Source organism: Magallana gigas, chromosome 1, assembly GCF_963853765.1.
Source record: "Magallana gigas chromosome 1, xbMagGiga1.1, whole genome shotgun sequence".
Classification (NCBI taxonomy): Eukaryota; Metazoa; Mollusca; class Bivalvia; order Ostreida; family Ostreidae; genus Magallana; species Magallana gigas.
Genome location: NC_088853.1, coordinates 60,714,025 through 60,786,113, shown reverse-complemented (window position 1 = coordinate 60,786,113; position 72,089 = coordinate 60,714,025). Strand labels below are relative to the sequence as shown.

General features: G+C 32.7%; 1 protein-coding gene and 3 long non-coding RNA genes across 5 annotated transcripts; 1 reads left to right on the top strand and 3 right to left on the bottom strand.

Annotated features, from left to right (window-relative positions):
• Nucleotides 1–13,921: 13,921 nt before the first annotated feature.
• Nucleotides 13,922–14,699, bottom strand: LOC136274027 (uncharacterized). Its single transcript, XR_010712288.1, has 6 exons — nucleotides 14,648–14,699; nucleotides 14,525–14,536; nucleotides 14,374–14,400; nucleotides 14,251–14,280; nucleotides 14,121–14,147; nucleotides 13,922–13,963 (listed from the first exon to the last, which is right to left on the bottom strand). It is a non-coding gene; the product is annotated as an uncharacterized lncRNA (long non-coding RNA).
• Nucleotides 14,700–36,341: 21,642 nt separating this feature from the next.
• LOC136273713 (uncharacterized) lies at nucleotides 36,342–43,322 on the bottom strand. The gene is made up of 2 exons (XR_010711943.1): nucleotides 42,882–43,322; nucleotides 36,342–36,632 (listed from the first exon to the last, which is right to left on the bottom strand). It is a non-coding gene; the product is annotated as an uncharacterized lncRNA (long non-coding RNA).
• Nucleotides 43,323–57,469: 14,147 nt separating this feature from the next.
• Nucleotides 57,470–62,079, bottom strand: LOC117690443 (uncharacterized). Its single transcript, XM_034474682.2, has 7 exons — nucleotides 61,900–62,079; nucleotides 61,251–61,337; nucleotides 60,803–60,949; nucleotides 60,467–60,549; nucleotides 60,081–60,172; nucleotides 59,594–59,703; nucleotides 57,470–59,330 (listed from the first exon to the last, which is right to left on the bottom strand). Exons 1-7 carry the CDS (start codon nucleotides 62,077–62,079, stop codon nucleotides 59,007–59,009), a joined length of 1,023 nt encoding a protein of 340 aa, XP_034330573.1. The 3' UTR covers nucleotides 57,470–59,006.
• Nucleotides 62,080–62,382: 303 nt separating this feature from the next.
• LOC117687078 (uncharacterized) lies at nucleotides 62,383–70,951 on the top strand. Of its 2 annotated transcripts, none has more exons than XR_010711931.1 (4): nucleotides 62,383–62,475; nucleotides 62,687–62,736; nucleotides 65,120–65,196; nucleotides 66,441–70,951. It is a non-coding gene; the product is annotated as an uncharacterized lncRNA (long non-coding RNA). The 2 variants fall into 2 exon arrangements; XR_010711927.1 differs by having other exon boundaries at nucleotides 65,120–65,251.
• The last annotated feature ends 1,138 nt before the right edge of the window (nucleotides 70,952–72,089 follow it).

Here is a 72,089-nt window from a genome sequence, read left to right as displayed (position 1 = left end):
CATCTTTTGAGATTGAAGAAAACCCCCAGCTCACAACAGTTTTCATTTCATTCAATACAGATTAGAAAACAAAATGATAGGTATAATATTAATGTAATAAACCCAGACTGAGTATAATTGATTATAAAATCTAAAATCGATTATGATAAATCGACAACCTTTTCAACTGATCATTGATTGAAATTCAATCATCGTGACAACACTAGCCCCTGTTCATGTACATGTTTTTACAGGCCGGTACTAGTTTTGATTGATTTCAGAAAAGGCTGTGATCCTTTTGATTTTGGTAATGGTTTTGTTAGGTTTTATTTCACTTTATTTTGTTTATAGTTGTTTGATTTTCTTTCAATTTTAACATTATATACGGTTCTTGTGCTGACCTGAATAGATTTATTTTGTTTTCATTATCAAGCACTATTAAATTAAAAGCTTGAAAGAGGTGTCCAGTTGTGCAGTGGACAATGCACCTGCTTATCACCACTGCGACCCAAGTTTAATCCCCATGATCGACAGTTGTTGTATATGATAGGGTGCATTGGTCGCCTGCTTGGACACGTGGGTTTTCTCCAGTCACCCCAACTTCTTCCCACATCATGACCCACTCGCGCTAACATCAATGCTAACAAAAAGCTATTAATATAAGTCAGTGTGCATTGTGAATCTGTCACTAATGTGGAGCGTCTCCTTTGCAGAACAAAATTGTTTTTTGTTAGATAAATTACAAAATCTGTTTCTGTAGTAAATATGTATATTTTGCAAATTCTTTACAGAATGTACTTCTTGAAAAATATACATTTACATAGAATTATCAGATTTGGTAGGTTAGTTAATTTAAGCATCAATCTGAATTGGAATTCATTTTTCACTGAATATTGGTACAGTCTTGTTTTTGTACCATGGCTGAAAAGTTTGATTTAGTCAGTGGTCTGTTGTCAGATTTATAAAAAAGAAACACCAATTACCAAATGTGGTAAACTAATAATTGATGAATGTTTATGAAAGAAAATTTTCTATATTGTTTTAATTTCTTTCAGTTCCCTCTGATGTGGATTCTGACCCATTTAGTGTATCAAACTACTCGCCAAGTTCTGATTCTGAATCAGATGAAAATAAGAAGGTTTTGGGTAATGTTATTATTTAAAGAATAATTTTGCATCTGCAGTCCATTTTCACTTTGCAAAAAATACCTGAAAGAACAAGAGGCTGAGAGCCCAGTCATTTTAATTCAGACTAAAGTAAATCCATTTATATTAACTAGATATACTTTGAAATGTAGTTGTTTATAACAATCTACATGTTGATCTGGTCTCCCTAATGCTGTGATAATGCATTAGATTTACATGATATGAGTGGAATGTCCTGGATGTAATATATTTGTAACAGTTATATTTATTTTGTTTAATCATTAGGAATAAAATTTGCAATGATTTAAAAAAGTAAACGTAGAAGGTTGTATTTACAATACAATATATTGGTATTTTTACAGAGTCCACCCCAAATTCATTGAGAGCTAGCCGCAACACAATGGAAAAACAGGGCATCTTGACCCTCAGAGAAAACAGTGAGCATTTTGAAGCAGGTAAATGAATTAAATTCAATGTTGCACTGTTATTATGTTTTTAAGCAAGAAACATTAATACAGTCAGTTGGGTAGCTAGACCTGAAACGAAGTGCATGCTTAAAATGGCAGGGGGTGTGGGGGCCACCATGAGGCCCCCAGTGGGTCCAGGACAAAGCCCAGGGGGCGAAAGCCCCTGGAAGCTCATGGATTCTGACGATTTTTAACACCAAAAATTAAAGCAGAAATTGAAAGGAATGCTTACTATTTAAGCCTATTTTTAGGCAGTTAAAATTGTTTTGGCTATAGTTTAGGCATAAAATAAAATCACAAAACTTATTAAAAGTTAAAAGAAGAAATTTTTTTTGACATTTGCCTTTGACCCACTCAAAGCTTTTATTCTTAAGTTCATTTTCACATAGTTTATGGTAATGAATATCTCAATAAAGCTGTGATATTCTATCGGGGAAATTTAAAATGTGTAAAACTAAGTTCAACTGCAAAATAAATAGTTGCCTTTTTAGGTACATGCATTGTGTACTGTTTCTTTAATATGGTACTTTAAGACCATATTGTGTGGCTATATTTGGTGCTTAATACGTCTTTGTTTAGCATTGATTTCGGATAAAGTAGGACCGAGTGACGGAAACGGGCTGATGGAATAACTAAGTATGGACCTTAATACTTGAATTCTTTTTTTATATTTTTTTTTTCTTTCTTTATTTTTTTACTGATTTTTCCCCCAAATGATGTGCATGCTCAGGCATATAAGCATACATGGTAGCTACGCCACTGGCAGTGTACAATTTACTACTCAAGTCTAAGATTGCTCGTGATCTTGGGGCTTGGTCTCCCTAATGCTGTGATAATGCATTTGATTTCCATGATATGAGTGGAATGTAATGGATGTAATATATTTGTTATACTTATAAGTACATGTATAAGTCATTAGGAATAAGTTTTGCAAAGAGATAAAGAAGTAAACTTAGAAGCATGTATTTATGATACAATATATTGGTACTTTTTTACAGAGCCCACCCCAGTTTCATTGAGATCTAGCTGCAACACAATGGAAAAACAGGACAGCTTGACCCTAAGGTAAAGCAGTGAGCGGAGGTTGACAATGGTTTTCGAGGGGTGTCAATTTCAATAGATACCCTCCCAAACAGGCACTATTCATTTTATTTTACTGAATGTCTTATTTCTAAAGAAAATTTTACTGCTTTTATTTAGAAATGAAGTAAATTCTACGACAAACCGTACGCTCATAATTTAAGCGCATGTAACAGTTCGTTGTGTTACCAAATGCCAAGTGTGTTGCTAATGCTGAGGGTAATAGAACGGATTACCAACTGCGTCTAAACCAATCAGATTTCAGTATTTAACATTTAACATGAAAGTATAATAAAATTGTTTGTCTGGTCTCCCTAATGCTGTGATAATGCATTAGATTTCCATGATATTAGTGGAATGTAATGGATGTAATATATTTGTTATATTTATTTTTATTAATCTTTAGGAATAAACTTAGCAATGATATAAAGAAGTAAACTTAGAGACTTGAAATTGCAATACAATATATTGGTACTTTTTTACAGAGTCCACCCCAAATTCATTGAGATCTAGCCGCAACACAATGGGAAAACGGGACATCTTGACCCACAGAGAAAACACTGAGTATTTTGAACAAGGTAAATGAATTAAACTAAATGTTGCAATGTTATTATGTGATCCTGGGGCTTGGTCTCCTTAATGCTGGGATAATGTATTTGATTTCCATGATATGAGTGGAATGTAATGGATGTACCGGTAATATATTTGTAATATTTATTTTAATAAGTCATAAGGAATAAAATTTGCAATGATTTAAAAAGTAAATGTTGAAGCTTGTATTTACAATACAATATATTAGTACTTTTATACAGAGTCCACCACAGATTTATTGAGAGCTAGCCGCAACGCAATGGAAAAACAGGACATCTTGAACCTCAGAGAAAACAGTGAGCATTTTGAACAAAGTAAATGAATTAGAATCAAAGTTGCAACGTTATTATGTATAACAATTAACATGTTTGTCTGGTCTCCCTAATGCTGTGATAATGCATTTGATTTCCATGATATGAGTGGAATGTAATGGATGTAATAAATTCTCCTATATGTAATAATATTTATATAATAGTGTTGTGTTGTGCATGAACTATGCCTAAATAGTAGTCAGGGTTTGATACATGGTGCACGAGCCGGAGGCGAGTGCACTATGTATCAAACCCTGACTACTATTTAGGCATAGTACATGCACAACACAACACTATTGTTATTATTATGCCGACTGTTAAATATACTGACGTGCTTTGCTATAAGTAGCTCTGACGTTCGAGTGTTGACAAGTCCCTTAAAATAATCACCGGAAAAGCAAGCGTTTGTTGTTGTTTTTCAAATTACGTGTAATCGATTGATTTGATTGTTTATTTAATCAACAAGTTGTTGTACAATAAAAGTCAACAAAGGTTTATGTTCTTCTCAAGAAATAGAGAGACGTTTGGCCTTACTGAGAAAACTCGAAATGTTAAGCAGACGAAATCTCAGTGAATTTTTTTTCTTGAACATTCTTTATCAAGCGTCATTTAAAAAAGCGTTTTTGTGATTCTCATGTAGAATATCTTTGAAAAATGTTCAATCAATTTGTTCAAAAGTTTATAGGAAACTTTAACTTTAAAATTACCGTCAATAATGAAGTTTCTTTTGGAAAAATGAATAATTATAATTGCTTGATGTCAGTCGTATATATCTACGTTTTCTATACCTTAATACCGGAATGCATAATGACGGCTAATTTAGCGTAGCGGTAACGCGTTGGGCTTCATGCTAGAATCAATGATTTTAGCATTGTGAGTTCGAATCCCGCTGTCGGCGCTTGACAGATTTTCGTTAAAAATATTCGCCGTGCTCTATTTCGGCATAGTATGCTTACGCTATATAAATCCTTGGATACTATGCGAAAATAGATGAGTATTGAATATATAGTGACAAACTGACAGAAGGCATAATAATCCTAAATAAAAATACACTGTGTTAGAGTAAAATCCCAAGAGATCCGAATATCAACATGGTGTGTAATTTTGAAGCGAGCAAAAAAGTGTTGATTCCTTCAATAATATGAATTAAATATTTAGATGAAAAGTATTTACAGCCTCAGAATGGTTTGTTATGAATAATTTGACTGTTATTTTCAATACAACTTCATTATTTTTCTCAAAAATCGATTCGGAGTGATTCTGCAATTTTCTGCTACATTACAGGTATATGGGAGGCATTCCTGTCAGATTATTATAACTAAGCAGAGTGTAGTGAAATTAATAGCATTATTGTAGGCTTAAAGCTTGGTTATGTAATTGTAAACAATACGGTGCGTCGATGTAGTGAATGTCCGATATCATATGCAATGTCAACCCGTGCACGCACGGGTCAAAGTCTAGTAAGAATAATTAATTTTGACTTGTGAAAGAAAGTAATCATTTTAAGATTGATAAAGCCACAAAAGGGGCAACTGTTTCTTTAAAAGATTTCTTGTTTTAAACTTTATTTATGCAATAACGATTCTTTGATCTTTTGCAGTTCCATACCATTGTTTTCCCTCTCTCAGTTCCTGTGATGAAAGAAGTCAACTTGATAGGTTTGTTTCAATCTATTTTGTGAATGTTTTTCTTGTTTGATAATAGGATAGTCATACATATGTAGCTGCAACAATGTAGCCCTCTCCGATTTTTTATAACTGATGTTTACTCCCCCCCCCCTCCCCCCCAAAAAAAACAACAAAAAAAAACAGGAGAGGGCTACATTATTGCAGCTAGGTGTTAGGCTTCTGGCTTTTGAATGACAATGTATAGATGGAGTTATTTCCTTGAGACTTGTGACAGAGGCTGTAGTGCACAATTCCATTTGACTTTCAAGAAATGTTCAGATAGTAATGAAAATGTAAAGTGTTTAATAACATTTGCTGAGTACCACTTTCAATACTGTAAAAGGGATTATTTACATGTAAGGGAAAATTTACACTTAAGCTTAAAACTGGGTAAAATACCCCCACATTTGCATATGGGCAGTGCTTTAGTGTGGTAAATCACTGTGTATGTATTTCTTTTTCTTTTTTCTTCATTAAATAATTTTTGTATTTGTATACATTTTTGAAATTTTATCTAAAAGGGTGAGTGTCGGAGTTACATGTGCACAATCCTAAAGGTCCAAGTACAGCACCTGAATCACATGTGACTGAAGGAGATTTGATGTCCAAACCCTGCGAGAGTGGAAATGCAAATGCATCGGATGTTACACCACAAGGTGATCAGTCTTTTTTGTTATTTGTGTGAATCTGTGTGTGGTAGTGGTGGGGGGGGGGGGGGGGGGGGGGTAATAGAAGTCATATTATTGAAATGATAAAAACTTTTCTCAATAATTTTCTTTCTTTATTTAAGATGACAATGGTACATTGATTTGCATCGTTTAATAATTAAAACCCATCCATAATGTTTTCTCTTTTCATTACGTTTTATGCATGCCTGTCCTTAGTATTTGCAAAGTAAGATATTCATGATATTGTTATTACAGAGTGCTTCTTTGAGATCGAAGATGATAATGGAACTAAAGTTCTTGCAAGCCCAGTTGCAGCCAAGAAGACTAAAAGCAGCTCAGGTGATATATCTTTGTTGCTTGGTCTATCTATCCACAATTTGATGAATTAGCAATTTTTAGGTCACCTGAGTTTATTGCAATCCGTTTTCGTCCGTTATCGTGCATCGTGCCTTAACAATTTTACATTTTTAACTTCTTCTTAAAAACTACCAGGCCAATCGTTACCATTTTTGATGTGAGGCATCTCTATGGTGAGAGGAATCTAAATTGTAAAATTCATGGCTCTACTACCCCCGGGGCGTCACATGTGGGGCCAAATTTGCAAAAAAAGAGCCAAATGTATTCTTCTCTATTCCCACACATGTTAGGAAAAAACTGGTTGCATAATTATAATGTCCATGAAGCCCTCTACATAAATTGTGAAATTCATGGCCCCTGGGTCAGGGGTTCAGGCTCTAGAATGGGGCCAGTATGGCCATATAGTATATATGTATTTAATCTTAGAAAATCTTCTTCTCTACCCCATATATATTTGTTAAAACTAAATGCATGATTATGATGTCCATATTGTGAAATTCATGACCCCTGGGTCAGTGGTTCAGGCTCTAGGGTGGGGCCAATATGGCCATATAGTAAAAATGTATTAAATCTTAGAAAATCTTCTTTTCTACTCCCATATAAATATATATATATATATCTGGTTATAAAGTCCATGAAGCCCTCTACCAAAATTGTGAAATTTATGACCCCCGAATCAGGGGTCCAGGCTCTAGGGTGGGGCCAATATGGCCATATAGTAAAATGTTTTAAATCTTAAAAAATCTTCTTCTCTACTCCCACACATGTGGGCAAAAAACTGAATACATGGTTACGATGTCCACTAACTCCTCTACCTAAATTGTAAAATTCATGGCCCCTGGGTCAGGGGTTCAGGACATGAGGGGGGAGGCAATATAGTGTTAATGCATATAATGTTATAACATTTTCTTCTCTATTCTCACACATCTGTATAAAAAACTGACCTATAATTATGTTTACCAGGAAGTCCTCTACTGAAATTTTAATTTTCATGTCCCCTGGAGTATGGGTTTTAACTCTAGGGCAGGGCCAAAATGGATGTATAGGTGTTATTGCATAAAATGTTAAAAAATTATCCTTTTTACTCCCACACACCTGAAAGGAAACTGAAATCATGATTTTGTAGACCCGATCTTTTAAGTTTTTTGCCAAAATTGTAGGTTTCACAGTTCTTTTTGAAAGATTTCAGGCAGGGAGGTGGCCGTCATTACTAATTTATAATTTTTCTACTCCAGAATAAAACCTAATTAATTAAATGCATATATGAGACTCCTCGACAAGTTTGTGTATGGGTTATATGCTACTCAGGTGACCGTTACAGGAATAGAAACAAATTTCTCATGGAGATTTATAATGTGAAATGTTTACATCTTTTCACCATTCGGAACCCACTTGAAATACCTCATACAATTTTTCAATTATGTCATCCAGGCTATTTCATGGCCGATGCAATGCAAAATCCCTATAGGCTTTCTATTTTGGGTTGTGTATTGAAGCCTAAAGCGGTAGAGGGGGCATTTCAAAACAGATAATCTTGACATATAAGTGGATGAATGTAGTTCGAGCATGAATGTATTTATGAAAATCAAAATATTCAGCAAGAAGTAGTGGAAGCAAAAACAATACAGAGTATGGTATGCCTTGAATCTATACATAGGTATTATCCTTTTTACATGAATATGTAACAATATAATAATTCTGATTGTTCATATTATTTTTAAAATCTTTTCAAGGTAAAAGAGAAATCCAGGAGTTTTTGGAAAAACATGAAATGTATTCATTGGAACGGCTTGATGAGAGGACCAAATTTTTGAAGATTAGATCTAAAATCTTCAACGAGAGAAAAACAACAAGACTTAGGACATTTAAAAAATTAAATGAAATGAAATCAATGGAAAAGCAAACATGAATCTCATCATTTTACATATAATGTAACTGTAGTGTAACAACAAGACGTAGGGCATGTATGATAATTTATTTTTAGCTCACCGAGACGAAGTTCGGGGGAACTTATGCTATACTGCTGGCGTTGGCGTCCGGACCTGGTAAAAGTTTTTGTTGCAGGTCCTTTATCTTAGTTATTTCTTGTCCTATCTTCACCAAACTTGCATGGATGATGCATCTGGACCTTTTTATGAACTTGAAAAACTTGGATGCTGAATCTGGGCAATGAATTTTAGATGCTGGAGGTTAAGGTTTTTGGAACAGGTTAAAGTTTTTGGTGCAGGTGGCCTTTGATAGCAATTTCTAAATTACTACTGATCCAAACTTGCATGGATGATGCATCTTAAGATACTGATGCACCTGAAAGGCTTGTATGCTGAATCTTAGCCATAGGTTTCGGATGCTGGATGAGGTTATGTTTTTTGGAACAGGTCATATATTAAATTTATTTAGTACTATTTCAAACTTGCATAGTTGATTTAACTATAATATAAATGAATTGCAAAGGTAGCTTCAGATGCAGAGCCTGATCTTCATAATCAAGGATGCTAAAAATATATCTTAGTAATGACTGGTCCTAACTTAACCAAACTTGAATTGATGATGCATCTTATGATACTGATGCATCTGGCAGGCTTGAATGCCGAATCTGAGTCATAGGTTTTGGATGCTGGATGAGGTTTAGTTATTTTGGAACAGGTCACATGATTTATAGACAATAGCTTGCATAGTTAATTTAACTATAATATAAATGAATCATAGAGGTAGCTTCAGTTTCAGATCCTGATCTCTATTATGAAGGATGTTTAAAAAGAATATCCTACCTCACTCTAACCTGATTGATAGATGTGTTTGTTGTTAAATGATATAACATGATTCATATGATATAGTATTGTCAGATTTGATACACTATTGTTTTATATGATACAATGTTATATCATATATTATATTATAAAAAGTTAGTAGGATATTGTATCAATATTTTTGTGCATTATGATATGATATTGTATCATTATATTGTAATGTAAAGTATTTTTTATTATGATGCAATGTTGTATAAAATGATAATGTATTATATACTATTTTATCACATGCTATTGTTTCATATTATATTGCCATATTTAATATGGTATAATATGATACAATATTGTATTGTAATATATAATATCTTATCACATGATATGATATTGTATAAAATGATATTGGTTTATATAATATATTGTTTTATCACATGAAATAGTATTATTTGATATTGGAATATATAATATTGTAACATATGATACGATATTGTATTATATAAAATATTACTGTATCACATGATATTGTATCATATGATTTGATACAATGTTGAATCAAGTTATATTGTATCTTATGATACAATATCATATTATGTATCAAATATGATATAATATCATACAATATCATACTTAAGTATACAATATAATATAATGTGTTACAAAATTGTGATGTATTATGTGATATGACATTGTATCATATATTATGATATTGTATTATGTGATCAAATGCAATAATGTATTTAACATGACACTATGTCATATCATATGTTACAATATCATATTGCATCATTATTTATTACAGTATTTTATTTTTATTATTATATGTGTGTATCTTATATTAATATATGAAATGAACATATGATTATTATCCAATTTTTTAACATATGATATAGTAATATGATATTGTTTCGAAACAGTATCCATAGATATCCAAGATCATTAACTATGATTTTCAGGTAATATGATAAAGGTGGTCTCATAAAGGTGATGCTTTATAAAGGTGATGCCTCGTCTCGGTGCTTTGTAATCTGTGATTACCTTTGTTTCTTATAAGGCAAGAAAGTGGCCCCTAAACGTGATATGTATTGCAGACGACATCCTAATGTCTTTATGTTTGAAAATTTTGAATTTTTTTTAGCTGCATAATCCTGTTCGTCCTTTAATATTTTTTATGCCATGCATTTGATCAGTCATTTTTGCTCCCAGAGTAACTTTAAAATTTTGTCAATTTCTTACATGTGTACTTATTATCAATGTTATTCATTAACATTTATTAATGAATGGTTCATTCAATACGTGATCTTTGATCACCTTTTTTTTATTGTTATATATGAATTATGAAGAATATTAAGTAAATCAATTTTAAAAGCTTTATTTTCTTGAAATGTATGAAATTTGAAATATGAAGGTTGAAAATAGATTATGAATATTTTGATTTCATAAATTTCCAGATCCTTACATACATGATTTTGTTGCACAGAAAAAAATGAAACTGTTGTAATTGAACTGCAAGTTCACCAAAATAATGGACATGTTATGTACACTGAATTTTGAATGGAAATGATTGCTCTATTAATAAATTTGAAATGATTAATTGTTTAAACTCTCAAAATTGAACTAATGTTTACACCCTGGTCCATAAATTATAAATGAAATCTATTTGAAATTAGTTTTGATGATTAGTAAAGTTTGTTCATGAACTTGAAATGTTTTTGTTTTTTTCATTTATTAATGTGAAATTCTAAAACACATTAGGATACATGTAGAATGGATTGAATTGAGAAGATAATCTTCAATAGGGACGCAAATTTAAAATGCTACATATTTTCCCCATTTTCGCAAATTTCGTGACATGCGAAAAAAAACCGGACAGTGAAAATTAAAGGGCTTGCAAATCAACGAATGTTATGGTTAAAAAAAAGAATGGTCTACCTAAACCCTAATTAAGTAATATTAATAAAAATGTATTATCGGTATCCCATAGCCGCATAAGACAGTAGCAAAATATTAGAGGGACAATATAGTATATTTTTAAGGGCTAATAGTAATGAAAAATTAAAACAGATGTGAGATTATTCACAGGGCGAAAAACCATCTTTAAGCAAGTCCTTAAAGGTGGCTTAAAGGTGACTTAAAGGAGCTTAAAGGCTATACAACCTTTAAGCCGCCTTTAAGTCACCTTTAAGCAAGTGCTTATAGGTCCTTAATGTCCAAACTTCTTTAAGCTACCTTTAAGCCACCTTTAAGCCACCTTTAAGCATCTTTAAGTGGCATTTACGCTCTCTTTACGCTGCCTTTACACTGTCTTTAAGTGGCCTTTAAGTCAATATTGATCAAGCTGAACAATAAAAACATATATTAAATGCAAAAGCTCTTTTATAGAGATGGGAGGGGGTCATCCGAGTGATAATATAATTTCCAAGGAAGGGAGGGGGGGGTTTTCCAGGCGGTTTTAATCGTCGCTCCATTAAACACAGATCGCTATCATCAGCACCGCTCTGATGGACACAGATTGCCGTTATAAAATTCTTTATAATTTTTGGGGGGTTTCAAAATTATTGTAGGTATGAGCGCAGTCTCTGTATCTTAATATGTGCGTAAAACTGATTAAAGTATGTTTGTTTCCTATTATAAATTAATCGGTGAAAAAAATATCTCTCTCTCTCTCTTTCTCTCTCTCTCTCTCTCTCAGTTCATCCGGTTATTAAACAAAATAAAGATAATGAACCAAAAATGCATGATTTAATTTGTTAATTGGTTTAAAGTTTGTATTTTTTTTTCAATTTTCATTATTTCTAACTCTAGATCTGCTAGATACATGTTAAAGATGAAAAGACTCTCAACTGCCTTTGTTATATCGGGCAGGATATTACTGCTTTGTTTGTCTAGACATAGTTTTGTTCGTTTGTGTATATCTAATTAGAGTCTATTGTTTGTCCAACTTAAGAAAACCCCTGGAACTAACACAGAATATACAAGATATACACAGCAGTTGTGTCGTGTGCCCAGGTGCATGTTTGTGTAAATCTAATTAAAGTCTATTGTTTGTCCAACTTTAGAAAACCCCTGGAACTAACACAGAATATACAAGATATACACAACAGGTGTGTCGTGTGCCCAGGTGCACGTCATGGTTTCTAAAGGCGTTGAATCTTAGTATGTACGAGTATACGATAAGTCTAGTGAATAAAAGTTAATTTACATTTGTAATTCATTTTCAAAGTATTATTTCCTAGCTCTGGGTTTCAAAGATGTTACGTCTACAAATTAACGATACATGTATGTAAGAGTAAAATCTTGAGGCTAATTAATTAATGTACCGGTGATCATAAATAGGGGTTGATTATTTAAATATATGTATAAGGGTAAATATGTCAAATATACCCGGCCTGGCACATCATACAATTGTATGTACAAGTCATTTGCAATTGCCACATGCAGTAAATACGTCACCGGTAATTGGTAATTTTGTTTGTTATAGAATTGATAGTTTAAAAATCATGTACATGTACATACAATTACATGTAAATATTTAAACATATTGGAACGGCGCCGCGATCATGAAAACCGGGAAATTGCGGGAAATTGAACAAATACCCTAATAGTATCAATGCATTTAATAAAAGAAATGATTTCATTTTCTTTCTTACATTTTTATTTAATTTAATTTATAAATTAGATATAATTGATTGTTACAAACTGAATGGTATGTCAAAATCTTTTCAAGTAAACACATTCAATACAGTGATTCAATATCCACTGATATATAGGATATAAAAACGCTCATATATATGTAAGTTGCCGTGGCGCAGAGGATGTGTGGTGATGCTAGTAAGCTAAGGGTCCCGGGTTCAATTCTCGCCGTGGCCGGGTTTTTTTTGTGTTTTTTTTTTTCATTTTTCTTTCTAGAACAAAAACCGTTTTAATACCTTTTCTTTCATAAAGTTAATGCATTTTGTTGGAAATTAAGCACAATATTGAATTAATTTTTTTTTAATGGCTTAAAGGTGGCTTAAAGGTAGCTTAAAGGTGGCTTAAAGGTGGCTTAAAGAAGTTTGGACATTAAGGACCTATAAGTTGTCCTTAAAGGTGGCTTAAAGGTGGCTTAAAGATGGTCTTTAAGCTGCCTTTAAGCCATCTTTACGCTTTCTTTAAGCCACCTTTAAGCAATACTTATAGCTTAAAGGTAGCTTAAAGGTGGCTTAAAGATCGTCTTTAAGCTACCTTTAAACACCTTTAAGCTATCTTTAAGGAGGACTTAAAGATGGTCATTCATCCTGTGATTGCCATTCCACAGACCTCTAAATGACCATCTATGAATATTAAAAGTCCACACCATCAACTATGTGAGATATTAACAAAGCTTACATATACATGCACATGTACACAGTGACCTTGCATTATATCTTAATTCTATGTTGCGTGGCGATAAAAAATGATAGAGCACTTGCAAATCATGAAAATTATGGGAAAAAAGAATGGTCTACTTAAGCCATAAAAAATATATATGAAAATATATGCACGGTCTCCTTAAGCCTTATGAGAGAGTAACAAAATATTAAGGAGACCATTTTTGCTGTATTTTTTTAAGGACAAGATATATTGAAAAATTAAAACACATGTAAAGTTATTTGAATCTTGAAGACCTCTAAATGACTATTTGCAATAAAAAATATGCACATATAAAAATTTTGTATATTGTCTCCCTAAACTACATTTTAGGGTATGGTCTCCTCAATGCCTAAATCAGATTTATATATATATATATATATATATATATATATATATATATATATATATATATATATATATATATATATATATATATATATATATATATATATATATATTCATAATATGAATGCGTAAATTTTACGTCGCAAAAAAAAATTGTACTATAAATAAAATAACAGACCTGCTCCAGTTCATGAACTTCACAAACTCCTCAAAAGTGGAACTAAAAAATAAAGAAATTGAATAATAAGTAACAGAATAATACGTTAGCTTTGATTTATAAGTCATTGAACATATTCAGAATGGAGATCCGAACTTTTCATCGAATATTTTTTTAATTGTTGTTTTCTTATGATAAAAATAAAGATATTTTTACTTACTCGTCACTTATTGAGATAATTTCTCTTCTGAAATAAAACAAACAAAACATATCAGTACAAACAAATTAAAATATTACGCAGTAATGATTTTTTAAAAATGCAATAAAACGTAAATGTGTACGATACTAACGGGTTTCGCACAGGGGCGTTAGGCGGCTTTCTGGAAAAAAAAAACAATACAAAATATAACAACAAAACTTGATTGATTTAACTCTGTTGTAAGATCAGACTAAATCATGTTTGAGTTACTGACCCTATTCCCCTTGGTCTCTTGGGTGTGCTATAAATAAATAAATTTATATAAATAAAGCTATCTGTATGTATATTAAAGATAACAATTTTGGTGGATTTTAAAGATTCTTCTTTTGCTAATTTGTATCAACTACAAAGCAATATTAACTTACTTCAAAGGTGTACTCTAAGGTAATGTAAAAAAAAAAATCAATATTATTTTTAGGAGGGGATTATTGTGTAACAACAAATCTCATCAAGATAACCAAACTACGTTTAAAATAATGATTAAATACCTCGTTCGCCTCTCATTTTCTATTTGTTCAACACTAAAAAAAAAAAAAAAAAAAATATCAAATGCAACCAACCAGATGCGTGTAATTTCCAAAATCCATAAGAAAAGTCTGATACTCACGGGCACAGCGTGTTTTTTTCAGAAACTTTGTGATCCGGGTAAGATCCCGAATCACGTGGCGCATATCCTTACAGATGCATCGACTTGAGATAAAAAAAAAAATAATAACATTATTGTTTCACCCCCTTAAAACTATTTTTTGAAGGAATATCATTGGTGAATTTTTAAAAACCACCCTAAAATCTGCAAGAATAAACAAAAACAATAGAAACCGATTTTTTTTAGAAAAAGAGATTTTAACTTCTTATTGTCATAGGTGTGTCGATGTAACGCTATAACCCCTCCCCTTAACTTTAGAATAACGGAATGAAAAACATTTAAATTCTGTTCATTTACAGAAACGAAGATATTCTGTCTTTATATATTTTTTAAAATCATTACTGAATTGAAAGAAGGGTGGGGCCCTTAATTCATTGCATGCGCGGATCTAGAGAGTTTGCGGGGGGGGGGGGGGGTTCTTGTACATAGATTAATGTGTTAATTAACTTAATTCTTAATTCTGTATCTCTTTATAGAGGAAATAAAAGATGAATGAATGAATAGTAAAATTATCGCACATATGCCTTGGACCTCCTTACCCCTGGCAAACACAATTATCATTCGGACCCCCCCCCCCCCCCGAAAAATTTTCTGGATCCGTGCGTGCATTAACATTTTCATCCTAAAAGTTTAGGTACATACTACATACATACATTGTGTGTATACGAGGGGTTTATTTATTAATTTGACCAGATACTGTAAACTTTCGTGAATAAGTGTGACTACTTTCAACAATATATCATCACCTGAGAGTGGGATCAGGGTAACATGATATTACATCGTATAACCGTACGGGTGACACTATATAAATAGTGCCTGTTTGGGAGGGTAACAGTTGAAATTGACACCCCGAGAAAATCATTGTCAACCGACGCAAAGCGGAGGTTGACAATGGTTTTCGAGGGGTGTCAATTTCAACTGTTATCCTTCCAAACAGGCACTATTAATTTTGTTATACTGAATGTCTTAATTTTAAAGAAAACTTAACTGCTCTTACATAGGAATAACGTGTATTCTACAGCGAACCGTACGCGCATAATTTTCGCGCATGTAACAATTTTTAATGTTACCCATTGCTAAGTGCGTTGCCAGCGTTGAGGGTAATAGAACGGATTATGAACTGGGTCTAAACCAATCAGATTTCAGTATTTAACATGAAAGTATAACAAAATGAAATAGCACAATTATCTTTAACATTATTGTGTCAGTTCTAATCAATGAGACAATGATAGGCGTATATTATATCAAAGTCAAGTTGAAAAATTTCTGATCATTTTCATTCAATTCATACAGAAAGAGGATAAGTTTGTCAGATTTTGATTCTGCATATATATATATTTACAAATGCATTTCATTACAATCTTTATTTCTATGATCGGATGCAGATCAGCATTTGAATGCAATTTCTGTGACTGCACTCCATTTTCTGTGGAATGTAAGGGTGAAATTGTGTGTCCGCTGGATGCTCAATATGTTAAAGTACAGTGTGAAATAGAAAACAAATATATCCAGTGATATAATTCTACAATTAATGATCGCAGGACCCGGCTGCCGACCAGTTGAACACTATACACATTTCTGCTTTGAAAATAATATTAAAGAAATTTTTCTTCTGGATACTTCAAAAAAACCCTGTATTGTGCAGGTAAAAAAATATTTTCTTTCTATCACTTCTTCCTTCCTTTCAACTCCACGTTGCTAAACGCGGTTTATCACCTGTGTGAATAATTGTTCTTTCTATCCTTTTCTTTCTTTCTCAAAAATATGCGGTATCGTTGTATTGGAAAACTCCACCTCCTGTCACTCTTGACCAATCCTAGACCTGTAAACATACTGCTGACCATCAAGAAATTTGCACGCAGCCTTGACTTACGTAATATTCTCCTGACCATGTACAATTTACAAAAAAAATCAAGCATGCCCTGTCACTCTGTGGGAGAAGAGTTGATTTGTTCTGGTACATAATTGCATTATTTGTATTATTACTTATAATTATTGTATGCAAAGTATGGTTAGTTTCAAGTTTTAAAACTTATTTGTATTTTTATGTTAACGTACAGAGCCGGAAAAAATCTAACGGGGGGGGGGGGGGGGGGGCAGGCGGGAGCAAACCTACCCCCCTTCTATAATTGAAAAACATGTTAATGTATAATCAATCTTGTGTGAATGTTTACGGTTTTAATGCATTTTAGAGAATGGATTTGATTTTTTTTCTTCAGACCAAACAACGATCACAATGACTGACACGTCGTCTATGCGTGAGTTTTATATATAACTGTAATCATTTCTATCTTTTTGTTCTTCGTTTATTTTGTTTGTTAATTATTTAGTTTAACATGGGGGAGGAATTGCGTTGATCTCTTTTCTTGTTCGTTTTTATGTTGTTGTTGATTTTTTAAAATTATTATTATTATATCTTTAGATACCAGTCCTCCATCTATCAACGCAGCGGTAACAACTGACAGCAAGCGAACATCCGCCGGTGTTCTCATTGATACTCACACTCATCATACATTGTCCACTGTCACTCACACACAGGTCCAAAGTTCTTCTCGTGAGTAGTAAGGGGGGTAGTCTGAGGGCACTTTATGGTCACCCTTGAGAGGGCCGTCTGAGGGCACCACTGTTGAGGTCCGTCTGAGGGCACCACCAAGAGGGCCGTCTGAGGGCAACCCTTGAGAGGACCGGAGGGCACTACTGTTGAGGGCCGCCCACCGAGAGGGTCGTCTGAGGGCACCACTGTTGTGGGCCGTCTGAGGGCACCACTGTTGAGGGCCGTCTGAGGGCACCATCATTGTGGGCCGTCTGAGGGCGCCATGCTTAGTTATATTAAATCCGATTAACTCAAGTTTTCAGTTCACTCTCGAAATTCATAGGAAAAAACACCAGCTTTTCAACAGTCAGTCATACATAAGTTTTCAGTACAATCTCGAAATCCATAAAGGTAAAAAAACACCAGCTTTGTAACAGTAAGTCATACATAGTGATATATGGCTAATTTTTTTTTTGTCTCATAAATAAACCTAAACTATAATACTAATAAAAACATAGGTAATCACAGATTACAAAGCTCACCGAGACGAGTCATCACCCTTATGAGACTTCACCTTTATGAGACCACCTTTATCATATTAAATGAAAATCATACTTTATGATCTTGGATATTCATGGAGTCTGTTTTGACACAAAATCGTATATCATGTTAAAAAAATTGTATGATAATCATATGTTCATATGTTAATCAATACAATAATATAAAATTAAATATTGCATCCTATCATATTTACAACATATGTCATATAATACAATAAAATACCATAATAAACAATGATGAGATATGATATTGTAACGTATGATATGACATTGCATTGTGTTATACGTTATTGTATTTGATCACATAATACAATATCATAATATATAAAACAATATAGTATCATATTACAATATCATATTACATAATACATCATAACATTAAAACATATGATAAAATATTGTATAATATAGTATGATATTGTATGATACTGTATCATTTTTTATACATAATTTGATATTGTATCATATGATACAATATAATTTGATACAACATTGTATCATATCAAATGATACAATATTAAGTGATAAAGTAAAATATATTATATAATACAATATCATATTATACATATTGTATCATACGATACAATTATATATTTTACAATATCATACAATAAAATTTCATGTGATGTGATAATATATCATATTATAAACCAATATCATATTATACAATATCTAAGATACGGTATTATAAAATATTACAGTATCATATTATACAATTTCATGTGATATAATTCTATATTACAGAAGCTTATATCATATTATACAATATCGTATGATACAATATTATAGAATATACAATATTGTATCATAGGATACAATATTATATTTTGCATTATCTTATGTAATAGATTCATGTGATAAAATAATAAATTAATAATACAATATAATATTACACAATATTGTATCATAATATACAATACTATACATAACGATATCATGATACAATATCATATCATAAAATTTCAAAAAATTGATAAAATTTCATATGGTATCATAAAACTTTTTATAATATTACATATGATATTATATTGTACATATTAAACAATATTGTTTCATACCATACAATACTATATCATAAGAATCATGTTATATCATTTATCAGCAAACACATCTATCAATCGAGCAAGTTTGAGGGAGATAGGAGATTTCTTTAGCATCCTTGATAATGGAGATCATGCTCTGCATCTTAAGCAACCTCTTCGTTTCATTTATAATATAGTACAATAATACAATAGTATAATATCAACTATGCAAGCTATCAACTATAAAACATGTGACCTGTTCAATAAAAACTAAACCTCATCCAGCATCCGAAACCTATTGCTCAGATTCAGCATTCAAGCATGTCATGTACATCAGTATACAAAAGACGCATCTCCATGGAAGTCTGGTGAAGTTCTGACCAGTAATAACTAAGATATCTTCATCAGAGGGCACTAGCAATAAAAAACCTTAACCTGCTCCAGCATCAGCAACCTATGGCTCAGATTCAACATCCATGCCTGTTAGGTGCATCTGTATCATAAGACACACCATCCATTCAAGTTTGGTGAAGTTAGGGCCTGTAATAACTAACATATATTTTTTAGCATCCTTGATAATGGAGATCAAGCTCTGCCACTGAAGCTTCCCCTGTGATTCATTCATATTACAGTTTAATCAACTATGCAAGTTTGAAATAGTACTATTATCTATTAAACATGTGACCTGTTTCAAAAAAATTAACCATATCCAGCATCTGAAACCTATGGCTCAGACTCAGCATTCAAACCTGTCAGGTGCATCAGTATCATAAGACGCACCATCCATGGAAGTCTGGTGAAGTTAGGACAAGTAATAACTAAGATATAATCATCAGAGGGCACCTGTTAAAAAACTTTTACCAGCTCCAAAAACCTTAACCTCCTCCACCATCCGAAACCTATGGCTCAGATTCAGCATTCAAGCCTGTCTGGTGCATCAGTATCATAAGACGCACCATTCATAGAAGTCCGGTGAAGTTAGGACAAGTAGTAACTAAGATATAATCATCAGAGGGCACCTGCAACAAAAACTTTAACCAGCTCTAAAAACCTTAACCTCGTTCAGCATCTGTAACCTATAGCTCAGATTCAGCACCCAAGCCTGCCTGGTGTATCAGTATTATAAGACACACCATCCATGCAAGTTTGGTGAAGTACCACAGGGCGAGAAACCATCTTTAAGCAAGTCCTTAAAGGTGGCTTAAAGGTGACTTAAAGGAGCTTAAAGGCTATACAACCTTTAAGCCGCCTTTAAGTCACCTTTAAGCAAGTGCTTATAGGTCCTTAATGTCCAAACTTCTTTAAGCTACCTTTAAGCCACCTTTAAGCCACCTTTAAGCATCTTTAAGTGGCATTTACGCTCTCTTTACGCTGCCTTTACACTGTCTTTAAGTGGCCTTTAAGTCAATATTGATCAAGCTGAACAATAAAAACATATATTAAATGCAAAAGCTCTTTTATAGAGATGGGAGGGGGTCATCCGAGTGATAATATAATTTCCAAGGAAGGGGGGGGGTGTTCCAGGCGGTTTTAATCGTCGCTCCATTAAACACAGATCGCTATCATCAGCACCGCTCTGATGGACACAGATTGCCGTTATAAAATTCTTTATAATTTTGGGGGGGTTTCAAAATTATTGTAGGTATGAGCGCAGTCTCTGTATCTTAATATGTGCGTAAAACTAATTAAAGTATGTTTGTTTCCTATTATAAATTAATCGGTGAAAAAAATCTCTCTCTCTCTCTCTCTCTCTCTTTCTCTCTCTCTCTCTCTCTCTCTCAGTTCATCCGGTTATTAAACAAAATAAAGATAATGAACCAAAAATGCATGATTTAATTTGTTAATTGGTTTAAGGTTTGTATTTTTTTTTCAATTTTCATTATTTCTAACTCTAGATCTGCTAGATACATGTTAAAGATGAAAAGACTCTCAACTGCCTTTGTTATATCGGGCAGGATATTACTGCTTTGTTTGTCTAGACATAGTTTTGTTCGTTTGTGTATATCTAATTAGAGTCTATTGTTTGTCCAACTTAAGAAAACCCCTGGAACTAACACAGAATATACAAGATATACACAGCAGTTGTGTCGTGTGCCCAGGTGCATGTTTGTGTATATCTAATTAAAGTCTATTGTTTGTCCAACTTTAGAAAACCCCTGGAACTAACACAGAATATACAAGATATACACAACAGGTGTGTCGTGTGCCCAGGTGCACGTCAGGGTTTCTAAAGGCGTTGAATCTTAGTATGTACGAGTATACGATAAGTCTAGTGAATAAAAGTTAATTTACATTTGTAATTCATTTTCAAAGTATTATTTCCTAGCTCTGGGTTTCAAAGATGTTACGTCTACAAATTAACGATACATGTATGTAAGAGTAAAATCTTGAGGCTAATTAATTAATGTACCGGTGATCATAAATAGGGGTTGATTATTTAAATATATGTATAAGGGTAAATATGTCAAATATACCCGGCCTGGCACATCATACAATTGTATGTACAAGTCATTTGCAATTGCCACATGCAGTAAATACGTCACCGGTAATTGGTAATTTTGTTTGTTATAGAATTGATAGTTTAAAAATCATGTACATGTACATACAATTACATGTAAATATTTAAACATATTGGAACGGCGCCGCGATCATGAAAACCGGGAAATTGCGGGAAATTGAACAAATACCCTAATAGTATCAATGCATTTAATAAAAGAAATGATTTCATTTTCTTTCTTACATTTTTATTTAATTTAATTTATAAATTAGATATAATTGATTGTTACAAACTGAATGGTTTGTCAAAATCTTTTCAAGTAAACACATTCAATACAGTGATTCAATATCCACTGATATATAGGATATAAAAACGCTCATATATATGTAAGTTGCCGTGGCGCAGAGGATGTGTGGTGATGCTAGTAAGCTAAGGGTCCCGGGTTCAATTCTCGCCGTGGCCGGTTTTTTTTTTTGTTTTTTTTTTTCATTTTTCTTTCTAGAACAAAAACCGTTTTAATACCTTTTCTTTCATAAAGTTAATACATTTTGTTGGAAATTAAGCACAATATTGAATTAATTTTTTTTTAATGGCTTAAAGGTGGCTTAAAGGTAGCTTAAAGGTGGCTTAAAGGTGGCTTAAAGAAGTTTGGACATTAAGGACCTATAAGTTGTCCTTAAAGGTGGCTTAAAGGTGGCTTAAAGATGGTCTTTAAGCTGCCTTTAAGCCATCTTTACGCTTTCTTTAAGCCACCTTTAAGCAATACTTATAGCTTAAAGGTAGCTTAAAGGTGGCTTAAAGATCGTCTTTAAGCTACCTTTAAACACCTTTAAGCTATCTTTAAGGAGGACTTAAAGATGGTCATTCATCCTGTGTACGGACCAGAAGTAACTTAGATATTGCTATCAAAGGGCACCTGCAACAAAAACTTTAACCTGCTCCAAAAACCTTAACTTCCTCCAGCATCCGAAACCTATAGCTCAGATTCAGCACTCAAGCCTGTCGGGTGCATCAGTATCATAAGACACACCATCCATGCAAGTTTGGTGAAGTACGGACCTGCAGTAACTTAGATATTGCTATCAAAGGGCACTTGCAACAAAAACTTTAACCTGGATTAACAACCTTAACTTCCTCCAGCATCTGAAATTTAGGACTCAGATTCAGCATCCAAGTCTTTCAAGTCCATAAGTAGGTCCAGATGCATCACCCATGCAAGTTTGGTGAAGATAGGACAAGTTATAGCTTAGATACAGGACCTGCAACAAAAACTTTAACCAGGTCCGGACGCCGACACCGACGCCGACGCCGAAGGTGTAGCATAAGCTCCCCCCTGACTTCGTCTCGGTGAGCTAAAAAAGATAAAAAAAAAAGTTGTTGATCAAAAACATTTATTTGACAATATCAATAATTGAATACACGTGACAAGATCGTTAATTTATTACACATGACAATATCAATAATTCAATATACATGATTTTATAACATACGATGTATCTTTAATAAGTTTTATGTACAAAAAAATATTTAGTTTATATAAATATATATTCACTCAACAAAGCACAAAAAGGGGGGGGATTAGAAAGTAACTTATAAAAATACTAAAAGCTTTACACATGTATACAAACTCAAACATATATATATATATATATATATCGATGATATTTATCCAAAACAAATGTTTATATTGAAAACAGTTACTTCTTACAAGTACTTTAATACTGTTTGCTTTTAAAGCTTTTGATGAAATTTTGTCATAAAGTTTTCAATATAATTTACCAACATTGATGTCTGGAGCAAGTCCACGCAGACACCGTCAGCAAGTTCATTGATAGCATTTAACTCCTCTTTAAGAGGATATTGGGATGTTTCCCTCCAAAACCCAGGTGTTAGAATAGGTGAGAGCCCAGATGTTGATGTCTGGGTCTCTCCAGGTGTCGATAAAGAGATGGGCTGGGTTTGTGCATGAAACTCCCGGTGCATCATAGATCTCGATGATGATGATGATGTGATGATGATGATAGGTTTACTCTTGTCACCGGTTGTAGCGGAGAAGTGGGGCATTCCAATGATGCGAGGCTATATTCCGGTAGCTAAGGACCCGGTGAAGCGGGGCTGCATTCCGGTAAAACGGGAATGTATTTCAGAGAAGCCGGGCTGTATTCCGGTGAAACGGGGATGTATTTCGGTGAAGCGGGGCTGTATTCCGGTGAAACGGGGATGTATTTCGGTGAAGCTGGGCTGTAATCCGGTGAAACGAGGATGTATATTGGTGAAGCGCGACTGTATTTCGGTGAAGCGGGACTGTATTGGTTAGGTAGCTGAAAGGTTTCCCTGGTGCACATCCGCCGCTCCAGCTTCCTGTGCTTCTCTGGGTTTTCCTCTCTGTAACAAAAGAAATAAAATTGCATATTTAAAATCAAACTTTAAATATAAAATATAGAAAAATGATAAAAATATGGTACATAATTGATTTACTCAAGACACTGATTAAAAGTCTAAACGAGTACATTTCCATATAAATTCTATACCTGAATGTTTTCAGAACTGGGGCTTCCTCTGTTTCTTCTTGAGTGAATTTCGCTCTTTTCTTTTCAATTGTTCTATGGAAATTGATACAAAAAATAATTTTACAATTCAGATATTTTAATTTAACATGATAGACAGTGTTTTAATGAAAATTCATAGTTTTGGAATTAAATTGGTAAATTGCTTTCATTTGTGAAACTCTTTGAAAGAAAAATACTCAATTCATCACATTTTTATTAAGATAAAAAAAGTTTTTTATTACACACTTCTTATCGGAATAAAAGAAGATGCAATTATTTTGATTAATTACGACATAAAAATGTATTCCTCCTGTGAAGAATCAAAAAATCTTCTGCGTCCTCAATTTTCCTCTTTTTGGAGGGTGAGGGATTTGGTTCTTCGCCATGTACGTCCTTGGGAGAATTTCTTGATTAAAGAAAAATATATAAAAACTTGAAGAACTCTATTAATTTTTCTGTATTTGTTAACTTTATCTATGGCGCTTAAATAAGAAATAAAAATTATAAAAAAAAAAATGTCAAAAAGTCAGAACTTACCCTGGATTAAAGATCACCGAAAAGTTGTGACCCAGCTCTACCCATTCCTTCTCAAAGTCTCGAAACTCTCTTCCAGGTGAAAATGTAATGGTGTTTTCACTCTTCGTGTTATCCCTGAAAAGACAGTGATCCAAGAAAGATAACTAGGATTATTTTTTGATTGATCAATCTCTACCCAGAGTTATCTACTTAACTAATTTGTCGATTTACAAGGTGAAGTGCGAGACTTGGTAGAGAATGTTTCTTTAATTTGAAATAACGTCGGCATAGGTTGCACCATGTTTTCAAAAATTTGTGTCCAATGAATATTCATTTAAAAGAATATCGTCGCTCATTTTGTTGACATGTAGATAATTTTAAAAAAATGATAAAGACTTACATAACGTTGAAAAATTCTTCTGCCATTTGTAACAGTAGAGTCCCTTTTCACTCTGGTTTACTTTACATTTATCTGTTTTATTTATACTGATTTTTTAAGGGGCGATATGTGCAGCGTTTGGAGTCTTTCAATTGTTTCTATGTAAATTAAAAATTGTCTCATTTAAATTCAGCGCGCACGCTATAATTGTGCGCGCAATTTCTATGATTATGCGCGCGTTTTTTTGTTTTTTTTTTCTGTACGTGGTGTAGTAAGAAATCGTATATGCCATAATTATTCAATACATAATATATTATATTATATTTTATTACCTATCAATTATATTATCCTAAATATGAAAAAAGAAATATCCTATATACGTATTCCACTTAATCAAATTAATTAAAATTGCATGGTTCTTTATTTCCCACCTCATTCACAAAAATGACCAAATCCGTGTAAGAATTACTTATTTGTTTAATCGACATTTTTTTATTAATTTGCTACTATGTGGTGATAATACTTTTCCTTTGCAAACTAATATATTTAAACGTGTTTACTGCTGTACACAGATTTATAGATGAAACTTTGTAGATGCCATATAAGTTACTGAACAAGTAATCTCTATCGTTTATTAACAAACATGACATTATGTACTTAATTTTTGCAAGTTATATTGTTTGATATCTAGCATGACGTTTTGTAATATAAATCTTTAGGAGATCTAGAGGGACATTAATTCCAAATTCTTTTGATTTCATCAATAAAATATGTTTAAAAATAAACACAATCAAATTAAAATTTTTATTTCATTTTCGAAAAAAAACCTGTCGCGCGCATTACGACCATGCGCGCGTTTTCTACATCTTATGTGTTTCTATGCTAAAATGCTATAAGAATAACATCTACATAAAGTTTAATGGTCATAGCCGGACTTGATATCCGAAGAATGGTTTTTTAAAGTTCAATCACCTTTAAGAGCATCTTTTAGAAACTATCGCGCGCACGATGATGACCATGCGCGCTTTTTCTACATCTTAGACTTTGATCAAAATTATTGATCTCCGAAGCCAGGTTTTTAAAGTTCAATCACCTTTTAGAACATCTGTTAGAAACTTTCGTGCACACTTTGTTTGTATGCTAAAATTCTATTATTATTATTATTATTAGACCTGGTTTATTGTTTTAAATTCATTCATTAAAGTTGAAAATGCCATGACACCACTTGATTTTCGAAACGAGGTTTTGTTTGTTTGTTTGTTTGTTTGTTTTTGTAAAGTTCAATCACCTTTTAGAAAAGTACCAGCTGCACGAGGACCGCACCTTTTCTGTAATCGTTTGTTTGTTTGTTTTAAAGTTCAATCACATTTAAGAAAAGTACCATGCAGGTGTATGAGGACTGCGCGCGTTTTTTTTCTTATCATTCGTGTGTGTTGCCATGTTAATATTATATAAATAAACTGTGTTTAATTTTCCCTTTAAAATGACGATATCTTAGCTATATTATATAAACCTGCTCGTCATTTTTACACCATTTACATGTCGCGCCTCATCCATGTAGTCATTCACAACAGATCATCGAAGTGAGTTTAACTAAATTAATTTAGTCATATCTTGTAACTAGTACTGATGTATTTTCAATGAAGTACTAAATCCATTCAAAAGCGAGCCACTATAGACAATATTAGTAGATCATGTACACTTTCGATGTGCGATGGCATGGGTGTACACACGTCACATATAACACTCATCACATTAAAAAAAAAATCAATCGTCACTAGACCCCAATATCTGTCATCATTTTGATTCTATGAAGGTTTACGGTATACAACACATAGAGAGAGAGAGAGAGAGAGAGAGAGAGAGAGAGAGAGAGAGAGAGAGAGAGAGAGAGAGAGATTTGTACTATGTCATCATTTTTTAAAATAAATAAAACAATAACGGCTTGCATTTTGCACTGTTTTTTTTTAAAATATCTGTCATCATTTTAATTAAAACTATGTGGGTTGGAATTGTGCACTATACCCTACATCCAATGATATTCGAATTTACCAAGTCATGTGACAGAGATTCTGCACGTGCGGCGGTAACTATTACCGGGCACTAGATAGTGGTCACACCATCATGGTGGACATTTTCAAAAAACCGATTTTGTGGTGTCTAACCATCTGGTGTTTATTCATTCAAATCGATGCTTTATTTCCGCATTGTGCAATATGCATGTCTAACAACGGGGTGGCGGACTGCACTGGAACACGAAAACCATGTGTGTGGGTGTTTACCCCGAGCGCTGTAATTCGGGCGTTTTTCGTACAATCCTGTAGACAGAAAATATACCCCCAGGATCTTGAGAGTCGGACAAGGAGGTTTGGAACGCCATGCTATGGTAAGTTTATTCATTATTTTAATTTGCAAAGGGGGATTGAGCCTCGATGGCGTCTAAGTCTGTCCGTGGACCTCCTATCGAGACCTCATCTAGAAATAGATTGGCTTACGTGCAAAAAAACTCGGGCGATTATGCATATATTTTTAAAAAGAAAAAAAAACCCGAATTATCGATATCGTAATATTCTTATTCTGAAAGTTGAAACGTTGTACGAGTTGTCTAAACTTCTTCCGGTAATATAGCGAAAGTAGAGAACCATGAAAACGTTGTATGAGTTATCTAAACTTTTACTTCCGGTAATATTCTTTTAAATGAATATTTATTGGACACAAATTTTTGAAAACACGGTGCAACCTATGCCGACGTTATTTCAAATTAAAGAAACATTCTCTACCAAGTCTCGCACTTCACCTTGTAAAACGACAAATTAGTGAAGTAGATAACTCTGGATAGAGATTGATCAATCAAAAAATAATCCTAGTTATCTTTCTTGGATCACTGTCTTTTCAGGGATAACAAGAAGAGTGAAAACACCATTACTTCTTCACCTGGAAGAGAGTTTCGAGACTTTGAGTAGGAATGGGTAGAGCTGGGTCACAACTTTTCGGTGGTCTTTAATCCAGGGTATGTTCTGACTTTTTGACATTTTTTTTATTGTTTTGATTTCTTATTTAAGCGCAATAGATAAAGTTAACAAATACAGAAATTTTAAAATCAAATTGATAGAGTTCTTGTTTTTATATATTTTTCTTTAAACAAGAAATTCTCCCAAGGACGTACATGGCGAAGAACCAAATCCCTCACCCTCCAAAAAGAGGAAAATTGAGGATGCAGAAGATTCTTTGATTCTTCAGAGGAGGTATACATTTTTATGTCGTAACTAATCAAAATAATTGCATCTTGTTTTATTCCGATAAGAAGTGTGTTATAAACTTTTTTTTATCTTAATAAAAATGTGATGAATTGAGTATTTTTCTTTCAAAGAGTTTCACAAATGAAAGCAATTTACCAATTTAATTCCAAAACTATGAATTTACATTAAAACACTGTCTATCATGTTTAATCAAAATATCTGAATTGTAAAATTATTTTTTTGTATCAATTTCCATAGAACAATTGAAAAGAAAAGAGTGAAATTCACTCAAGAAGAAACAGAGGAAGCCCCAGTTCTGAAAACATTCAGGTATAGAATTTATATGGAAATGTACTCGTATAGACTTTTAATCAGTGTCTTGAGTAAATCAATTATATACCATATTTTATATTTAAAGTTTGATTTTAAATATGCAATTTTATTTTTTTTGTTTCAGAGAGGAAAACCCAGAGAAGCACAGGAAGCTGGAGCGGCGGATGTGCACCAGGAAAACTTTTCGGCTACATAACCAATACAGTCACGCTTCACCGAAATACAGTCGCGCTTCACCAATATACATTTTTGTACATCCCCGTTTCACCGGATTACAGCCCCACTTCACCGAAATGCATCCCCGTTTCACCGGAATACAGCCCCGCTTCACCAATATACATCCCCGTTTCACGGGATCACAGCCCGGCTTCACCGGGTCCTGAGCTACCGGAATATAGCCTCGCATCATTGGAATGCCCCACTTCTGCGCTCCAACCGGTGACAAGAGTAAACCCATCATCATCATCATCATCATCATCATCATCATCGAGATCTATGATGCACCGGGAGTTTCATGCACCAACCCAGCCCATCTCTCTATCGACACCTGGAGAGACCCAGACATCAACATCTGGGCTCTCACCTATTCTAACACCTGGGTTTTGGAGGGAAACATCCCAATATCCTCTTAAAGAGGAGTTAAATGCTCTCAAAGAATTTTTTGACAGTGTCCGCGTGGACTTGCTCCAGACATCAATGTTGGTAAATTATATTGAAAACTTTATGACAAACTTTCATCCAAAGCTTTAAAAGCAAACAGTATTAAAGTACTTGTAAGAAGTAACTGTTTTCAATATAAACATTTGTTTTGGATAAATATCATTGTATATGTATATATATATATATATTATAAAATCATGTATATTAAATTATTGATATTGTCATGTGTAATAAATTAACGATTTTGTCACGTGTATTCAATTATTGATATTGTCAAATAAATGTTTTTGATCAACAACTTTTTTTTAATTTTTTTAATAGTATTAGAGGTTAGGTTTATTAATGAGACAAAGAATAAATTAGCCATATATCACTATGTATGACTTACTGTTGAAAAGCTGGTGTTTTTTCCTATGAATTTCGAGATTTAACTGAAAACTTGAGTTAATCGGACTTAATATAACTAAGCACGGTGCCCTCAGACGGCCCACAACAGTGGTGCCCTCAGACAGCCCTCTCGGTGGTGCCATCAGACGGCCCTCAACAGTGGTGCCCTCCGGTCCTCTCAAGGGTGGTGCCCTCAGACGGCCCTCAACAGTGGTGCCCTCAGACGGCCCTCTCAAGGGTGACCATAAAGTGCCCTCAGACTATCCCCCTTACTACTCATGTTTTCGGATCACTTGCACATTACACTCAGAATGTCTACCTACACTTTCTTCCTCCTCTTCATTTTCTTCTGGATCCGACTCCTCTGAAATTATGCCATTATCAAATCTTTAGTAAAAAATCAAAATTGAATTGTTATCTTTTGGATAATCAAATATCTTGTTTTTATTTCTAATAGTCAAATATTTTTTCATCTGTACTTAAACTTTGTATATATTATAATAATTACTTAACTGATAGATGAAAGCTAGGCTCATATTCTTCATCTTCAGAGGAGTCTTCCTGGTCACAAGTCAGTTCTGAGGTACTCAATGTAATTCTACAATAGAAATTGCATAAAATATTGAAATCAATAGAATCAATAATACATTTAACTAGTGGGTATTGTTTTTTTAACCAAAAAAACCCACATGTCTCCCCTTCTCCCCAAGGATTGTAATATGGGGCAAATTTAACAATTGAAAAAGAATGATGTCAGCTATATGTTACCCAGACCCAGATAACATTTTATTATCTTTTTCTTAATTTGACCTTGGGTAAAACATGGTCAAGGTCATATATAAATCAATAGTACACCTAAGTGTATTATTATTGTTCTTTGTTTAAAGTTTGAAGTCCTTCTGTCAAAGTATATTCAGGAGTTGAACAAGGAAGTTTTTTCTAATTTGACCTTGAAATAAAAATTCTAGATCAAGGTCAAAAATTTTGGTAAGGTTCAACTAGGTTGTATACCATCTATCCATGATACAAGTTAAAAGTCTGTATGCTAAAGGAGTCTTGTGTTATGGTCCGGACAATATTTGTTAAGAAAAGCTTGACCTTGAAAAACAAAATAGGTCAAGGTCAAAACTTTTGGTGGCGTGCACTCCTTCCCAATACCATCTACCTATGTTCCAAGTTTGAAGTCTTAATGTCAAAGGGTATTAAAGTTATGACCCAGGCAAACTTTTTTTCTTTCTTAATTTGACCTTGAGTAAAACAAGGTCAAGGTCAAATATTATTCAATAGTACACCTAGGTGTATTATTTATTGTTCTTTGTTAAAGTTTGAAGTCCTTCTGTCAAAGTATATTCAGGAGTTAAACATGGAAGTTTTTTCTAATTTGACCTTGAAATAAAAATTCTAAGTCAAGGTCAAAAATTTTGGTAAGGTTAAACCAGGTTATATATCATCTATCCATGATACAAGTTAAAAGTCTGTATGTTAAAGGAGTCTTATCTTATTGTCGGAAAATATTTTTTATGAAAAGCTTGACTTTGAAGAACAAAATAGGTCAAGGTCAAAACTTTTGGAGGTGTGCACTCCTTCTCAAGACCATCTACCTATGTTCAAAGTTTGAAGTCTTAATGTCAAAGGGTAATAAAGTTATGACCCAGGCAAACTTTTTTTATTTTTTTCTTTCTTTTTTTAATTTGACCTTGAGTAAAACAAGGTCAAGGTAAAATATGATTCAATAGTACACCTAAGTGAATTATTATTGTTCTTTGTTTAAAGTTTGAAGTCCTTCTGTCAAAGTATATTCAGGAGTTGAACAATGAAGTTTTTTCTAATATAACCTTGAAATAAAAATTCTAGGTCAAGGTCAAAAATTTTGGTAAGGTACAACTAGGTTATATACCATCTATCTATGATACAAGTTTAAAGTATGTATGTTAAAGGAGTCTTGTGTTATGGTCCAGACAATATTTTTTATGAAAAGCTTGACAAAATAGGTCAAGGTCAAAACTTTTGGTGGCGTGCACTCCTTCTCAATACCATTTACTTATGTTCTAAGTTTGAAGTCTTAATGTCAAAGGGTATTTAAGTTACGGCATGGACAAATTTGGATGAAGAAGAATAAGAAGAAGAACTAGAGCAAAGCTCGTTGCAAAGCAACGAGTGGGTCTTCCGTTAATGTCGGAACTAAAGCTGGAAGTTCCTGTAAGAAGCTGAGCTCTTAAACCAATAACAAAAGTAACTAAAATAAAAAGATGATAACATCGAATTATTCCTGGTACGACTTAACAAAATCCGAATGATTTTAAGTACGACTTAACAAAAACCTTTCCGATTTCAAGAACGACTTAACAAAAAAAAATCCGAATGTGTTCAAGTACGACTTAACAAAAATTTTGGTACGAGTTAATTTTAGTTTGAACATTACGCTATTTTTTAAACCAAGGACGCGGAATAAAAATTTCCGAAAAAATCAACTTTTGAACCCCGATATCTCTGTAATGCATCGTCCGATTTTAAAACGGCTTTCAGTGTTAGTTTCAGCTTGTTAAGGTCTACAAAACACATTTTCATTTTTGATTTGATCAGAAAATTCATTTTTACGAAAAATTTGTTTCACTTCCGGTTTGGACCGGAAGTGACAGATTTTCATTTCGAGCCTTATTACAGAGGTAAATCGACCAAGTCATAACCATTGAAAATTTCAAGCCTCTATCTTAAAGCGTTTTTGAGAAAAGTCCGGGACAAAATGACTTTTTTTTATTTTTAAAAATGACGTCACGTCAAAACGGGAGTGACGTTATCTTTAAAATTTTAATACTTTTGAGGGACGCCAACTTTCAAAAATCTCTGAAAATTTCATCAAAATCGGTTAAAAACCTTTTGAGTTATGAAGCAAAAAAGGAGTCAGAAGAAAAGAAAAAGAATAATTAACTAGAGCAAAGCTCGTTGCAAAGCAACGAGTGGGTCTTCCGTTAATGTCGGAAGTAAAGCTGGAAGTTCCTGTAAGAAGCAGAGCTCTTAAACCATTAACAAGAGTAACAAAAATAAAAAGATGAAAAAATCGAATTATTCCTGGTACGACTTAACAAAATCCGAATGATTTTAAGTACGACTTAACAAATACCTTTCCGATTTCAAGAACGACTTACCAAAAAAAAAATCCGAATTGTTCAAGTACGAGTTAACAATTATTTTTGGTACGAGTTAATTTTACTTTGAACATTTCGCTACTTTTTAAACCAAGGACGCAGAATCAAAATTTCCGGAAAAATCAATTTTTAAACCCCGATATCTCTGTAATGCATCGTCCGATTTTAAAACGGCTTTCAGTGTTAGATTCAGCTTAATAAGCTCTACAAAACACATATACATTTTTGATTAAATCAGAAAATTCATTTTTTCGAAAATTTTGTTTTACTTCCGGTTTCGACCGGAAGTGACAGATTTTAATTTCCAGCCTTATTACAGAGGTAAATCGATCAAATCATAACCATTCAAAATTTCAAGCCTCTCTCTTAAAGCGTTTTTGAGAAAAGTCCGGGACAAAATGACTTTTTCAAATTTTTAAAAATGACGTCACGTCAAAACAGAGGTGACGTTCTCTTTAAAACTTTTACATTTTTGAGGGACGCTAACTTGCAAAAATCTCTGAAAATTTCATCAAAATCGGTTAAAAACCTTTTGAGTTATGAAGCAAAAAAGGAGTCAGAAGAAAAGAAAAAGAATAATAACTAGAGCAAAGCTCGTTGCAAAGCAACGAGTGGGTCTTCCGTTAATGTCGGAAGTAAAGCTGGAAGTTCCTGTAAGAAGCAGAGCTCTTAAACCAATAACAAGAGTAACTAAACTAAAAAGATGAAAAAAATCGAATTATTCCTGGTCCGACTTAACAAAACCCGAATGATTTTAAGTACGAATTAACAAAAACCAATTTGATTTCAAGAACGACTTAACAAAAAAAATCCGAATGTGTTTAAGAACAACTTAACAATTATTTTTGGTACGAGTTAACTTAACTAAAAACATTACGCTATTTTTTGAACCAAGGAGGTGGAATCAAAATTTCCGGAAAAATCAATTTTTAAACCCAGATATCTCTGTAATGCATCGTCCGATTTAAAAACGGCTTTCAGTGTTAGATTCAGCTTATTAACCTCTATAAAACACATATACATTTTTGATTCGATCAGAAAATCCATTTTTTCATAAAATTTGTTTCACTTCCGGTTTGGACCGGAAGTGACAGATTTTCATTTCCAGCCTTATTACAGAGGTAAATCGACCAAATCATAACCATTGAAAATTTCAAGCCTCTATCTTAAAGCATTTTTGAGAAAAGTCCGGGACAAAATGACTTTTTGAAATTTTTAAAAATGACGTCACGTCAAAACAGAGGTGACGTTTTCTTCAAAATTTTAACATTCTTAAGGGACGCTAACTTGCAAAAATCTCTGAAAATTTCATCAAAATCAGTTAAAAATCTTTTGAGTTATGAAGCCAAAAAGGAGTCAGAAGAAAAGAAAAAGAATAATAATAACTAGAGCAAAGCTCGTTGCAAAGCAACGAGTGGGTCTTCCGTTAATATCGAAAGTAAAGCCGGAAGTCCCTGTAAGAAGCAGAGCTCTTAAACCAACCAACAACAAGAGTGACTTGAATTAAAAGATTAAAAAATCGAATTATTCCTGGTACGACTGAACAAAATCCGAATGATTTTAAGTACGAATTAACAAAAACCTTTCTGATTTCAAGAACGACTTGACAAAAAAAAATCCGAATGTGTTCAAGCACGACTTAACAATTATTTTTGGTACGAATTAATTTTACTTTGAACATTACGCTATTTTTAAAACCAAGGACGCGGAATCAAAATTTCCGGAAAAATCAATTTTCAAACCCCCATATCTCTGTAATGAATCGTCCGATTTTCAAAGGGATTTCAGATTTGAATTCACCATGGCAAGTTCTATCAGACTGTAGTATTGTCTTATTTTGTTCAAAAAAAAGAAAATTTCCAAAAATTGGAACTGCTTCCGGTTTGGAGCAAAATTGATGAACAAAATTTTAAACCCCCCAGTACATTAGAGAATTGATACACCTATCATCAGTAAAAATTTTAAAGCGATATCTTTAAAGTTTACGGAGATTTCTTCCGGACAAAATCACTTTTTTAAAATTCAAAAATGGCCGCCAAATTTGAACGGAAGTGACGTAAATCCTGAAACTTTAACATCTTTGACGCACGGTAACTTTACAAAAGCTCTGAAAATTTCATTGAAATCGGATGAAAACTTTTTGAGATATAAAGCCGAGAAGGAGTCAGAAAAAAAATAAAAAATAAAATAATAACTAGAGCAAAGCTCGTTGCAAAGCAACGAGTGGGTCTTCCGTTAATGTAAAGAGTAAAGCTTGATGTTCCTGCAAGAAGCAGAGTGTTTAAATAAAAAACAAGAGCAACTAAAACTAAAAGATAAAAAATACGAACGATACTATGTACGAATTAACAAAATTCTTAACGATTCTAAGAACGACTTAACAAAAAAAATAATTCCGAAGGTGTCAAAGTACTTAACAAAAATCGAATTATTTTTGGTACGAGTTTGAACTTTACGCTATTTTTGAAACCAAAAACGCAGAATCAAAATTTCCGAAAAATCAATTTTTAAACCCCGATATCTGTTATGCATCGTACTCACCATGAAAATTACCGTAAGTTACATATGTTTAATTTTTAATATTGAAAAACAATGAAAAACTAAAACAAGAGGCAAATGGGCCACATCGCTCACCTGAGGAACAATAGGTATGATAAAATCAGCTTAATGGAGTCACAATGCAAACTATCTGGACAATGTACAATAATACATGTAGATCCTGTTTAAATAAAATTCATCCCCCCCCCCCTAAATATTCTTATGTTTATGATCATTAGTTCCTTTTCTAAAAGGATGATTTTATATTGATTTTATAGTCATATCGCATGTTGAGTATTGCAGTTCTCAAAAAGATCCTTAACAATAGTTTATATATGGGATATAAACCTACATCAAACTCTGAACCTTCTTGTGAGGCCAAAGAACTGTCCTGGGGCCAAAGTCTTAACAATTATAAAGAATCATCTGGCTGATTAGTTTCAGAGAAGAAGATTTTTAAATATTTACTCTATATATTCCTATGTTAAACTTTGACCCCCCCACCCATTGTGGCCCAAACCTACCCCGGGGTCATGATTTTCACAACTTTGTATCTACACTACCTGAGGATGCTTCCACATAAGTTTCAGCTTTCCTGGCTGATTAGTTTCTGAGAAAAAGATTTTTAAAGATTTTCTCTATATATTCCTATGTAAAAATCCATTGTGGCCCCACCATACCACCTGGGACTATGATTTGAACAAACTTGAATCTACACTACCTGAGGATGCTTCCACTTTAATTTTAGCTTTTCTGGCCTAATAGTTTTTGAGAAGAAGATATTAAAAGATGTTTTCTATATATTCCTATGTAAAACTTGATCCCCCTTTTGTGACCCCTCCCTATCCCTGGGGACAATGATTTGAACAAACTTGAATCTACACTACCTGAGGATGCCTCCACACAAGTTTAAGCATTTCAGGCCGAATAGTTTTTGAGAAGAAGGTTTTTGAAAAATACCAACAAATTTTCAACAATTCTCAATTATCTCCCCTTTAAAGAGGGTGTGGCCCTTCATTTGAACAAACTTGAACCCCCTTTACCTAGTGGTGCTTAGTGCCAAATTTGGTTGAAATCTGCCCAGTGCTTCTTGAGAAGAAGATGAAAATATGAAAAGTTTACAACAATGACAACGACAAATTGGCTCAGGTGAGCTAAAAATAAAATAAAGGAAACATAATTGCATACTTTTATTGAAAAACAAATTTTCACAGCTAACAATTGTAAATTACTTTAAACAGCCATAATTTTGTTTGTTATAATTTCTTATCAAACACAAACTACATCAAGGCATGATGCTTTCTTAAAGTTCCATTACAGTAACTGTTCATTAATTATCCGATTTAATTTGAATTACTGGTAAATAGTCTGTAGAACACAATAAGGAATATGCATGTGGGTAGAGGTGACAGGTTAACCTTAAGAGCTGAAAAGAATCAACAGGTAAAAACCATGTGGCCACCAATAGCTGAAATTAAAAAAATCAATAGGCTGTGTTAATACATGTACCGGTACTAATAATAGCTGTGTTTACATTAACACATGCATAGTATTTCTGAAAAAAAAATACACTGAACATGCATGCAGTGTAATTAGTATGACATATCCCGATTCATGACATTAGATGGCACAGGACAGTTTTTTTTTATACATTTCATTGTAGCCTGGGGACTTGTGTCTTCGGAACCCTGTAACTAGAATTTCCTCAGTTCCCATTCACCACAAATACCTTTAATTCACTCTTTATAAGGCCAATCACCAATTTCTGAAGAAAATTACTAGTCAAAACCTGTAAAATTTTCTACATACTGGTTTTTATGAGATATTGACCCTTCCATATTTTGCTAATTTTTCAGCTTTTTAGACCTCCCCCAGCCAATTCCCTGCAAAGGGTTGACCTTCTGTACCATGTGCATGTTGCACCATCACATGTCAGAAACTTACCGGTGTTTAGTTTATAATGTCCCATCCACCTACTTTTCGTGTTATTTACCCTCCCATCTGTAACTTGCATTTTCACTGTCTAAAGTCAACACAACAGTCATAGCCACAGATTTCGCATTTTACTTCTGAATCTCATGTACCTAACATATGGGGCCTACATACTGAATATCAATTTCAACAAGAGATATCCCTCTAACTAATGATAATCATTAAAAATCATTTCATGAATTTTAGCAACACTCATGAGCCTTCAAGTACAGCAACTCTCAATTTTACAAAAATATTGACGGGTACTTTATCCGAAACTGTCCCTTGCTACCTTTAACTTACACTAACATTCTCTGAAAAGTCATCTTGTCTTAAACTTACAAAGCTAATTATGCTATTCTGAGAAAAAGTATACCTCATTTTGCCAATTCCATTAAGGATTAAGAAAAATATGGCCATTTAAGTGAACCCAGCATTTCCACTTTCCTCTATTTAACACAGATTCATAAGGCTCTCCATAAATAAAGCATCTTTACCTAATCTTTTAGAGGTCAACTGTTGTTCAACCTCCCTAAATAAGAAACCTTATTCAAAACTACATACATATACATGATATTATCATGACAAAAGCATCACATCACTTAGAAATACCCTTACATGTATACCCTCCCCCTATTTTTTGATTTTCCTAAGAAGCATTAGTTTGAACACTTTAAAGTAGATCCAGTGTTCTGTAATGTCATACTTTTTTGTAAAACTTTGAGTTCTTTAAAATTTGTGCAAGATAGTTTTATCTATTTTATGCGAATATAATAACACAGAAGTAATTAGAATTATTGGTAGGTTCAAGATATTTTCGCAGCTTAATTTTATGCAAAATTTCCAATTTCTTTTACATTTTATCGATGCTAAGGGGAAATAACTCTTTTTCTTACTTTTCTATCAGTTGTATGTCTAAATGCCATATTTTTTCTTATTCCAACAATGAATTTTAAAAGATTTTTGTAGTTTTAGTTTTCTGATAAAGTTGACAATAAAATTAAACAAGATAAACAAATTTCTGCCTACAAAATTTTTATTTTTTAACCAAAAAAATATGGTTTTCTGATGCTAAAATGTGCTTTAGTTTATGTTTATCTGGCATCTCAAAAAGTGTGATGACATGTATATTTTTTCTAACAATTGATGAAATTAAAGTCTATTAAGTTGAATTCAATTCGGTTTTTCAACTTTCATCAGAGAATTTTACGAGTATGGAGTTACCTTAACCTAATATTATGAAACTTGTGGCAATTCCCTTGAGTCATTTCTCACACATATTTGAAAACAACCATAACTGATATTGAAAATTGATCTTTTCTTGATAAATGGATGAAATGTAACATTTTTTTTTCACAAAAAGACATGCCGCCATACATGTGATTTCTTGTTTTCATGAAACAGTAAGCTTGTAATCATATTTAGTGAATATCTTATTTATTCTGGTTTCTAGTCTCCTTTTAACTTTGCTAAAATAGTAAGACCTACAAGTGTGATGTCTGCTCTTTATTAAAATGAAATTCAAACACAACCGGGAACCTGGGGACGGATGAGAATTCCATGGTAATTAAATGTTCAAATTTTACATGTTTTCCTACATTTTTGATGCATATACCGGGGTATACAATAAAAGGGCAAAAATATGTTGTTTTTTGATCATTTCGAGAGTAATTATTATAGCAGATGTTATTTCAAGGTCAAATGTACATTTACATATCCAACATGTAATGGTAATGGAGACAATTGGAAAGAGGGGGTGGCTTTTTGAATTCTGTGAATATATCTAAAATATCACTTTTGGATAGGAAGGAGCAAAAACTTGAGTTTTTTGACATATTGTATACTTTGATAACTGCATTTGTCCACATGTGAATTTTATTTGAAAGAAAAATATGCTGTTTTAAAAAAATTGAGTTATATAAGTCAGGTTGCTTAATGTTATTTCATGAAATCAGACAGCAAAATTGCTGCAAATTTATCATTTAAATAATTCAATTGATCAAAACTCTTTTACAGTATTAATTCTTATCTCGGTAATTAACTTAAGCCTTTTAATTGTCATCAGGATAGGAAATACCTACTTTCTAAGCCAATTTACTCTAGTGGTGGTCATTCTACACATTTAAAAGGGAGTTACTTCCCTTGTATATTATAGCTAATAAATCATGTAATGACATATATAACCAACAAAATCATCCATTTTCCCAAAATAGACTACTTTTGGTACAAAATCCACTCAAAATTACAGTTAAATGAGAAATCTGAAAATACCATATAGTCTTGAAACTTACACTAACATTCTCTGAAAAGTCATCTTGTCTTAAACTTACAAAGCTTATGCTATTCTGAGAAAAAGTATACCTCATTTTGCCAATTCCATTAAGGATTAAGAAAAATATGGCCATTTAAGTGAACCCAGCATTTCCACTTTCCTCTATTTAACACAGATTCATAGGGCTCTCCATAAATAAAGCATCTTTACCTAATCTTTTAAAGGTCAACTGTTGTTCAACCTCCCTAAATAAGAAACCTTATTCAAAACTACATACATATACATGATATTATCATGACAAAAGCATCACATCACTTAGAAATACTCTTACATGTATACCATCCCCCTATTTTTTGATTTTCCTAAGAAGCATTAGTTTGAACACTTTAACCAAATATTATGAAATTTAAATGCTTCTATTCTGATCAATTGAATTTTTAAGCAGCGTGAAATTAAAACCATCGCAATCGATACCTTAGTAAAAATCATGAAATTTTAACACCGTGGAATTAAAACGACTTACAGTATTTCATCTGAACAGCCTCAAAGTATAATTTTCTGCTATTATACCATTTTTTATTAAATGAATTCTACTGGGTTTTTTTTGGAAATAAATTTAGCGAGGATTTTTTTCTCTTTTCTTATTAATGACAGGTTTAAAAAACAATATTATGTTTAGTATGTATAAAATTCCATAAACAATTTTTCAAAGCTTTGGATTTTAGTTGCACAATGAAAAAATGAGGGATTGCACGATAATACATGCTCATTTTGAAATTTAAAGCATTGTTGATTTCTTTTACTAGATAGAGATATGCACAAAATGATGTTGCTCTGTGATGCTTTGCCAAGATTAAAAGCATGAGAGAGGGAGAGAGAGAGAGAGAGAGAGAGAGAGATCTGAGGCACATGTAGTAAAAATTATTACATACATTAGTCTTACTGTAAAAATTGTTTACAATGTAGATGTGTTCTGCATGTAAAGTTTACCTAAAATGAATCAATAAAATTCAATATACCGGTACATGTATATAAAAGATAAACTAATCTCAAAGAGTTTACAATGGTTCTGTGAAATAATCAAATCTTGAGAAAAATGTTTTATAGATATCAGGGAACATAAATCTAAAATCTGAACTTAAAGTTCTTTTCATCTTGCACTCTGTTTTACATGTTTTACATACAGGCAATAATCATATATAACGGCGAGCCAGACAAAAGTTATAATTTTAATTAGACTGAATATTTACCATGTCAAATATATTTATTTATTAAGCACAAGCCTGTCTGAGTTCTTTAATTCATTAATTAAGTGGAGGTGATATGGTAAAGATCTGCTATATTCAAATATTTAGGGTAAAGTTATCATCATGTAAACATACACTCTAATTACAACATTCTACTCTTGTGTGCCTTTGGACCCCCAGCCCTTTTAACTGCACATTTTTACAGTGTGTGGTGTGTTGTTCAATACAAAATAAGACATACATGTACATAATAATAAATAGAAATTCAAAAGAGTAGTGTGCAAAACATACACGTGAAAATACATTGGACAGATAATATCCCGAGATTTCTCTGACTCAAATGCCCGCTTTTATATTGTTACGCACGTCAAAAGCGCTTAAAGGTCATATGAAACGATATCCTGACCATATTGAGTTATATACGGGAATGAGTTCATAAGTGCCTATTTAATAAGACTGACATTGTTTTTTGGATATTTTATGCAAAATGTGAGCGCCACAGTCGATCAAAATTACTTAATCGGGAAAAGGAACATTGACTTACGCGGCTTACCTCCCTTGCTTATGACGTCAGTAAGACCCAATCGCCTTATAAAGCTGTGTTGTGAATACAAATATCCATGTCATTTTGCAGCATTTTAAAAGAAAAAAAATACTATTTTATATAAAAACTTGTATAATTATACAATAATCAACCACGTCAGCATTTTTTCTCTCAAGAAATGAAATCGTGTGCGTTTTTATTTACATGTAATAGCGTGTACATAATGATATTCAGTTTCGAGACTGCACGGAGAATAAATGATTTTCTTCATAGATCCACATGCAAGTATAATATAATTTTAATATAAGCATATTTATATCTTTTATTTTGATCTTTTTAATGAAATTAACAAATTCAAAAATAAGTCTGATCGTTTTTTCCCATTTGCATGTTCATGCAATTCATTAAGATTTTTTTTCAAAACAACTTGTAGGCCTCATTGTGCCCCATTCGCTTCACGATTATATTGTTTGTTTCACTTTCAAATTCACAAATATGTTATCATTTAATTATTTTTAGTCTAAGAGAAATTTCTTCAAATGTTTTGTTTTTGAAACGTGTACTTGAATGTGCGGTGTTTTGATTTTAAAACGTGTATGTTCGGTGTTTACTCACAGATCCCTTTTATCTCACTTTCTTCCGCAATGTTTTCGTTCGGTTTTTTATCATTATTGATGCTTGTTCTTAATAAAATCTGTTGATTATCTTCACATTCGTTCACAACTATTTTTATATAACAACCGATTTATTTTACCGATCCATTTCTAAATCATTAAATGCCATATTTCCGCGATCTAATTTATTAAAACGTTAATACACGTGTACACAAAGTATTTTCTAAAGATATTGCGACATGTATATATCAATAAGTCAGAAATTTATATTATTTTGAAATAAAATTTAAGAATATTTTTTCGGCATTTTATAGCAGCTCTTAAATACAAACTATGTACACAATGTCTCAAACATTTTCATTCGCCTGCCTTATATACTTTTTTATGTGACACAATAAATCAAATCAATTTAAATGCTTTAATTCCCTTTAAATGTAGCTCAATCATTATACGTACCGAAGAAGAAAATGATGTTTCTATTTCAAAAGGATAAGGATAATTCATTAATCAGCTGTAAATGTTGGAGCATTTCTTTCGTTAAATTTCCACTCCAGGACGGGATCTTCATCATGATATTACTCTAGTGAGAAGCTGATATTAGATTTATTTATTAACGACCAATTAAAACTAAGTCATCTGTAGGCTACTACGAAATCAAATGATCTCATTTGAAAAGAAAGACACGTTCATATATGCAAAAATTACTAAAATTTAATCGATAAACTACTGTAAAATTACACTAGTTTTGATGCATTGTTTACATCGGTGGGTCTTTGTGACGTCATAAATCCACAAAATCAAGAACGATAAGCGGGCAAGAATTTTCTCAGGTGCTCAGTTTTCACGGTTATTTCTCAGTAATGCAAAGGCAAAAAAATCTTACATCATGTATTTTAACATTTGTTTATACCAAGCTTTATATTCATGAAAGAAAATCATAGTGTTAAAAATCGTTTCATATGACCTTTAAGCGGAGGTTAGAGTCAGAGGAAGGTCGGAATAGATTGAAAAGTGCACAAACACTTTGAAAAGAAAAAGTCAATACGATATATCCTGTATTGAAACATACCTTTATAATCTGTCATACGTTAGTTGAGCTGAAATTTCCACTATCGCCGCCTTGCAGGCCATTCTTCTGACACACCGCTATGATCAGCTGTTGTTCGCAGCGCGCAGTCAAAACATGGCGAGTTGACATGGTGAATCGTACGATAATTATTTCGATTAAAACTATTAAGACTAATAAAAACTAACAACGTAATTATCGACCGAATTAACGAAATTGTTTCAATAAACATTCTGATTAACTATATAAAAAAGGAGTTCGGTTTTATGACCTGTACGAAATCTTTTCAGCAGGAGTTACTTTCAGTGTGAATTTTGCACTATTTTTTAAACCAATAACGAGGAATCAACATTTCCGGAAAAATCAATATTTAAACCGCGATATCTCTGCAATGCAGTATCCGATTTTAAAACGAATTTAAGTTTTGTATTAAGCTTTGCAAACTCTACAATATGCATCGAATTTTATGTTTTTTTATAAAGTTTTATTATCAGTACGAATTGTTACAGTAGAAGTTACTTTCAGTGTGAATTTTGCACTATTTTTAAAACCAAGAACGCGGCATCAAAATTTCCGGGAAAATCAGTTTTTAAACCCCGATATCTCTTTATTGCATCCTCCAAATTTCAAACGGTTTTCAGCATTAGATTCAGCATAAAAAGCTCTATAAACTACGTATACGTTTTTTGTTTGATCAAAAAATTCAATTTTTCGAAAAATTTGATTCGCTTCCGGTTTCGACCGGAAGTGACGAATATTTATTATATAGCCTCATTACAGAGGTAAATCGACCAAATCATAACCATTGAAAATTTCAAGCCTCTATCTTTAAGCATTTTTGAGAAAAGTCCCGGACAAAATGACTTTTTTAAAATTTTAAAAATGACGTAACGTCAAAACGGAAGTGACGTTGTCTTTAAAATTTTAACATCTTTGAGGGACGATATCTTGCTAAAATCTCTGGAAATTTCATTGAAATCAGTTGAAAACTTTTTGAGTTATGAAGCAAAAAAGGAGTCAGAAAAAAAAGAAAAAGTATAATAATAATAAAAAGAAACCGAAGAAAAACAAAAGGGTCTTCCGTTCTGGAAACGGAAGACCCTAATAAAAAGAAACCGAAGAAAAACAAGAGGGTCTTCCGTTGGAAACGGAAGACCCTAATAACTAGACACGATCTCGTTGCGAGCAACGAGGAGGTCTTCCGTCCGATTTTTAGAAGGTGAAATGACGTCATCGACATTAATTTTTGACAACAAAACATGATATGGAAATAGGGGTGAAGAACTAATGCTTTTCTGTAATGCTTTTTATAAGTTCTTTTACGTTGCTTTTTTAAATACCTGCATTTCTTCCAATTGAAATAGAAAAGATTAAACTATTTTACCTCTGGCCCCTAATATCCCTAGTTAGTTAACGCATGAGAAAATCATTATATTGTTGGGATATATAAACGTATTATACATAAAGTCTGTCCCAAGATATTTTTGCCACACATTTTCTCAAATTATTCGATATTTGTAAATATCTCTTGATTCAGACGAGGTTCATTCGAAAAAATCCCAAGATTTCCCTTTTGTCACGTCCCCTCTAGCTTGTCAGGTTTCAATACACGGTTAAAAAAAGAATGTCTACGGGGATTTTGCATTGCATCAGCCATTATAAAGCCCGGATGAAAACGTTGAAAAATTGTGCTAGATATTCCGTGAGACTTCCGAATTGATAAAAGATGTAAACATTCCCCATTATAAATCTCCGTAGGAAATCTGTTTTTGATCCTGTGAATGTTTACGAAGGAAAATAGTAATTTCCAAATGAAGTTTGACCCCCTAAAAACGTTAATACCTAATTACGTAACACATGATAAAATCAATAGATTTCTTGGATACATAATAGATGAGATCGACACAAAATTTAAATTTTGATTAATTCATGTGATTTTGAATGACCATAGTTGTGATTGGAATTGTAGATCATTTTGGAGAATAAGCGGGTATTGAACATTATTAATGCACATGATCATGTACATGACAAATAAAGTGTCTTACACATGTAAATCTTAATGTAAAAGCTGCTTGGTCCAATTTTCAATAAAATTATTGTATGCTTTTAAACGATGGTTATGCTAAGTATGTGTGCAATAATATACGTTGCAGTAGTTTTTCCGGTCAATTAAGCCATATTTCAATGAAAAAAATTATGTACATGTTGAAACTCGTTGAATCCGGATGTTGTGTATTACGGCATGCTGCCCAATCCGGCGACATTATTCAGCCCCTTGACATTTTCCTATCATTTTTGTTTTTAAAAAATTGTGCAATCCGGATCCTGTCTATTCTGTAAACCGGCGAAATGAAAAAAACATACTGCTTATAATTAGTGAGAGTTATCTCCCGTAGTCCGTCTACTTATCGATCGGTCGGCCTTTTTCGAGATATTTTATATGCTCAATTATCGACTAATTTTTCTGTCGTTGCTATTGATTTAAATAACTGTAAATATAGATCCAAACTAGCAACTCATTTCAGTTAATACCGTAAAGTCTTGTTATGAATTGCAAAAATTAGATAATTAGATTATAATTCACCCCATTTTTTCAGGCTGTGATTCAGGATACTGTGAGAGTAAGACTGCCGATATTGTTTGTTATCCCCGTTGTACATTGTATGGCTACACGTACAGAGTTGCATATTATTCTAGATCTGTCAAAATGCTAATTTTTTTTAAAATAAAATTCTCATTATATTAATATTCATCCATTGTTTCCCTGCATCATAACAGTTCTCGCCACCTTCAGCCACCTGTTGACTTGTTAATGTTTTGTTTAACAATTTACGGTTAAGCATGCACTTTAACAGGTAGATCGGATGTTTGAAAAATTATCAATAACGATGATTTGATTCAAAAAGTATTTCCATCGTATGTATTCCGTTATGGATTTATTGTTTCAAAAAAATAATTTAAAATGAAAATTGGTACCGTATTGATAAGATCGATGAAATCTAATATATTTCAGAACAATTGAAAATTTTACAAGAATACAGGATCGGGACCTACTGCATTAAATACTAAAATTAATTTGCAACAATGTCCTCTATACCGGATGTTGCCTAATCCGGCCATTTTTTTTTCAGAACCACCCTCCGCCGGATTAGACAATTTTTGTGTATATCAACAAAATAATCGACATAAAAGGGTTTTGCGTTATTTCGCCTCGTGTTTAAACTGGCCCCTTACGTCGAAGCTAGTATGATTGTATTACGACTTTGACATCTGTCTTTTTTTATATAATCTGTTATAACATATGAAAAATACAGCATGACTATTTAAACAAAAATAAAGCAGTGTACATTTGTTCATTAATAGTTTTTATGTTTACGTTGTTTATAATCATTGCAAAACATGCAGGATGAATAAACCCAATCATTCGAAGGATGAAACCCAACGGTTTCCTTTTTTAAACATTCCAATGATGTATTTTGAGGGTTTTTTTGTATGCCCAATATTTTTTTTATTTTGAATATTTCTAACGTTGAAGGGAGAGCAATTCCGTGTAAATACATCTATAACTTTGTAAGATCATTCATTTGGTTTGCAAAGAAAATTATATGATACTGTAATGGCCGACAAATCGGACCATGCAGCTTAAAGAAATTTCTCAACTTATTATACCTCGAAACGCTATTTCAAATCAGACACCAAACAATAAAGGGAAATGGAAATATTCGGCGGATATAAATGTTAAAGTATTCTTATGATAAAAATTGGTATTTTTGGCAAACATAAATTAATCATTTTTTATCTCCTACAAGATATAATCGCACCTGTGTTTTGTATCCATCTCTTTTAAACTCTTTTTAGCCAAATCTGTAAAAATTCGTGGTCGTTTCACCGTCTTGTTTTAAACCCCGCTGAAATGTTCACAATCGATTCGCTGTTGAACGAAAGACTCGACTAGAAAAACTTGCTGCATGGACCGTCTAACATTATTAATTTTAATGATGAATTCAGAAACTTATAGATTTCAAAAAGTGTCATTTTTTGTTAAGTTACAGGAACGTTGTCATTCATGCACATAAAATTTGTACAAAATAAGTTATATGTTATTCAACCAGTGTTTGAAATTTAAGACCGTTCTTGAAATATTTGGGAAAGAAAGTTTAGGGGTCATCCTTTCATCTTTTTATCGGGCCCGTGTAACAAAATTTGAGCCATTTCCGAATAACTGTGTGCACAAAAATCGTAAATAAAAGAATGCAGGTAACGGGAGCTTTAAACAGGGGAGCAGGGAGTGCTTTAAAATTCATATTGACATATATTAATGTACCGTGTAAAATTATCAATCATAGTCATTAGATAACTGCTATTGCCTGATTGGCGAATTTGATTTGCCTATTGACTCCATGACATCTACAATTTAGCTTGGTTAAACGTTAACATTTTAAAAAAAACTATATATATAAGCATGTACTCCAATCAGGTGTTGTACTTTACAGAACGTTTAAAAAATAACACGATTGCCGAGCGCTTCTTTTTTGGGAAAAATAGTCCTAATCAGACAGTGAATACATAATACAGCATACAGACGTTTTTATTAATATATATATAATTTATGTATAAACTATTTAAGTGTGCTTGAATATGCAAAATTTAAAGCCAATTCGATTTGTATTAGATAATTAATCTACTAAGTATTATTTTTAACCATGTGTACTCTACTCGATTTTTAACTGTCCGAATACAATCAAAATATTCACAATGAATGCACATGTACATAAACTTTTTATAACTCACATATTCTTCAGAATCAAAAAAAAAATAAAATTTGATTAATAATAAATTAATAAAATCAGCAATGAGTATGCTTTTTAATGAATCTGACCACCATTGAGAGGAGGTTATTATACCAATATTGTGACCCTTATTATTAAACGGCCTGAATGTAAATAATTTTTCAACTTCTTTAAAAATGGTTAGTTTTATCGTGCCCGCACCTACCACAAGCATGTAAAATTGTACTTCTTAAGCTGCCTTATCTCGAACGTTTTTTAAAAATATTTCAACTTTTACTTACTACATCCTGCTTAACCCTCTCTCTCTCTCTCTCTCTCTCTCTCTCTCTCTCTCTCTCTCTCTCTCTCTCTCTCAACTCATAAAAAATTCTAATACTTTGTTAGACAAATGAAGAATCACATTATCATAGATTACAGATACTTATGTGAATATCGCCAATATTTTGTTGAAATTGGTAGTGTAATGCATTTAATTCTCAGCAGCAAAATGTCACAAATAGAAACAGGTGAATTTATTTACATTTCATCGTACGACTGTAAAACGTATTATATTCATTGATGGCAGTTTTTTACTATGATTTAAATCAATGGTTTGATGCATCGTTAACCGATATCATTGGAAATGAAAATAACAACGAATCAAAGAGCATTAAAATGTGGGATAACGTATAAACACGAGAAGCATGTGTCCTACAGCGAATCGGCTGTCCACTAGCGCGGCTTCTCCTTGTCCCGTGTTATGAAAATGTACACTCAACGTGGTGGGTTTGAAATGTTTGCAGTTTGATAACTAAATTTTATTTTCCAACAATAAAACTATTTCATGACATAGACAAGATCACAAAGAACGCCCCTTTTTCAATGACAGTCATACAATCTATTTTTTTTTTTTATTACAAGAGCAAAACAGCAATACTTCGTAGGTAATGGTATAATCTTTTTCCATTTACTCTTTAATATCGTTTAAATCTGAATTCTTTGTGTTTGCAGCAAAATAAATAAACCCGTGTGTGTATTACAGCAAGGCGCATATCTTGTGTATTGGATAACGGTAGACCGCTCGCTAGTCCAGCCGCGACCCATTTCCTCGGCCGCCGGCAAGGATCGGATACGTATAATTGTTTACATACATGAAGCTCGGAATACAGCTAGATTTTAAATGCGACTCAAATACATTGCATAGAAGTAATTCTTTTACCCATAATGTGTTTCCCTAGAAAAGAATTACACTGTTTCAACACTTTCCGAATGCAAGCTAGTACACTGTCTATGGTAGTAGGTAAAGGTATAATCTTTTTTTATTTACTATTAAAATCACTAATATCGGAAGTTTTGTGTTTGCAGCTACATATAAAAATCCATGTGTGCATTACAGCAAGACGCAAATCTTGTGTATTTGATAATGGCAGACCCGCTCGCTAGTCCAGTCGTGACCTATTTCATCGGCTGCGGGCAAGGGTGGATACGTAACTGTTCACATACACAGCTCGGAATACAGCTAGATTTTAAATGCGACTCAAATGAATTGCATAGAAACAGTTCTTTCATCCGTAATGTGTTTCACTAGAAAATAACTAAAATGTTTAAACACTTTCCGTATATAAACGGGTATCCTTTATGTCAGTTATACGCACAAATATCCCGTTTATTTGCCAAATAAAACACAAATACATGGTAACAAGTCTGGCTTTTTACACTCATATTACGCAATACCCGAACAAAATATTATTGTTACGACATTAATAAGACCATAATGAACAACTTTTGCAACGACAGCCATATTAAAATCTTAACCAATTTTGAGTTATAAAGTGAAAACTTTGAAGGGTTCTAGGCCCTTAATTTGAGGGGCCAGCCCCTTTTTGTAGGTGTCAAACAAAAGATCTTGTAAATATAAATTTTTTTCTTCTACATGTCTTAACAAAATATTTGTGAGAAAAAAGATAATCTAAGAAAACCAGGCAAAATCACAACACTTTTTTAACCTCATTTTTCGAGCCCTACCGAGCTTTAGCGCCTTTTGTGCCTTAAAGTGATTAATGCCTTATTACATATCTACAATCTTTTGTCTATCATTCCTGAAAATTTGAACTAAATATCTTTTATAGTTTTTCATAACTCTCTTGGACAAGCCGTCCCTCTGAAAATCAAGAAAACGTCGATATTTCAAAAACGGAAATGACGTCATCAACCAAAAAAATTTCCGATCAAGTTTAAACTAATATCAATAAGATCTGAAAATTTTATTAAAATCGATCAAAGAGTTTCCGAGTAATCGCTGACACAAAATCGGTAAGAAAAAAAAAGGAGAAGAATGAGAAAAAAAAACCGAAGAAAAACAATAAGGTCTTCCGTTTCCAACAGAAGACCTTAATAATAAAAAGAAACCGAAGAATAACAAGAGGGTCTTCCGTTGAAAACGGAAGACCCTAATAATAATAATAAAAAGAAACCGAAGAATAACAAGAGGGTCTTCCGTTGAAAACGGAAGACCCTAACAATAGAATAACAAGAGGGTCTTCCGTTGGAAACGGAAGACCCTAACTAGACACGATCTCGTTGCGAGCAACGAGGAGGTCTTCCGTCCGATTTTTAGAAGGTGAAATGACGTCATCGACTTTAATTTTCGACAACAAAACATGATATGGAAAAAGGGATGAAGTACTAATGCTTTTCTGTAATGCTTTTTATAAATTCTCTAACGTTGCTATTTTAAATACCTGCATTTCTTCCAATTGAAATAGAAAAGGTTAAATTATTTTACCTCTGGCCCCTAATATCCCTAGTTAGGTAACGCATGAGAAAATCATTATATTGTTGGGATATATAAACGTATTATACATAAAGTCTGTCCCAAGATATTTTTGCCACACATTTTCTCAAATTATTCGACATTTGTAAATATCTCTTGATTCAGACGAGGTTCATTCGATAGTATGAAAAAATCCCAAAACTTCCCTTTTGTAACGTCCCCTTCTAGCTTGTCAGGTTTCAATACACGGCTAAAAAAAGAAAGTCTACGGGGATTTTGCATTGCATCAGCCATTATAAAGCCCGGATGACAACGTTGAAAAACTGTGCTAGATATTCCGTGAGACTTCCGAATTGAGAAGAGATGTAAACATTTCCCATCATTAATCTCTGTAGGAAATCTGTTTTCGATCCTGTGAATGTTTACGAGGGAAAAATAGTAATTTCTTAATGAAGTTTTACCCCCTAAAACGTTAGTACCTAATTACGTAACACATGATAAAATCAATAGATTTCTTGGATACATAACAGTTGAGATCGACACAAAATTTAAAATTTTGATTAATTCATGTGATTTTGAATGACCACAGTTGTGAATGGAATTGTAGATCATTTTGGAGAATAAGCGGGTATTGAACATAATTAATGCACATGATCAAGCATACTAGTATGACAAATAAAGTGTCTTACACATGTAAATCTTAATGTTAAAGCTGCTTGATCCAATTTTCAATAAAATAATTGTACGATTTTAAACGATGGTTATGCTAAGTACTTGTATGTGTGCAATAATATACGTTGCAGTAGTTTTCCCGGTCAATTAAGCCATATTTCAATGAAAAAATTATGTAAATGTTAAAACTCGTTGAATCCGGATGTTGGGTATTACGGCATGCTGCCCAATCTGGCGGCATTATTCAGCCCCCTGACATTTTCCCACCATTTTTGTTTAAAAAAATTGTGCAATCCGGATCTTGTCTATTCTGTAAACCGGCGAAATGAAAAAACATTATGCTTATAATTAGTGAGAGTTATCTCCCGTAGTCCGTCTACTTATCAATCGGTCGGCCTTCTGCGAGATATTTTAAATGCTCAATTATCGACCAATTTTTTTGTCGTTGCTATTGATTTAAATAACTGTAAATATAGATCAAAACTAGCAAATCACTTCAGTTAATACCGTAAAGTCTTGTTATGAATTGCAAAAATTAGATAATCAGATTATAGTTCACCCCATTTTTTAAGGCCGTGATTCAGGATACTGTGAGAGTAAGACTGCCGATATTGTTTGTTATTCCCGTTGTATGGCTACACGTACTGAGTTGCATATTATTCTGTCAAAATGCTCAATTTTTAAAAATAAAATTCTCATTATATTTATATTTATCCACTGTTTCCCTGCATCATAACTGTTATCGCCATCAGGTGTTTCAGCCACCTGTCGACTTGTTAATGTTTTGTTTAACAATTTACGGTTAAGCATGCATTTTTCAGGTAGATCGGATGCTTGAAAAATTATCAATAACGATGATTTGATTCAAAAAGTATTTCAATCGTATGTATTCCGTTATGGATTTATTGTTTCAAAAAAAAAATTTAAAATGAAAATTGGTACCGTATAAATAAGATCGATGAAATCTAATATATTTCAGAACAATTTTAAAATTTTACAAGAATACACGGTCAGGACCTACTGCATTAAATACTTTAATTAATTTGCAACAATATCCTCTAAACCGGATGTTGCCTAATCCGGCCATTTTTTTCAGAACCACCCTCCGCCGGATTAGACAATTTTTGGTGTATCCACAAAATATTCGACATAAAAGGGTTTTGCGTTATTTCGCCTCGTGATTAAACTGGCCCCTTACGTCGAAGCTAGTATGATTGTATTACGACTTTGACATCTGTCTTTTTTTAAATAATCTATTGTAACATATGAAATATCCAGCATGACTATTAAAACAAAAATAAAGCAGTGTACATTTGTTCATTAATAGTTTTTTATGTTTACGTTGTTTATAATCATTGCAAAACATGCAGGAGGAATAAACCCAATCATTCGAAAGATGAAACCCAACCGTTTTCTTTTTTAAACATTCCGATGATGTATTTTTGGAGGGGGGGGGGTTATGCCCAAAATTTATTTTTATTTATTTTGAATATTTCTAACGTTGAAGGAAGAGCAATTCCGTGAAAATACATCTGTAACTTTTTAAGATCATTCATTTGGTTTGCAAGGAAAATTATTTGATAATGTAATAGCCGACAAATCGGAAGATGCAGCTAAAAGAAATTTCTCAACTTATTATACCTCGAAACGTTATTTCAAATCAAGCACCAAACAATAAAGAGAAATCGAAATAATCGACGGATATAAATGTTAAAGTATTCTTATGATAAAAATTTGTATTTTTGGCAAACATAAATTAATAATGTTTTATCTCCTACAAGATATAATCGCACCTATGTTTTGTATCCATCTCCTTTAACTCTTTTTAGCCAAACCTGTCAAAATTCGTGGTCGTTTCACCCTCTTGTTGTAAACCCCGCTGAAATGTTCACCATCGATTCGCTGTTGAACGAAAGACTCGACTAGAAAAACTTGCTGCATGGGCCGTCTAACATTACTAGTTTTAATGATGAATTCAGAAACTTATAGATTTCAAAAAGTGTCATTTTTTGTTTAGTTACATGAACATTGCCATTCATGCACATACAACTTGTACAAAATAAGTTATATGTTATTCAACCAGTGTTTGAAATTTAAGACCGTTATTGAAATATGTGGGAGAGAAATTTTAGGGGTCATCCTTTCATCTTTTTATCGGACCCGTGTAACAAAATTTGAGCCATTTCCGAATAAATGTGTGCACAAAAATCGTTTATAAAAGAAAGCAGGTAACGGGAGTTTTTAACAGGGGAGCAGGGAGTGCTTTAAAATTCATATTTACTTGTATTAATTTACCTTGTAAAATTATCAATCATAGGCATTAGTTAACTGCTATTGCCTGATTGGCGAATTTGATTTGCCTATTGACTCCATGACATCTACAATTTCGCTTAGTTAAACGTAAACATTTTTAAAATATAGGCTATATGTAAGCATGTACTCCAATCAGGTGCTGTACTTTACAGAACGTTAAAAAATTACGCGATTGCCGAGCGCTTCTTTTTTGGGAAAAATAGTCCTAAACAGACAGCAAATACATAATACAGCATACAGACGTTTTTATTAATATATATAATTTATGTATCAAATATTTAAGTGTGCTTCAATATACAAATTTTAAAGCCAATTCTATTTTTAACCATGTGTTCTCTACTCGATTTTCAACTGTCCGAATACAATCAAAATATTTACAATGAATGCACATGTACATAAACTTTTTAAAACTCACATATTCTTTTAGAATCAAAAATAACATTTGATTAATAAATTAAAAAAATCAGCAATTAGTATGCTTTTTAATGAATCTGACAACCATTGAGAAGAGGTTATACCAATATTGTGACCCTTATTATTTTACGGCCTGAATGTAAATAATACTTCAACTTCTTTAAAAATGGTTAGTTTTATCGTGCCCGCACCTACCGAACGCTTTTTAAATATACTTCAACTTTTACATACTACATCCTGCTTTGGAAACGGAAGACCTTAATAATAACTAGACACGATCTCGTTGCGAGCAACGAGGAGGTCTTCCGTCCGATTTTTAAAAGGTTAATCACGTCATCGACTTTAATTTTCGACAACTAAACATGATATGGAAATATGAGTGAAGTACTAATGCTTACCTGTAATGCTTTTTATAAGTTCTCTTACGTTGCTTTTTTAAATACTTGCATTTCTTTCAATTGAAATAGACAAGATTAAACTTTTTTACCTCTGGCCCCTAATATCCCTAGTTAGGTAACGCATGAGAAAATCATTATATTGTAAGGATATATAAACGTATTATACCTAAAGTCTGTCCCAAGATATTTTTGCCACACATTCTCTTAAATTATTTGATATTTGTAAATATCTCTTGATTCAGACGATGTTCATTCGATAGTATGAAAAAATCCCAAGATTTCCCTTTTGAAACGCTCCCTCTAGCTTGTCAGGTTTTAATACACGGCTAAAAAAAGAACGTCTACGGGGATTTTGCATTGCATCAGCCATTATAAAGCCCGGATGATAACTTTAAAAAATTGTGCTAGATATTCCGAAAGACTTCCAAATTGAGAAAAGATGTAAACATTCCCCATTATAAATATCCGTAGGAAATCTGTTTTCGATCCTGTGAATGTTTACGAAGGAAAAATGGTAATTTGTAAATGAAGTTTGACCCCTAAAAACGTTATTACCTAATTACGTAACACATGTTAAAATCGATTTCTTGGATACATAACAGTTGAGATCGACACAAAATTTTAAATTTTGTTTAATTCATGTGATTTTGAATGACAACAGTTGTGAATGGAATTGTAGATCATTGTGGAGAATAAGCCGGTATTGAAAATAATTAATGCACATGATCATGCACATGACAAATAAAGTGTCTTACACATGTAAATCTTAATGTTAAAGCTGCTTGGTCCGATTTTCAATAAAATAATTGTACGCTTTTAAACGATGGTTATGCTAAGTATGTGTGCAATAATATACGTTGCAGTACATGTAATTTTCCCTGTCAATTAAGCCATATTTCAATGAAAAAATTATGTACATGTTGAAACTCGTTGAATCCGGATGTTGTTTATTACGGCATGCTGCCCAATCCGGCGACATTATTCAGCCCCTTGACATTTTCCCATCATTTTTGTTTAAAAAAAATTTGTGCAATCCGGATCCTATCTATTCTGTTAACCGGCGCAATGAAAAAGCCTACTGCATATTATTAGTGAGAGTTATCTCCCGTAGTCCGTCCACTTATCGATCGATCGGCCATCTGCGAGATATTAATGCTCAATTATTGACCAATTTTTCTGTCGTTGCTATTGATTTAAACAACTGTAAATATAGATCCAAAGAAGCAACTTTTTTCAGTTAATACCGTAAAGTCTTGTTATGAATTGCAATTGGATAATTAGATTATAGTTCACCCATTTTTTTCAGGCCGTGATTCAGGATACTGCGGGAGTAAGACTGCCGATATCGTTTGTTATCCCCGTTGCATGGCTACACGTACAGAGTTGCATATTATTCTGTCAAAATGCTCAATTTTTTTTTTTTTATATAAAATTCTCATTTATATTAATATTTATCTATTGTTTCCCTGCATCAAAACAGTTCTCGCCATCAGGTATTTCAGCCACCTGTTGACTTGTTAATGTTTTGTTTAACAATTTACGGTTAAGCATGCACTTTTCAGGTAAATCGGATGTTTGAAAGATTATCAATAACGACGATTTAATTCAAGGATTTCCATCGTATGTATTCCGTTATGGATTTATTGTTTGAAAAAAAATATTTAAAATGAAAATTTGTACCGTAAATAAGATAAATGAAATCTAATATAATTCAGAACAATTGAACATTTTGCAAGAATACACGATCAGGACCTACTGCATTAAATACTAAAATTAATTTGCAACATTATCCTCTAAACCGGATGTTGCCTAATCCGGCCATTTTTTTTTCAGAACCACCCTCCACCGGATTAGACAAGTTTTGTTGTGTATTCGCAAAATAATCGACATAAAAGGGTTTTGCGTTATTTCGCCGCGTGTTTAAACTGGCCCCTTACGTCGAAGCTAGTATGATTGTATTACGACTTTGACATCTGTTTTTTTTTATATAATCTATTATAACATATAAAATATACAGCATGACTATTTAAGCAAAAATAAAGCAGTGAACATTTGTTCATTAATAGTTTTGATGTTTACGTTGTTTATAATCATTGCAAAACATGCAGGATGAATAAACTCAATCATTCGGAGGATGAAACCCAACGGTTTCCTTTTTTAAACATTCCAATGATGTATTTTGGGGGGTTTTTGTATGCCCCAAATTTATTTTTATTTACTTTGAATATTTCTAACGTTGAAAGGAGAGCACTTAATTCCGTTTAAATACGTCTATAAATTTGTAAGATTATTCATTAGGTTTGCAAGGAAAATTATTTGATACTATAATGGCCGACAAATCGGAACATGCAGCTTGAGGAAATTCTCAACTTATTATACCTCGAAACGTTATTTCAAATCAGGCACCAAACAATGAAGGGAAATGGAAATATTCGGCGGATCCAAATGTTAAAATATTCTTATGATAAAAATTGGTATTTATGGCAAACAGATTAATCATTTTTTATCTTTCTTTCAGAATCAAAAAAAAATAATTTCTAAATGAATAAAATCAGCAATGAGTTTGCTTTTTAATGAATCTGACTACCACTGAGAAGAGGTTATACCAATATTGTGACCCTTATTATTTTACGGCCTGCATGTAAATAAAACCTCAACTTGTTTAAAAATGGTTTGTTTTATCGTGCCCGTACCACTGCACGAAAAGTGACGTTTAATCACAAATTATACTCCTATTAAATCCCATATTATACGTGAAATTTAGGCAATTAATGCGGATTTAATTTTAAATTTTATGTGGAGTTTACTTGAAGTTTTCAGTGGCGTAAAATTCTTATTAAACGCCGAAATTTAATGACATTTAATATACAATTAAACGCAAAGTAAACTACAAGTAAAAAGTTATTTAAACTTCATTATGCGCGAAATTTAAAACATGATTTTACACCATTTTACGTCGAGTTTCAAGTTTAATCACTCATTTTACTCGACTTATATTCCACATATAAATGTTTATTATATCGAATTTTACGCCGAGTTTCAAGTTTAATCTAATCATTTTACGCAACTTAAATTCAAGATTTAAATGTTTATTATACCCAATTTTACGTCAAGTTTCAAGTTTATTCACTCATTTTACGCAAATTAAATTCCATATTTAAATGTTTATTATATAGAATTTTACGTCGAGTTTCAAGTTTATTCACTCATTTTACTCGACTTATATTCCACATTTAAATGTTCTTTATACCCAATTTTACGTCGAGTTTTAGTTTAATTTTCTCATTTTACTCAACTTATATTCTACATTCATGTGTTTATTGTACCTCACTTTACATTGAGTTTTAAGAACTACAAGCAAGTACATGCAAGTCATTTTCCAAAATTCAACATTTGTTTAAATTTTTGACTTATTTTAAGGATAGTAACATTGTTTTTTATTATTATTGAAAAGACATATCCATGTAGCAGAGCAGCTTAATTACCAATAGAGTCTAAAGATAAAAGAATATGGAGGATTGTTGTCATAAAGCATGAGCCAATTTATTTGTACAAAGTTCTTCAGTGCATGGAAAATGTAAATCTCATTCACAAAAACACAATAAAACGATGAATGGTTCACCTTTTGAAAAATCTCAACCTGGATTCCCAAAGTATTGCTTTTCAATAAATACAAAGTTTTTAATACATGTATGGCAAAATAATAATTAATGGTATTTAAAGATGCATAATTGGTGCATATAAAATGTTTCTTTTAAAAAAAAAATTGCATTTGAAAACATAAAATCATGAATGCTTATTCCTTATCAACATTAATCAATCTAATCATTTCATATTAAATACACAATTACTTAAACAAAAACCAAAACAATGAAACTGATATAGTCAACATTTTATGTTTATAGACTTATAATTATCAAGAAGTCTCAAAGTAGATAATTATCAATTAAAATCTGTGGGCTTATCCCATACTAAATGGACATGGATTCAAAATTGGATGGCACACTATTCACAAGGAACCTTTAATCAACCATGATTTCAAAATGCCTCATTTAATTATATCATTTTTTTAAGAAAAATCGAGGAGAGGATACATGTAGGTTGTGCATGTTTTCAAATCCTTATTGAAATTGTTAAATGAAATATGATTAAATCCAAATAAAAACTCACAATCATACCAAAGTCATACCAATTTTAAAAAATAATTTCTATATGACATGGGGGAGGATCTGAGAATAGAGTGTGTCTAATCGGGACAAACTATCATCAACAATGTATATATACAGAATATTTCAATACACCAGCTATATAGCTTAGGAAATCAAAATTAAATTTATGTTACATGAATTAAGTTTTAATTTTTTTAATATAAAATTTTCTTTCGTAATGTGTCATATTTTCACATCATTAATTAAAAAAAAAAAATTATAACATTAGAATTGAGTGTATATGACAACATTGAGGAAAATATTAAACCAGGGAATTGTTTAAGAAAGAAATGTAATTTACATAATGATTTTATACCCACAAATATTAATCTAATTGAAAACCATTGCTCAAGTTTGTAGAATATCTAATTGAAACAGTACAACAAGATTATAGCAGACCTCCAGGCAGGAAAGATAATGATTCATTGTTACTGTAATAGTTTATATCTTAATATAAATTTATAATGGAATTTACACTGTTAAAGATACGGGTAAGAGGAATAAAAGTAAAACTGGCATGACTTTATTTACAAATTTTTGACTGGAGTATCTGCTCTAACCTTGTTCTACTGTAGGAGCATTTATACAAACACCCACTCATGCCCATCTCTGAGAGTGGGTTTTGGTCTTTCAGAGGGGTTATTGCCCTTGACTCTCTTTATTTTTTGTCTTCGAGAGCGACTTGACTGAGTCTTCTCGAACTTGGAGTCCAGCTCTGCAATAATCCCGCTGAACTCCTCAGATCTCCACGGCAGAGGTTTGACAGTGAAGAAGGAGTCCTCATCACTATTTACCTCTTCCTCCGAGGACATGTACGTAATGTCCATGGCATCACGGACACGCCTCTTTTTCTCTTCATCCCAACCAGTTTTTTTGGAGATCATGGATGTTCTCCACTGCAATTTCTACAAAGAAAAATATAAATGCAATAGGAGGAAAAAATCTACACCTCATGCAAATAATATGAAGACTTCGTTCTCTTTACTATAAAAATACAATTAGTAAATGTACAAGCAATCTTTGTTGACAACTGTAATATGCAATGTTTTCATTAAGCTTAAAATTTTCTTCTTCTTATCTTTGAAATTTTATACACCATATGGCTCAAAAATAAACTTAAATCAACTTATCTATTCAATATAACATAAGCTTCAAGAAATTCATTTACCCTTTTTCTTCTGCTATAATGAAGCATTTTCATTTTGTGCTTGTCTACTTTTCCTGTAGACTCTTTGTGGTTTTTTTGAGATATGGAGTCAAAGTACCTCCCCACAGCAGCTAAAAATTGAAATAAAGGGTACATACACACAATGTATATTGAAAGGAAATATAATATAAATACATATATCACTAATCATAATTAAGATCATCATCAAAACCCACAGGTTTTCTCTCCGTTACACTGCTTTCAACCAATGGGCAGTGTGTAGGAGAGAGAGCAATGGGTTTCCATGATGAATTAATACATGTAATTAGAATGAGTATAAGCATAACATTATGTGAAATAAATCTGTATAGAGTAATTTTGGATGAATAAGAAACCATCTCAATACTAAAAGTATGCAGAAGCAATTCATTAAAAAACAAATAGTTTAAAGTGTTGTCAAAATTAATGTATCTTGTATGTATATATTACATGTACTTGAACATCATACCTTGGATTACACCATCCTGAACCTCAGGGTAAAGTCCCTTCACAAAGCGCCTTACCGCTTCAGTTGTCTCCTTATTTTCATCAGATGAGACCCTTTAAGAATTTATATAATTGTGTTAACTCATGATTTTCCCAATGTAATGCTCCAACAATTGAAAATAAAAATGACTAAAGCTTTGTTATAGATATAATTATACATGTAAATAAGAAATTATATATAACAAAGAGATTTGAGAACTTAGTAGCTTAAAATCATTATAATAGAAAACAGTCTTTAACATTCTTTACATTTAAATGGCATTGCTTGTAAAATAGTAAGCACTGACATGGATGATTTGAATTTTTAAGAACTTATAAATGTAGATATGAACAAAAAATGCTTTTTACTTCATTTTTTTGTCTGCCATTTTGGTCACCCATTCTTCAGAACCATCCTCTATAGCATGCTTGTATGCATCATGAACTGCTGTCTGTTGGGAAAAATTGTGACAGGTATAAGGACTCAACATTTTAAGTTTTCATAGCATGTAATTTACATGTAAGTCATGTTATCATATCTAATTTTTAAAAAAAATAAGAATTATCTGTCTCTGAAAATTGCTTCTCATGTTGACAGAGCCAAAAGTAGGTAGAATGGTGCAATATCAAATGAAAAGAGTGCTTTACCTCTTTAAAGTTTATCTTTTTACTGCATAAATAAATCACATTTACATATAAGCTTACTCTGATTCTTGGAGGTATGGTAGGTTTCGGGTCTTCCTTCCTTCTACAGTCTTTGCTTGAGGAAATCTCCTCCCTGAGGTTTTTTACTTCTGTCGACAAACAGTCAATCTTCCGATCTATTGACCTGAGGTAGTCAATTATCCGATTCTACAAAAAAATGAAAAGTTGTAAAAATTGTTCAAAGCAATTTAATTTCATGTGTCCCTATATGCTTTTGTATATTTTGCAAATAAAATCTTTTCATTTTGAAAATCTACATTTAATGGTTTTTTTTTTGGTCGACTCAGTTATTATTTACTTAATTAAGTATTGTAAATAATTGAATTTATCGCTGTATATAAATTTACAATAAAGTCAGGGGTCCATGAAAGATATTGCCATGCCCATGACAGATACTGCCTTCATTGTAGTTGTAATTCTTAATAAAAATGTAATTTAAAAGACATGCCTCTTGACCAAGGGATAAATTAGTTCCACTAGTTGTTGGTGTTTCAGGTACATGTAATTCTTGAGAAGCTGGAGTCATTGGTGTAAGCTTGAACATAAAAGATAAACAAATGAAGATGTTACAGGTACAAAGGTGTACATTTCGGAAATAGATCACATTCTGCTTTTTTTTTTTCATTCAATAAATTCCATGCATATTCTGATTCAATATTACTGCCAGAGAAAATGGATTTATAAGCACAACTGCTTGATTTGTACAGGATGCATCTTACTGTATTAAGAAACAGACTAAGGCGAGAGAGAGAGAGAGAGAGAGAGAGAGAGAGAGAGAGAGAGAGAGAGAGAGAGAGAGAGAGAGAGAGAGAGAAAAAAACTAGTTAATAGTATGCAGAAAAAGAAAAGTTCAAAAACAAATAAATAAATAAAAGACATAAACACCTGTGTTTTTAATTAAGGCATGAGAGAGTGATTAGCATGCAGCATGCATTATAAATTAATATAAACAAAGTTGAAAGTAAACAAATGTATGACTATGAGTAGTGGGAAGAGGGGGGTTCCATGACCCCCCCCCCCCCCTCCTTCTTCTTAAAGTCAGTCAAAGTATCTTACAATTAAGATGTAATAAGTCAATGACCAGACAAAATACTCACTACTCTGCTGCGTCTCTGTTTAGAAGTTTTTGAAGCTGATGGTGTGCTTGTCCTCGGTTTTCGTTTCCTGAGGAATTCTGAATACACAGAATCCTCTTCCTGACTGCTGTCGCTTTCCGATGCATCCGACGGATGGAAACTATCTCCTGAGGAGAATGCTACGGCTTCGGAATTAGACATAACGAATTTCAACTACTGTGAAAACCACGAGATGTTAACACTTTGGGAACACTTTTGCCGCAACTTAGACTTTGCGCCAAAGACTTTGCGCCAAATATTAATGACTATCATTTTCGTATAACTATTAATAATTAAAATACATCCATATTTCGATCATTTTTTACTTCATTTTCAGTTTATGCGTACTGGAATAAACGTTATATATATTGACAGCGTATTTTTCTCTCTCGACTCCCCTTATTCTTTTACTAACTTTGACTATACGAAACTAAATATGCATCACCAGCTTCATCAATATTTTGGCGGAAAAATCAGACCGCGCCCAATGCATTGTCTGCACATCGCACATCAAAACGATGTAATCAACAGTTCCGAAGCGTCAACAGATTTGAAGAGGTAGGATCTCTCTCTCTCTCTCTCTCTCTCTCTCTCTCTCTCTCTCTAGGAACAATTAATTAGATTACTGGTACAGTATTAAAATAATGAATTATGGGTCGAAATATTTGTAGATATGATCATGAGTGTGTGTGTGCATGTGTTTGAAAATCCTTCAAAAACTATGATACTCTCGATCGAATACTATGCATTTTTGTTTTTTGTAATATAGGTGAAACAGCAGTCGTACATGTAGGCCTATACTGAGTGAAGTTCTAGGTGGTAAGTAATATTTTATTTATTATTTCACTTTATAATTATTTAAACATTTGTAACAACGTTAAATTATTCTTTATTAAGCAGTTAAGTCCTTTTAGAAAAACTACAAATGAATTGTTGATGATCATGGTTATGTCCGCTATTCAAAATAACTTATCCACTTCGTTATTTTCACCTTCCCTAACCTCATAAAAATGCCTTTCTAACCATAGCACCCTCATACAGTTCTCCAGACTTGTTAATGACATTTTCATTTGGTCACCACACAGCATAAATATTTATAGAGTCTGCAGACTCTCTTACCCCATGACCTAATTAGCTGCCTCTGACACAACATCCCTTGACCTGATGAACTCTTAACAAGCATTGAGCTGCTCCACATGCTCTCTCTCTCTCTCTCTCTCTCTCTCTCTCTAACCAAAAAGTGGGGAGAACTCCTTCCAAATTCATTTTTTATTGTAAGGGGCGGGGGGTTCAGCCCACCCCCTTCTGAAGCTATCTCTCTCTCTCTCTCTCTCTCTCTCTCTCTCTCTCTCTCTCTCTCTCTCTCTCTCTCTCTCTCTCTCACAGTCTCCAGTAAACATATAAATAAACAATAATTTATTCAATATAATATATTGGAGGGGATTAGGCAGCAGGCACAGCTTATTATAGCCCTCTGGCCCTACATATATTTTTATTGACTGCTGACAATACCATGATGCCTTGAAAATTAATAACAAATAAAATTCCAGTCATAGTGTATAAATGATTGTTGGTTCTGTTATAATTTTTATTATTAATTTCACTAAAGTCATGCTGCGGTCATTAAAGTAAACATTGTTATATTATATTCAGTTCACAATTTAAAATTGAGAGAGAGAGAGAGAGAAAGAGAGAGAGAGAGAGTGTAAATGTAAAAATTGGGGCTACAGCTTTGTGGTCAATTAAATGTGGTAGCCAGAATGTTATCTCATGAAATTAGGTCTATGAACTGCATGGAGGTTACTAGCTGCTAATCAATGGTTGTAAAGAGTTCATCAAGTCAAGGGATGTTGCATCATTAATGTTAGCAGAAGCAGCGAATTAGGTCAGGGAGGTTAGAGAGTCTGTAGACACTGTAAACAATTATGCTGTGTGGTGACCAGATGAAATTGTCATTAACAAGTCTGGAGAACTGTATGAAAAGCTTGGAATTTTGTTATTAGGATCTTTTGTACATTTTTGATTATTAGTTAGCTACATGTAATTAAGATATTAGAATGAAACTTTAAATGCACTTGCGTAAATTGATATTCTGGGAAGAAATTAAACAGTCAGTTGTTACTATTAAAGAAATTCGCATAAGTTATGAAAATGGTCAGTTTCTTTTGGTCAAACTTCGCAGTTACACTTTTGTATCATGTATTTTGTGTCCGCTGTCATCGTCTGGAAACACGGTTTGGAATACCTGATATTGATATAGTTGTTTGCGACAAGGGACCACGAATTACAGAGAGCAATCATTTGCAATACTCAACCGTCCAATATATCAGTGTGTGGGAGGGGGAGGTGTGCTGGTAGCGTGAAGTTCCTTTAAGGTGGTAAAGTCCATGCTGTGACATATTAATTATTGAAATAAACAATAAAATCAAGTATAATGTTATCAACAGTTTATTTTCCAAAATCGAAATACAACTTTATAACAGCGTAGGGTTCACTGCGGATCTGTAAATCATGAGTTCCAATACCGCTGCCATGGGGATTTAAAAAATTTTCCCTTTCCATAAATTTTTAAAACCTTTTTAGGTTAAATATTGTAAAATTGGAAAGTTCTACACTAGTGAAAGAATTTCAGTTTTAATGTACTTTGATTCACATTAATAGCAACAGGTGTCCCATACCACCTTAAATAATAGGGAAACCTCTTTAAAAATCATGAAAAATGGGTTTTTTTGTGAGGAACTAATAGGGGGGGGGGGATCAGGCCTCCCCTTACCCCCGATGTTATGCGCTTCTTCAGTCATAAAAAAATGTGCAAACTAAGTACACCTGCATTTTATAAATGTAAATTTGCATATCATAATTGTTCTGGAGACTATACATGTATTTGGTATATTAAATAGATTGCATATTCTCTTTTGACCTAACAATTGATATTCAGCTGGCTGAATTTCTTAGCTTTTTAAAAAGCTAACCTTGTAATAATTTCCAGTAGGTTGTTTAGTTTTATTTCACATTTATTTGCCATCAAAGGGAAGATCATGCAGACCAGCAAAGAGCAGATCTTTCAGAGTGACTGCATACATTGTCATGGAATCAAAACTTTTTAGTGTGCAGTAAGAACTGAGAATAATAGCTATGTCCTTAAAGAGATAAAATTTCTAACTAGTCTATAGTTATCTAATGTGAACATTATTTTTTATAGATAAAATGGGTCGACATTCCACCAATGAAAAAAGGCAGAAAAGAAGGGAAAAAAGACGTAATAAAAGACTGGAAAAGGCAAGGAAAGAAACTAGCAAACCAGAAAAGTTTGAAACTGTCTCTCCTATGAACTGTAAATATAAATTTTAAATTATAATATATAAATAGTGCCTGTTTGGGAGGGTAACTGTTGAAATTGACACCCCGAGAAAACTATTGTCAACCAACGCGAAGTGGAGGTTGACAATGGTTTTCGAGGGGTGTCAATTTCAAAAGTTACCCTTCCAAACAGGCACTATTTATTTTATTATACTGAATGTCTTATTTTTAAAAAAAGAAATTACTTTTTCTATATAGAAATGAAGTGAATTCTACGGCGAACAGAACGCGCATAATTTACGCGCATGTAACAATTCGTTGTGTTACCCGTTGCCAAGTGTGTTGCTAACGCTGAGGGTAATAGAACGGATTATCAACTGCGTCTAAACCAATCAGATTTCAGTATTTAACATGAAAGTATAATAAAGTTAATTGCTAACTTTATTAAATTATCATTTTGACATGTGAAAAGTAATTTTTTTCAGATTTCAGTAGCACAATGGGATAAGGTTGAATCATACTAAGAATTTTAAGTATATTGCTAATAACGTTTGGGTTGCACCCAAACGGGTACGAATGCCTTTATTGGCGTTAATTTTTTTCCAATTCTTCTATCCCCATTTGTATTTGTCTTCCATAGTTTTTTGGTATGATTTGGCTTAAATTCATATTTTCTGTGCAGATTTATATTGATACCCTACAGTTAAAAATATGAATACTTAAACTTTTGATGAGCAGTAAAATATGTATGTTAATTTTTGAATGTGACCTTTATTTACAATTTGGTTACATTAGGGACATTTACATTATATAAATAGTGCCTGTTTGGGAGGGTAACAGTTGAAATTGACACCCAGAGAAAACCATTGTCAACCAACGCGAAGCGGAGGTTGACAATGGTTTTCGAGGGGTGTCAATTTCAACTGTTATCCTCCCAAACAGGCACTATTTATTTTGTTATACTGAATGTCTAAATTTTTAAGAAATTTTACTGCTTTTATATAAGAATAACGTGAATTCTACAGCGAACCGTACGCGTATAATTTTTGCGCATGTAACATTTTTTAATGTTACCCGTTGCTAAGTGCGTTGCTAACGCTGAGGGTAATAGAAAATATTATTAACTGTGTCTTAACCAATCAGATTTCAGTATTTAACATGAAAGTATAACAATATATTTTAGCACAATACACATTTTGCAATCCTTCACATTTTAATTATAGTGGACATCGTAGATGACACCTTTGATACCACAGAAAAGGAGATTGAACTGGAAATCAAAGAAAGGGGAATCAGAATTGACGATACATTTGTGGCAAAAAGAAACAGAACAGCTCAAGAACTGTTTGGAGCAGAGGACAGAGAAGTGGTTAAACTTAAGAAGATCCTAGAGGATGAGCAACACAAAAGAGACAAATTGTTAAGATTTACTGATCATTGTATTTTTTTAGTCAAAAAATGTAGAAACTGTAAATTTTGCAGGCCATAGTGTATCCATGGATGTTTCAATTATTTTTACTATGAACTCTGTATTCTTTAAGTGTTGATAGCTATCAAAAATGTCAGAGAAACGTAAACTCTCATTTTTTCACATTGCTCATAGAAAGAAATTGTCTAGAAAGGAATGTCCTGGCTGTAAACAATCTTTTTCTATTAGGTATTTTGAACAGCACACAAAAGAAAATTTTGAGAGTAGTACTAGACTTTGGAAGTGTTCGAAAACAGATTTTGAAAATGAACCAGATGTACAAATGTGTGAGCATATAGATAACCAATCTTCGTCAGATGATAATCTTGCATCATATAGATTATCTGATGTTTTTGCTTCTTATGTTAAGAAAAATGTTTCACAAGATTTTCATGACAATGATATGGACAGTGATGAGGAAGTTTGGAATAACATATCCATCGATGATATAGATTTAGACTTGCAGACAGGTGATACCACAGATAACAATACGCATGTGGAGAATGTTCCAAATAAGAATGTAAAGTTAGGAACACTTTTGATATGGTTTTGTATGTTTTTGTGTACATGGCAAGCTGTATCTGCACTTCCCGATTCTGCTATGAATCATTTGTTATCATTTTTGTGGACATTTTTTAGTCAGCTGGGTGAAGAATCTGTCATTTTTTCAAGTTTTGCTGCAGTTTTTCCTGGATCAGTCTATTTGTTATGGAAAAAGTTAGGTCTTAAAAAAGACAATTTTTTAAAATTTGTTGTATGCAGAAAATGTTTTTCTATATACAAATATGAGGAATGCTTTTTGAATGTTGAAGGGCAAACTATTTCTGGTAAATGTTCTTACAAGGAATTTCCAAACCATACGCAACTTGCGAGAAGAAAACAATGTGGAGAATTGTTGCTAAAGCATGTTACACTGTCAGATGGTACAACAAAACTTTATCCATTTAAATCTTATTGCTATAAGCCATTACAACAATCTCTTCAAAATTTGGTCAGGAGGCCTGGATTTGAAGATAAATGTGAAATATGGAGATCAAGAAAACAACAGCCAGGATTCATGACTGATGTGTATGATGGGAAAATTTGGAAGGAATTTATGACAACCGAAAAAAGTTCATTTTTAAATCATAGAAATAACTATGCACTAATGTTAAACTTAGATTGGTTCCAGCCATTTGAGCATGTGAAATACTCTATTGGAGTAATTTATGCTGTTATTTTAAATCTACCAAGACAAGAAAGATTCAAATTAAAGAATGTGCTGTTGATAGGAGTAATACCAGATCTCAATCATGAACCTTCTGTAAATAGTTTCATTTCTCCATTAGTAGATGAACTAAAGTTAGGTTGGTCAAAAGGATTTCAACTTTTGTCATCCAAAAGTCCTAATGTTAAAAAAACATTCAAAATAGCACTTCTCTGTGTTGGTTGTGATATACCAGCAACTCGAAAACTTTGTGGATTTTTAGGTCACTCAGCATGTTTAGGGTGCTCAAAATGTTCTAAAAAATTTCCTGGAGATTTTGGCAAGAGAGATTACTCTGGTTTTGATGTAAATAGTTGGCCAAAACGCACATTAGAAAATTACATGTCTTCAATCAGAGAACTGAAAAAGGCTAAAACTCAGACAGAAAGAGATAGACTTGAATCTTCTTTGGGGGTTAGATTTTCGAAACTATGTGAAATTGATTATTTTGATCCTGTTCGAATGTCTATTGTCGATCCGATGCATAATTTATTTCAAGGAACTGCCAAAAAAATGATGAAATTGTGGCTAGGATTAAAAGTTATACACCCAGAACAGCTAGTCACAATTCAAGAAAGAGTTGACTCTGTTGATGCAGCAAGTAATATTGGGGCAATTCCTCGGAAAATTGCATCTTCCTTCGGAGGCTTTACAGCTGAACAATGGAAGAATTGGACAAATTTTTTTTCAATTTTTGCTCTTGTTGATATTTTGCCTAAAACTGATCTTGATGTTTGGAGAAAATTTGTAATGGCATGTAGAATCTTGACAACAAAATGTATTTCTTTTGCTGACATTTCACAATTTGATAGATATATCATTGATTTTTGTAAAGGCATTGAGAGAATATATGGCTCTTCAGTTGTGACACCCAATATGCACATGCATTGTCACCTATCACAATGTGTTTCAGATTATGGCCCTATTTACTCTTTTTGGCTGTTTAGTTTTGAGAGATATAACGGTCATTTAGGGAATATGCCAAATAATAGTAGAGCCATTGAAATGCAACTAATGAGAAGATTTTTAAGAGATTCATTTGTTCATTCATTGGAATTTCCATCTCTTTACAATGATGAGTTTAAAAAACATTTTCCAACTGTAGTATCTGAAACAGTTCATTCTGATGTAGAAATTTTAAAGATCATGTACATGTCAAAGAGAAGTGCTCTCATAATTGGACAAGATTGGCAAATTAGCTCTGTATTTGAATGTAACAAGTCATCATGCCATGTTTTTTGTTCAGAAGATTATGCTATGCTGAAAAAAACATATTGTCATTTGTATCCCAGTGATAATGAACACATTGATTGTATGCCCAAGTCTTTTAGAAAATGTTCTTCAATTACTTTTGGGGGAGAAGTGTTTGGATCCTATAAGTCTCGTCACAAGCGCTCCTCTTATATTATGGCATACTGGCATGATAATGATGGGAAAATTATCAGTGACGTAGGCTCAGGTGACCTTCAACCAGGAATCATTCAGTATTTTGTTCAACACAATCTCCTAATGGGTAATGAAAGTAGAGTCCATTTGTTTGCAAAAGTTTTCTGGCTTATGCCATTTCCAAATGTTTACAGATTTCATTGTGGCAAGCCAGTTGAGATTTGGAAAAAAAATATTTACGACACCTTTGGACCGTCTGCTTTTATTCCTGTACAGAGAATCTTTTGTAGATATATTTGTGCAGAAGGAAAACTGTACAACAAGAGCGTTTCATATATTTGTCCTATTATGAAGGGTATGAATGTGTAGCCACTAGGTAATATTGTTGAAGCTCTTAATATCCATCATTTTCAGTATGAATTGAGACTGTGAACGTTTATGGAGTTATTATGTTAAGCACTTTACAAAGAATTTTTTGTAGATAAGTTGTGCAAATGGACTACTGGGCAACAAATATGATTCAAAATGTTTTTATATTGTTGAATAGCAGAGTCATTTCTATGATGTGAAGTGTTTTACATCTTTTTGATTTAATAAAGCGATAATTTTAAGCTTTGTAAAAACAAATTTTGATCTAGCCATGAAGGTTTGAAAATGGGTGGATGAAATGTGATCTGCGAATTTTTTTTTCTTTGGTTTTGCCCTGTTCTAATTGGAATAGATCATTATTTAAAAAAAATTGAACCCTCTTCTATTAAGCACAAGCCAAATAGAAGGATGTTTCGTCCTGTGCCAGTCGGCATCGGCCTTCTTGGAAGGATGTTTCGTCCTGTGCCAGTTGGCATCGGCCTTCTTGGAAGGATGTTTCGTCCTGTGCCAGTTGGCATCGGCCATCTTGGAAGGATGTTTCGTCCTGTGCCAGTTGGCATCGGCCATCTTGGAAGGATGTTTCGTCCTGTGCCAGTTGGCATCGGCCTTCTTGGAAGGATGTTTCGTCCTGTGCCAGTTGGCATCAGCCATCTTGGAAGGATGTTTCGTCCTGTGCCAGTTGGCATCAGCCATCTTGGAAGGATGTTTCGTCCTGTGCCAGTTGGCATCAGCCATCTTGGAAGGATGTTTCGTCCTGTGCCGATTGGCATCAGCCTTCTTGAAAGGATATTTCCTCCTGTGCCAGTTGGTATAAGTCATTTTTAAGGGATTTTTTCCATGTGTTAATTAGCACCATCCTTTGTGGAAGGGAAATTTGCTCTGTTTCTCTCGCATCGATTTATCTCTTAATATACCCTATCATTGCCAGTTTTAAATGATTGAACCAATAGTGAGTTTATAAATGAAGCTATATTATCTGCCTTGATGTAAAAAAAGTGACGTTTTGGTATCAGTTATTTGTTGTTTTTAATTTGAAATTTTTGAATGTGAATTCATGAGGCAGACTTTAAAGTTTTGCAAGCATTATGCAAATTCATGAATGATTGTAATATTTGGAAGAACCTTTTGTTAAAAAGACATGCACGAATTTTAAAAGATCAGGTCACAATACATGTATTCACTACACAGTAGTGTTCTATTCTTTGTTCTTATTTATAGATAGTTAGTATCTGTTCCTTTTCGATTAAAAGTTGCTATTTATAGTTTCTTAACTCATTTGTTTCTGTTGCTGATTATTAAGAAATAAACAGCAAGGTAAACAGTTCCTCTGGATTTGAATTTGGTTAGTCACGTGATCAAATCCTTTGTAGCATGAAGGTATCATCAGAATATTTGATCACGTACCAACCAAGTTCATATCCTGGTGAACTTTATAGCATTGCTGTTTATTACTTATATTTACATTTGAAAAATGAAAATCATTCAGAATTGTTAAAATTACCTAGTTTTTATGTTTACCAAAATCCACCCGGTAAGCGCGTGCTATGATCATTTTGACGCCAGGAAAGTTTACATAGAATTGATAGTTTTCGCTATATTAAAGGTTCATATAAGGAAGTAAATATTGGAAAATGAATTAAGTACCGGTAAATGCAAAATTTTAATTTACCTTGCAGCGTAGAAGTACTAGTAATTAACTACATTCATAACAGTTTCAAAACCACAGGAGACCACACATTCAGCTAATATATTGGATACAATTTTGTTTATTACATTAAAAAAAAAACGAACGAAATGCGCAATTCAATATGGACATCAAAATTTCAAGAGCATCATAGTAGAATGTAAGATGAACTGCATTTTAAAATTAAAAAAAAAGTATTTCACCCACTGCGCGAATGAGTGTAATACTTATAACTCTTCATGGACTTGATGTTTATTTGCTTATTATATTCTAAGCAATGATTTTGCTGGCATATAATTTACAATATATTCTTTTACTTGTTTATTTTCTTTGTAAACTCCTATTGAATTTGAAATGTCGAGTTTAAGAGAATTTAATTTTAACTAAATGTCATCTTTAATTTTAAATTATACATCATTATATGTATGAGTATAATTCTATTTTAAAATCGTATTATATTTGAAACTCTGCGTATAAATGTTATTTAAGGGAATTTAATTCAAATTAAATGTCACATATAATTTAAAATTTAACATTATTATATGTATGAGTATAATTCTATTTTAAACTCGTATTATATTTGAAACTCCGCGTATAATGTAGTTTAAGGGAATTTAATTTGAATTAAAGTTCACATTTAATTCAGAATTATACATCATTATATGTATGAGTATAATTCTATGTTAAACTCGTATTATATTTGAAACTCCGCGTATAAT

Bases quoted from the DNA above. Each gene is read 5' to 3' on its own strand.
- LOC117690443 (XM_034474682.2), bottom strand. From the start codon at position 62,079: ATGTCTAATTCCGAAGCCGTAGCATTCTCCTCAGGAGATAGTTTCCAT. The intron at 61,338-61,899 runs GTGAGTATTTTG...TTTATGTTCAAG, and splicing joins AACAGAGACGCAGCAGAGTA to CTTACACCAATGACTCCAGC. The intron at 59,331-59,593 runs GTAAATGAATTT...TTTTCTTTGTAG, and splicing joins ATTATAGCAGAAGAAAAAGG to AAATTGCAGTGGAGAACATC.